Raw genomic sequence first — 60,768 nt, forward strand, 5'->3', positions numbered from 1 at the left:
AAAGATGAATTCTCAAAAGAATTAATTATCAGCAAAAACTGTAATGGTTGATATTTTATTCAAGAATATATTTTAAATAAAAAAACAGTTGAATTGAAACAAAAAAGCTAAATTTTCAACCAAAAAGATGAAATTGCAAAATTTAACTTGATCAATTTTTAGTTTATATTATTATAATTTTTTAATATTTGTTAGAAAAATGCATACATAGTTCTATTTTATACAAGGTTGCTAGGTAGCGTTGAGTTGTTATAAAATAGTTGAAGGTGAGTGTAGAATTGCGAGGCTGTTGAGTCGGATCGCAGACCGAGATTGTGGGCTAAAGAGTCGAAAGTTTAGGCCAAGTGGTCGTGACGTTTTACTGTATTACTTATATTTGTTACATTTATTAAAATTTACATAAACAACCTAACGTGTGGATTTTTCACTGTGTCAATTTACGAGTTAAGAGAACTAATTTTCAATTTAAAAAAAAAACGAACTTTGTACAAAATAGGTGAATTTTTTATTCAAGTTGTTTTTTTTTCAAACCAAAAAGATGAATTTTCTACCAAACAGTTAAAATGTCAACCAAAAAGAAGAATTCTCTACAAAATACATCAATTTTTAACTAAATAGTTGATTTTTCAACGAAAAAAGATTAATTCTCAATAAAAAATGAAGAATTCTCGACAGTATAAATTAATTCTTAAAAAAATGAAAGTGTTGATATTTTAATTAAGAATATATTTTTATTAAACAGTTGAATCAAACCAAAAAAGCTCAATTTTCAACCAGAAAGATGAAATTGCAACACAGAATAATTTTTTACTCAAAAAGATGAATTCTCAACAACAAAAATAAATTCTTAACCAAAGAGTTGCATTTTCGAACAAGAAGATTAATTTTCGACCAAAAATATCAATTTTCAACTAAATAGTTTGATCAATGGAATTGATGTTAAATTTTTATTAAAAAAAAACTAATTTTCAAATAAAAAAAAATATCTTTGTATCAAATAGTTGAATTTGTTATGAAGTTACTGAATTTTCAAGCAAAAAAAATGAATTTTCTACGAATCAGTTGAATTCCCAACCCGACAATGTAAATTTTCAAAAAATTAATTAAATTTACATTCAAAAAATTTAAATTAAAGACATAAATCACCAACCAAAAAAATTAAATTTTAAAAAGGTAGTCGAAATTTCGACCAAGAGTTCATATTTAAAAAAAAAATTTTAATTGGAAATTAGAAGCATTTGGATTTAATCGACAAAAAAAGAATTTTCAACAAAAGGCTTGAATGAACTAAAACAGATTAGTTTTCAACCAAACAGTTTCATTTTTAACCAGAAAATTAACTTATACCACAAGAATGTGAATTTTCAACCACAAAAATAAATTTTTAACCAAATAGTTGAATTTTCAATCAATAAGATTAATTTTTTACCAGAAAAAAAAAACATTTTTAACCAAACAGTTGCATTTTCGAACAGGAAGATTAATTTTCTACCAAAAATATAACTTGTGAACAAATTGCATACATTTTTAACTAAATATTTTGATTAGTCAATGTGATGTTAATCCAAATTTAACTTGATTAACTTCTAGTTTATATTATTTTCGTTTTTAAATATTTTCAATCTGATAGTTGAATTTTTAAACTAAAAGAGATCCTTTTTTAACTAAAAATGTAGTTAAATTTTTATTCAAGAGAACTAATTTTCAATTAAAAAAAAACGAGCTTTGTACAAAACAGTTGAATTTTCTACAAAACAATTCAAGTTTCAAAATATATCAATTTTTAACTAAATAGTTGTTTTTTCAACGAAGAAAGATTAATTCTCAATAAAAAAATGATAAATTCTCAACAACAGCAAAAACTAATTCTCAGAAAATATATAATGGTCCATATTTTTAATCCAGAATATATTTTAAATAGAAAACAATTAAATTGAACCAAAAAAGCTAATTTTTCAACCACAAAGATGAAATTGCAACACAGAAGAATAAATTTTCTACTCAAAAAGATGAATTCTGAACAAACAAAAATAAATTTTTAACCAAATAGTTGAATTTTCAATCAAGTTTAAATTTTTATCAGAAAAAAAACAACTAATTTTTAACAAAATACATAAATTTTTTACCAAATAGTTGCATTTTCTAACAAGAAGATTAATTTTCTACCAAAAACATAACTATTCAACAAATTACATAAATTTTTTTACTAAATAGTTTGATCAATGGCTGTGATGTTGGTCCAAATTTTATTTGATTAATTTCTAGTTTAAAAAAAACAAACAATTTTTCATCAAACTTTTGAATTTTTAAGCCAAAAATATGAATTTTTTACAAAACAGCTGAATTTCCAATGCAATACAATTTTTCAACAAATTAATTAAATTTACAGTTGAAACTATATTTTTTAAACAAAAAAAAAACGAATTTTCCATTGCAATTGGAATCTTCGACTAAAAAATTAAGTTTTAAAAAAGCAGTCGAAATTTCAAAAAAGAAATTTTAATTAAAAATAAAAAAGATTCAACTAAAACAGATTAATTTTCATCCAAACAGTTGCATTTGTAACCAGAAAATTAATTTTCTATCAACAAATTAAGAATTTTCAAAGAAAAATACATAAATTTGCAGCCAAATAGTTAATTTTACTAACAAATTGTTAAAATTACGAACCTAAAATACGAATTTTCTATAAAATAGTTGAATTTTCAATCGAAACATTAATTTTAAACAAGGTAGTTCTATTTTTAACCAAAACATTCGAAATTTCTACAGAAAGAGAAGAGTTTCTAAACAAAAAGTTGAATTTTCAATAAAACAGTTGAATTTTCAACAACAATTTCAGTGAAGATAGACAAAAAATGTCAATTATATTGTCTAATTTTTAAGCCAGAAAGACGAACTCTCAACAAAATAGTTGAATTTTCATTCAAACGTTTATAATAGTGAGTAATAGTTAATAATAATAAAAAATCTCATTTTTATCCCAACAATACGAATTTTCAAGCGAAAAAGATGAAGTTTTTTATAAAACAGTTTAATTTTCAAGCAAGAAACATGAATTTTCAACAAAATTACTTTAATTTTCAACATAATATTTAAATTTTTAACTACAGAGATGAATTTTCAACTAATAAAATGAATTTTTAACCAAATAATTCAACTTACAACTAAGTAGTTACATTTTCAACTAAAAATGATAAATTTTTAACAAAAAGTGGAACAGTTAAATTTTCAGTTTTCAACAAAAATGTTCAATTTTCAAACACTCAAATGTATTTTTAACCAAATAGTTTTGCTTCTTAGTCAAGTTCTTGAATTAAAAAAAAAACACAATTAATTTTCTGCCAAAAAAGGAATAGTTACATTTTCAGTTAAAAAATTAAATCAAAATAAAAGGTATTTTCAACGAAATAGTTCAATTTTCCACCAAAGAGATAAGGTTTCAACTATAATGATGAATCTACAATAAAAAATACGAATTTTCAACAAAATAAAATGAATTTTTAACAAAGCAGTTCAATTTCAACTAACTAAATGAATTTTCAACTGAGTACTTACATTTTCAATGAAGTATTTAAATTTTCAATTAAAAAACTAATTTTTGGCAAAAAAAAAAAAAAAAATAATATACTACAAAATAGTTGAATTTTTAAACCATAAAAAGAATTTTCTACAAAACAGTCAATCTTCAACCACAAAAGATCAATTTTCAAAAAAAAGAATAATATTTGAGTTTTCAAATAGAAACATTCAATCAATATTAAAAAAAAATTCATTCGTAACGAAAAATGCAATAGATGCATTTTCAACTAAAAATCATTCATTTTCAGCCAAAAATGGAATCGTTAAATCTTCAGTTAAAAAAATTAATTGTCAACAAAATAAAAATGGATTTTCAACAAAACAGTAAATCATCAACTAAATAAAATAAAGTTTTTACAAATTAGTTTCTTTTTCAACCAAGTAATTGAATTTTAAACCAAAAAATATCAATTTTCAGTTAAAAACATTATTTTTCAACCAAAACAGCGTATATTCAACAAAACCTTGAATTTTTAAACCAAAAAGATTAATTTTCTACAAAACAATTTTCAAACGAACAAAAAAACCATTTTAACCAAAATGTTCAATTTTCAACCAATAAAATAGATTTTTAATAAAATAGCTTTACTTTTAATCAAGTTGTTAAATTTTTAATAAAATAATTCAATACTCAACCAACTAGTAGAATTGTTAGCCCAAAAGAAATTAATTCCGAACCAAAAATATAATGGTAGACTTTTTAATGAAAAAAAATTAACTTTAAAAAAAATGTTTAATTTTTTCTATTAGGATCTATTACTTCAGTTTGCGTTTAAGCGAAAAAACGAGAAAAAGAGGAAGTTTCTTTAAAACTGAAGAAAAGAATAAGAATTCTTTAAAAAAATTAAATTAAAAGACATCTTCCTAATTGATGTAAATTCTTTCAAATGATTTAAAAAATGTTTTGAATTTTTGATACTATTTTTGTACTCTGAAGTAAGTCCGAGGCCTACAAACACAATTTAGGGCGATAAAGAAGTAACGGAAAGTAGATAAAGAGAAAGCGATGGAGAATTTTTTCTGCTTAGCTGAGCAGAACTTTTTTTTTTAGTATAACTTTTTTGTGTATTCTCTCTTCTCTAAATGCGAGAAACGCGTACTGAGTCGATTAGTAAATAAGGGACTCTAGAGTTTAAAAGTCGATGAGAAACCAATTTATTATCGTAAAATGAAGATCTGGCAGCTTGTGAGTAATCAAGAATTTTCTAAATTGTAAATATTGTGCGATATTTTTTATAAGTTGAAAATCATTTTTTAGATTTGTAAAGGAACAGGACTTTTTTTATTCTTGGGAGTTTTTGCGTTTGGAATTAGTCAAAGTGAGTTACTGAATTTCTAAAAATTGGTGTATTTTATCAAAGTAATTTCAATGATTAATTTGTTTTTTAGCGTTAGCTAAGAAGAAGCCGAGAGATCCAGGAACGATATTTAATGGGCCTGTATTCACATTTGTTAAAACTGACGATCATGCGAATGTCAAATGGGGAGTAAGACATTATATTCCACGACCTAGAACTTGACAGTGAGTTAATTTTTGTTTAAATCCAATTTATATTATATATATATATATTTTTTTTTCAATGCATTTAAAACGAATAATATAAAATTATTAAATTTAAAAGTGCCCAAATTATAATTCCATATTGTATAAGATGATTAATTAAAAATTAAATAAAAAATTATTTTAATTAAAAATCATTATGTGTCAAATTGTTAATGCTATTTCAATTCTTATTAAACAATTTTTTAGGTCATTATTTTATTCGTATTATTTAGTTTATGTGTAAGATTGTTTAAAATAATTGGTCACGTGCTAATATGATATATGACGTTAATTTAAATTTAAAAAATTGATTGATAAATTTTTTGTATTCATAGCTGTTTATTTTTAAATAAAAAGGGGATTCATTTATTGCTAAAAACTTTTGATTTAATTTTTATTTGTTAAAAATTCCATTATTTTGGTAGAAAATACAAATGAATTTTGTTTGTTTAAGGCTGATCATTTTAGTTGAATATTCAAGTCTCTTCATGGAAAATGTAGTTATTTTGTTAAAAATTCGTCTTCTTCGAATAAAAATGAACTTTTTTGTTAAAAATTTTTATTTTGGGATTAAAAATTCAACTACTTTGTATCAAATTCGTCTTTTTAGCATGAAAATTCAACTTGTTTGAAAAATCTACCATTTTGTTAGAAAAATCGTCGGTTTGGGTGGAAAATGAACTTGTTTGTGGAAAATTCATAATCTCGGGTTAAAAATTCAACTGTTTTGTTAAAAATTGGTCTTTTTGGTTAAAATTCTAACAATTACGTTGCAATTTTCTTTGATGAAAATTCACGTCTTTTGTTAAATATTAAAATTATTCTTTTTTATAAATATAATTGTTGAATTGATTATTATTAATCTGTAGTTGTTGAGGATTCAACTGTTTTATAAAAAATTCGCATTTTTTATAAATTAAGCTGTTCTAATCTTAAGCTATAAATTTTTTTAGGCAGAAATATCAATTATTATATTTTTCGTTAAGTATTCAACTTTTTTCATTGGAAATGAACTTTTCTGTTGAAAATTCGTCTTTTTGGATATGAAATGAAATTTTTTGTCGATAATATTTACTTTCGGGTTAAAAATCTTAATATTTTGTATCAAATTCGTCTTTTTGGCTTAAAAATGCAACAATTTGGTTGAACACTCGACTATTTTTTGGAAATATCGTCTTTTTGTGTTAAAAATTAATACTTTAGTTGAAAATTCATAATTTTGACTTCAAAATTCTACTATTTTTGTAGAAAATACAAATATATTTTGTTTGTTTAAGGCTGATCATTTTAGTTGAATATTCAACTCTCTTCATAGAAAATGTAGTTATTTTGTTAAAAATTCGTCTTTTTCGATTAAAAATTAATTTTTTTGTTAAAAATTTTAATTTTGGGGTTCAAAATTCAACTATTTTGTATCAAATTCATCTTTTTAGCATGAAAATTTAATAACTTGGTTGAAAAATCTGCTATTTTGTTAGAAAAATCGTCTTTTTGGTTGGAAAATTAACTTGTTTATGGAAAATGCATAATTTCGGGTTAAAAATTCAAATGTTTTGTCAAAAATTGGTCTTTTTGGCTTAAAATTTTAACAATTTTGTTGCTATTTTCTTTATTGAAAATTCATCTCTTTTGGTAAAAATTGAATTTTTTATTATTAATATAATTATTTAATTGATTATTATTCATTTTTAATTGTTGAGGATTCAACTATTTTACTAAAAATTCGCATTTTTTATAAATTCAACTGTTTTTTTTTAAGTTATAAATTGTTTATGGTTGTAATATCAATTATTACGTTTTTCGTTAAGTATTCAACTTTTTTTATTGAAAATTCACTTTTTTTTGTTGAAAATTCGTCTTTTTGGATTGAAAATTAACTTTTTTGTTGATCATATTTATTTTCGGGTTAAAAATATAAAAATTTTGTATGAAATTCGTCTTTTTGGCTTAAAAATGCAACAATTTGGTTGAAAACTCGACTTTTTTCGAAAAATTGTCTTTTTGGGTTAAAAATTAACACTTTTGTTGAAAATTTATAATTTTGAGTTCAAAATTCAACTGTTTTGTAGAAAATTGAACTTTTTGAATCGAAAATTTCATAATTTGGTTTCAATTTTCTCTCTTGACTGGCTAGAAAGTCCCTTCTGGATGCAAATTCATCTCTTTTGGTAGGTTTTTTTTTTTTTTTTAATTGAACTTTCTTTCCGTTTAATTATAATCGTTTTTGGTTGAAATAGTAACTATTGCATTTTTTGTTAAGAATTCATCTTTTTTGGTAAAAAATGAACTTTTTTGTTGAAAATTTAAATTTTTTAATATTAAATTTTGATTGAAAATTCAGGAATTTGTTTAAAAACTCGAATATTTTGTTGGAAATTTGTCTTTATAGGTTGACAATTAACTTTTTTGATGAACATTGATAATTTTGTGTTCAAAAGTCGACTATTTTGTTCAAAAATGGTCTTTGTGTTTTGAAAATTGATCTCTTTTAGTCAAAGTTTTATTTTATTGATTAAAAATGCAACTGTTTAGTTGATTAATAATTTGTTGTTGAGAATTCAACTCCTTTGTGGAAAATTTGATCTTTTTTGGTAAAAAATTTAACTATTTGGTTGAAAATTCGTATTTTTTATGAATTCGACTGTTTTTAATTTAAAATTTATCTTTTTTAAAAGAAAATGAACTTTTTTGTTGAAAATTCCTCTGCTTTATATCACATTCGTCTTTTTGGCTTGAAAATTCAACTGTTTTATTGAAAAAATTTGTTTGAAATGCAATTTTCTTTGTTGAAAGTTCTTTTTTTTTTGGGCAGACATCTAATTTTTGTGTGAAAAATATCAGCTACTATATTTATCACTAATAATATTTTCTTTTGAAGATTTAACTACTTTGCAAATTCAACCTTTTTGTGCAAAATTCGAATATTTGGTTAAGAATGCACTTTTTTATTGCAAATTCACATTTACGGTTTAAAAATTAAACAATTTGGTTGAATTTGCGTCTTTCTTGACTGCAATATCCTGTTTTGTTTGAAATATTAGCTAGTTTGTTAAAAATTCATAATTTTTTAGATGTATTCAACTGTTTTTAATTAAAAATTACAATTTTTTATTGGATTTATGAAAATATACCTTTTTTGGTTAAAAAATCGTCTTTTTGAGTTAAAAATTAACTTTTTTTGTTAAATTTACATACCTTCAGTTTAAAAGTTCAATTGTTTTCTATAAAATTCATCTTTTTGTCTTGAAAATTCAATAATTTGGTTGAAAAATCCAATATATTGTTAGAAAGCCGTCGTTTTTATGAATTCAATTGTTTTTTATTAAAAATTAAAATCGCCTTTTGTTAAAATACGAACTATGTGCTTAAAAGATTAACCACTTTGTTAAAAAATTTTCTTTTTTGGTAGAAAATTATAGTTCTTGGTTGAAAATTCAACTATTTTGTTAAAAAATTATCTTCATTGTTAAAAATGCAATATTTTTACTTTAAACGTTAATATTTTAAAGCATTTCAATTTCATTTTAATATTAGTACCTATATTATTGTTATTTCAAAGAATTTTTCTTTTATATTGAAAGAATAATATATAAAAAATATCAAATATTTGAAATTCGAATTTCTTCCATTTTTGTTTATGATTCTTAAAAAAGTTAATTTAAACCTTGCAAGAAAAGAATAAATTAGGTCAAAATTCTCACTTTTAGGTGTTCTACTTAGTTTAAATTTAAAAGCTTAAGTTTCGTAAAAAAAGTAAACAATTCTCTTAATATAAAATAAAATATATCCAGTTTTTTCAGGTCTCATTTTAGAATTTTTCGATAAAAATGTTAAAAACTGATTCAGAAAGCAAATTATAAACATTAAAATTTTAATCATTTATCAATCTATAATACAATATAAAATCTTACACATAAAATCACTCTCACTATAGGACGCATAAATCACAGATAAAATCTTTTGCATCCATTTGTCTTCCTTACAAATCGAAATCTAAAATTTCCGGCCGCTTTTCCTGCAAATTTCTCACTAAGCTATTGAACCTAAAATTACAAAATTGTTAAAAATATTATATAATAACAATTGTAAACGTTTTTTATTTATTAATATCAAAAAAAAATACTTTATACTTACAAATGGCGAGTCACTAAACTGTCGCGGATCAAATTATCGCTTTCATTTCCTGACGGATTATTTAAATTTGGGTTCAGTGAATTATTACTCGAATTTGTTATACTAAAAAGGCCAGATTCAGGTTCGACTTTAGACTTACAGGAATTTAGCAATTCCTGAAATTCTGTGCTGTAAACCGTTTTCAGGACATTCGCTGAGTTCAGGAATTTTTCGAGCTTCGATAATTCTTCTTCCAAGTACGAGATGTTCCTATAAAAAAATACAGTTAAGAAATAAATTACGCACTGCAAAAAATGAATTAATTTTAAATCCAGAAGGATGGATTTTTAACATTATGGTTGAATTTTCGACCGTAAATGATGACATTAAAAAAATAGTTGAATTTTCCAAAAATAATTAGATTTTTAACAAAATATTTGACTTTCTACCTTGATAGTTGATTTTTCACCATACAAAGATATATTTTCAATCAAATTGTCGAAATTTCAAACAAAAAAGATTAAAACTTAATCAAATATTTGAATTTTCAAGCCAAAAAGACTAATTTTTTTAGAAGACAGGTGAAATTTCATAAAAAAAGTTAATTTCCAACCAATAAATATGACTTTTCTACCATGAAAGATGAATTTTCAACAAAAGAATAGAGTTTTGAAGCTAAAAAATCGAATGTTTTAAATAGCAGTAAACTTTTAAATCAGAAAAGATGAATTTTTAACAAAAAAGAGAATTTTCAATCAAGAAAAATGAATTTTTAATAGGATAGTTGAATTCTCAACAAAAAAGTCGAACATTCGACAAACAAGAGTAATTTTCTACCCAAAAAGACGACTTTTCAAAAAAATACATGAATTTTCCCAACTTATGGGACATGCGGGATAAGGTTTTAATTAAACATGGAATAGTTCAATTTTTATTTAAAAAAAAAATTAACAAAGAAAGACATTAGTTTTCAACAAGATTGTTCAATTTTCAACCAAAAAGGTAAATTTTCGACAAAAAGATGAATGTTTTTTTCCAACAAAGACGAATTTTGAACAAAATACATGAATTTTCAAGAAAATGAATTCAATTTTAAAGCAAAAAAGGCGGTTTACCTACAAAAAAAAGTTGAAATTTCAACCCAAAAATATTATTTTTCAAACAAAAGGATGAATCTTCGACTAAAAGATTACTTTTCTACCCAAAAGACTGTTTTTTAACAAAATACATAAATTTACAACGAATATGTTTAATTTTTTAACCAAAAAATATGATTTTTTTAACGAAAAAGTTTAATTTTCAACTAAATAGTTAATTTTCCAACTATAATTATAAATCCTTAATGAAAAAATGATTTTTTCTACAAAGTAGCTCAACCTTAAGTTAAATAATCGACTTTTAACAATAACAAAAATCTCATCGAAACATGTAAAAAACACATAAATTTTCAATCAAAAAGTGGAATTTTCGATTAAGAAGGTTAATGCTTTACCTATAAAAATATGATTTTTCAACCAAAAAGATGAATTTTCGAATAAGAAGATTAATATTCTACCAAATCGACGAATTTTGAACAAAAGACATGAGTTTTGAACAAAATTATTAAATTTTGAAGCAAAAAAAACGGATTATCTAAAAAAAAGTTGAGTTTTCAACCCAAAAACTTAAGTTTTTTATAACAAAAGTTCATTCAAAAGTAAATAGTTGAATTTTAAACTATAATTATGAATCCTTAGTGACAAAATTGTTTGTTTCACGAAGTAGTTCAACTTTAAGTCAAATAATCGACTTTTCAACAACAAAAAAGTAAAGTTTTAACAAAGAACATAATAAAAGACATGAATTTTCAATAAAAAAAGTTGAACTTTTAACTAAAAGGATAAATTTTGTACGAAATAGTTAAATATTTAACTGAAAAAGATAAACGTTCAACCAAAAATGGAATTGTTTTTATTATTACGTAATAGAAAAGATGATTTTTTAACGAAAAATATAATATAAAATAACTTTGAATAAAAAATTAATGCTTAACAACATTGTAAAATTTTCAACCAAAAAGATTAATTTTCTATCAGAAAATATGAGCTCTCAACTTATCGAAACTGTAGGATCTAATTTTAAAGCCAAAACGATGGATTATCTACAAAAAATTTGAATTTTCAACCAAAAAATATGATTTTTCAACTAAAAAGATGAATTTTAAATCAAAAAATATGATTTTTCAACCAAAAATATGAAATGTCGAATAAAAAGATTAATTTTCTGCTCCAAAGACTATTTTTGAACAAAATACATGAATTTTAAACAAAATTGTTTAATTTTAAAGCAAAAAAGACGAATTATCTAAAAAAAAAGTTGAGTTTTTAACCAAAAAGTTTAATTTTTATACCAAATTTTGAATTTTCAAACCAAAATGATGAATTTTCTACAAAATTTTTAACATAAAAGTTCATTTAAAAGCAAATAGTTGAATTTTCAAATATAATTATAAATCCTTAATCAGAAAATTAATTTTTCCACAAATAAGCTCAACCTTAATTTAAATAATCGATTTTTAACAAAACAAAAAAAATCTCAACGAAACATGTAACAAAAGCATTAATCTTCAATGAAAAAGTTGAATTTTCGACAATGAAGATTCATGCTCTACCAAAAAACATGATTTTTGCACAAAATAGGTGAATTTTTCACCAAATTATTTAATTTTAAAGCCAAAAAGACGGATTATCTACAAAAAGTTGAATTTTCAACCCAAAAAGTTTAATTTTGTACCACATTTCGAATTTTGAAGCCAAGTTTATAATTTTTCTATAAAACCGTAGAATTCCTATAATAAAAATTTATTCATAAGCAAACAGTTGAATTTTAAACTATAATTATGAATCCTCAGTGACAAAATTGTTTGTTTCACGAAGTAGTTCAACTTTAAGTCAAATAATTGGCTTTTTAACAACAAAAAAGAAAAGTTTTAACAAAGAATGTAATAAAAGACATGAATTTTCAATCAAAAAAGTTGAACTTTCAACTAAAAAGAGAGATTTTTTACTAAATAGTTAAATCTTTAACTGAAAAAGATAAATGTTTTAACCAAAAATGGAATTGTTTTTATTATAACATAATAGAAAAGATGATTTTTTAACAAAAAATATAATTTTCAATTAAGAAAAATGAATTTTTAATAAGATAGTTGAATTCTCAATCAAAAATTGAACACTTGACAAACATCTTAATTTTCTACAAAATAGTTGAATTTTTAACTTTTACAATATATATAACAATATTTCAATCAAAAATAGAATAGTTATATTTTCAGATAAAAACTCTGATAAAAAATAACTGAATAAAAAATTAATGTTTAGCAACATTGTTAAATTTTCAACCAAAAAGATGAATATTCTATCAAAAAATACGAACTCCCAACTTATCGAACTCGTGAGATTTAATTTTAAAGCAAAAAAGGCGAATTTCTACAAAAAAAATTGAGTTTTTAACCAAAAAATATGATTTTTTAAGCAAAAAGTTAAATTTTTATACCAAATTTTGAATTCTCAAGCCAAAATGATTAATTTTCTACAAAATAGTAAAATTTTTAACACAAAAGTTCATTTAAAAGCAAATAGATGGATTTGCAACAAAATTATTTAATTTCAAAGCAAGAAAGAGGGATTATCTACAAAAAAAATTGAATTTTCAACACAAAAATATTATTTCTCAATTAAAAAGATGAATTTTCGACTAAAAGATTAATGTTCTGCCAAAAAGACAAATTTTGAACAAAGTATATAAATTTTAAACAAAATTATTTAATTTTAAAGCGAAAAAAACAACGAATTATCTACAAAAAAGCTGAATTTTCAACCCAAAAAGCTTAATTTTGTACCACATTTCGAATTTTCAAGCCAAAATGATAAATTTTCTATAAAATTGCAGAATTTTTATAATTAAAATTCATTCATAAGCAAATAGTTAAATTTTAATCTATAATTATGAATCCTTAGTGACAACATTGATTTTTTTTACGAAGTAGTTCAACTTTAAGTCAAATAATCGACTTTAAAAAAAAAGAAAAATTTTAACGAAGCATGTAATAAAAGACATGTATTTTTAATAAAAAGTAAAACTTTCAACTAAAAAGGTCAATTTTTTACTAAATAGTTGAATCTTTAACTGAAAAAGATCAATGTTTAACAAAAAAATGTAATAGTTTAACTTTCAGTTAAAAAAAATGTATTTTGAACCAAATATGAAACGAATTTTCATCAAAATAATCGAAGTTTCATAAAAATAGTCAAATTTTCAAACAAAGGAGTGAACCTTTAATTTAAAAAATTAATTTTTAACAAAGTAGTTGAATTTTTGACAGAAAAGATGATAGTACCGTTTTTAATAAGAAAAAAGAAGTTTTACCCAAAAATATGGTTAGATTTTGGTATTAGACTTTTATTTATTAAACTTACTCTGTGGTTTTACGAATATCGACATTATGTTCGAGCTTTGAAGACCTAAATCCTAAAAATTGAAACACTATTTTTGTTGTTGAATCTACACGAGCTTTTAACAGAGCGCCATTCTCTTTTCTATAAATGTCAACAGCTTTGTCAAATCTGAAAAAAAAATATTTCCGGAAAATTGTACTAAATGAAATATTAAAAAATATTTCCTAAAAAAATTATTTAACTTACAAATCGGAAAAATCGCGTATCCAATTAATTTCAGCGAATTTTCTCAGATCCTCGTTAACTTTTTTCAAGTTCTCAAACTTTTTGGTCATTTGAGTGGTTGCTATCAAAGGCTTCTCTTCAATTTTTTTAATCACCTCCTGGAATGCTTTTCTTTGTCCTTGGGTTATTTGATTTTCCATTTCCTTCAAAATTTCTTCCACTTCGGATTTCAGCCGCGAAGTGCTTTCAATTGCATTCTTCAAATTTTCCTCCAGGCTTGCAGATCTCTGTTCAAGCAAGTCTCTAAAATATATTTGATTAATATAGAAACATTAATCAAAATTAACTTGGGTTTGAAATAAATTAAAGAATACAAAATTTAATATTTGTTTTCAAGTTTCAAGATATAGAAATTATGAATTTCTGGTGCAAAACTTACATTTTTATAGACAAAGCGATTTGATACCACTTGGAAAATCTTATGTCTTGATTAATAAAAAATAATACAGCCTTGATATACTGAATCCTCTCGTGATAATCATAAACTTCATTTGGGTTTTTAAGAATCCTTTCAATCGGCTTTGGCAAATTTTGGTCGGGAAGTTTGTCAAAATGTAAGTTTCCATTTTTTAATATTATCACATGAGGAGCCTATAAAAAATGGTGAGTTGTAAAATTATATTAAACTTTAAGAATTTGTTAAATCAGGGTGTCTACTCAAACCCTGGAATAGAGTCCTTGAATTTATCCCTATAGTTAATGAATTAAACTAAGAAAAAAAATTATTTTATTCTCTTGAAATTAAAATTTCTGTAAATATTTAGGTCAAATTTGTGGTTGAAGTTTCAACCAAAAAGATTAATTTCCTACAAAAAAAAATTTTCAACAAAGTACATAAATTCTCAACAATATAGTTGAATTTTCAACTAAAAAATATTAATTTTCAACCAAATGTTTAAAGCTTTAACTATAAAGATTAAATTTCAATAAAAAATTGAATTGTTGAAAACTTAATTTTCAACAAGATTGATATATTTTCAACTAAAATGATAAATATTTAAATGAAATACTTGAATTTTTAAACGAAAACATGAATTTTCAATCAAAAAGATGAATCTTCAGACACGAAAATTAAATTTAATACAAAGATTCATGTTCAGTCTAAAAATAAACTTTTTAAACAAATTACAAGAATTGTCAATGATATAGTTGCATTTTCAACTAAAGAAGAAAATATTTCAACCAAATAGTTGAATTTTGAACTAAGAAAGATAAATCTTCAACTAAAAAATGGAACAGTTAAATTTTTATTCTATAAAAAATTAATTTTTAACGAGACTGATTAATTTTCAACTGAAATGATGAACCTTGAACTGGAAAAGATGAATTTCAAAAAAAAAGATGAATTTTTCCGCTAAAATAATAAATATTTAACTAGAATACTTAAATTTGTAAACAAAATGATGAATTTTTAAACAAGAAGATTAATTTTCAAAGAAGAAGATTAATTTTCAATCAAAAATGGAATAGTTCAATTTTCAGTTGAAAAAGCAAATTTTCAACTAAAAAAGATCAATCTTTAACTGGAATATTTGAATTTTTAAGCAGAAAGATGAATTTTTAATCAAGAAGAGTAATTTTGAAACAAAAAGATTAATTTTCTACAAAAAAAAACGTTTAAAACAAATTAACTTTACACCAAATAGATCAATCTTCAATTGAAATATATGAATTTATAATCAAAAAAATAATTTTTTCACTCAAATGATGAATATTTAACTGGAATACTTAAATTCCCGACCAAAAAAAGAATTCTTAAACAATTTGTGTTGAAAAATTAATTTTAATAAAATTTTTGGATGGAAAATTTAGCTTTCTAGTTGAAAATTCAACTATTTTGCTAAAAAAGCATTCTATCTTGTTGAAAATGAAATATTTTTACTTAAAAATTTAGGAAATTGAAGCGGTTTCAATTGAATTTAATGAATTTTTCTACCAAAAAGAAGATTTTTCAACAAAATACATGAATCCTCAACAATATAGTTGAATTTTCAACTAAAAAGATTAATTTTCAACCAAAAATTTAACTATTCCATTCTAAGAATTTTAATTTAAAATTAAACTATCTGAGTACAAGTTGAACAACTTTGTGAAAAAAAATTTTTCTTTAAAACTTCATCCCTTTCGTTGAATTTAGCTTTTCCATTATTAATTAAAAATTGATCTTTGTTGATAACAAATTCTTTTTTTTTAGGAAAATAATCTTATTGGTTTGAAATTCCTTTTTTGTTGTTGTTAAAAATGCAAGTTTTCAGGTTGAAGATTAATCTGTTTTTAACCAAAATTCGCCTGTTGCTTTGAAAGTTCAATAATTTAGATGGCAATTTTTTTTCTTGACTAAAATATCTTAATTTGATCAAAATTCGTCTTTTTTATTGGAAAATTCTTCTCGCTGGCCGAAAATTAAACTATTTTGTTGAATCTTCTTTGTTTAAATTAAAATTTTTACTGAAATTGGACTCGAATTTTAAAATAGTTCAGTTTTCATGCTAAAAATATGAATTTTTTAGATAAAAATAGAATTTTTAATCCGAAAAGTTGAATTTTCAAATTAAAAAGATAAATTTGCAATCAAAAACGGAAAATTAAAATTAGTAACAAAAATAAAAATACAGACAAAAAAAACGAATTTTCAATAAAATAGTACATTTTTTAACCAACAAGGTAAGAAAAGAAAATAAAGATTTTTTTACCAAAAAAGAGGCAATTTCAAACCAAGAAGATTAATTCTGACCAAAAAAGACGAATTTTTAAAAATTCCTGCATTTTCAATTACAAAATATAGATTGACAACCAAAACACGAATAGTTAAATTTTCATTGAAAAAAATGCATGTTCAGTCAAAAAGATACATTTTTAACTAAAATTATAGAATATTGAATTGCAATAGTACATGATCAGTTAAAAAACTAATTTTCAATAAAATATTTACATTTTCAAACAAAGCGATGAATTTTTAACAAAAATGAAACTTCAACTAGAATAATTGAATTTTAAACCAAAGAGATGAAAAAACAATGAACCTTTAACTATTGATTCAAAGAGATGAATTTTGATCTAAAATTATAGAATATTAATTGGTAATAGTTATAATGAAATTTTAAAGAAAGAACTAAAGAAACTAAAATGATTTTCAACCAAAGAGATAAATTATCAATAAAAATTATGAACCTTAACTCAAAAAAATTAATTTTTAGCCGACGACTAGAGTTCTGAAATTCCCGAGAATTTAAGTTCAAGTTTTATAACCAAGAATATAACAGAATTTAGTAGAATTTGTAGAATTTAGTAGAATTTGAAAGTCGAGTTTGCACGATCAAATTATGAATTTTTTAACAAAAAAATTGAATTTTCAATCCAAAAAGACGAATTTTCAACCAAAAAGGATGAATGTTAAAACAAAATAGTTCAATTCTCTACCAAATAGTTGCATTTTTATCCAAAAAAGATCAATTTTCTACTAAACAGATGAATTTGTAATAAAAGACCAATTTTTTTTTACAAGTGGAACTTTCATCCCGAAAATATTTCAATTCATTTTTCAACACCGAAATATAAATTTTAAATAAAAAGTAAATTTTCTACGAAATAGTTAGGTTTTCAAGAGAATACTATAATAGCTTAAAAAAAGATTTAATTTCTGGTTAAGTAGATAAACTTTAAAATGAAAAAGAGAAAAAAATTAAAAAAAAAAGAGTTAAATTTTCAACCGAAAAGTTAACGAAAAAATGCAATTTTCTATTAATTAAAATAAATTATGAGATTCTCATAAATTCCCAGAGGATTTATATCTCGGTTATATTCTCGGTAATATTATTATTCTCGTTACCGTTCTCAAAGTAATATAACCGGTTTCAGAACTCTACCGACGACTTTAACTTTTGACCAAGAAATTTATTTTTTTTTTCGAAAAATGAAGGATTATAAAAAAAAAGACAACGCTTCAACTTGAGTTTAATTTAAAGCACAATCAATGAATTTCCAACTAAAAACGATCAATTTTCAACCAAAAATAGAATAGCTATTTTTTCAGTTTAAAACATTAATTTCAAACCAAAAAAAGGGACTTTGCAACAAATTAGTTCAAAAAACGTAATCTAAAGCTACTTTTGTAAATGAATTTTTGTTATTCAGTTTGATGTTGCAATTAAAAAAAAATAGACACGCTCTCAAAAAATTCAGTGCCGTGAGGCCCGAATTTATTCTATAATTTATAAGTTTACCTCTGACTGGATGTTGACTTGTGAAATTAACGATTCCCCTTTATTAAGGAGCCGGCCTTCAAAATCAGTAATTATTTGTTGATCACTAGGAACTTTCGTTTGTTCCTCAATCCACTGTTGTAAATTTTCCAAAGTACTTTTCTCGTCCAGGGGGAAAATGATGATTCGATATTCAGATGTTAAAAACACGTGGAGCTCCTGTGCACCAAAAATCATTATTATTAAATTTATGGAACTATTCTGTAATTATTTTCAGATTTTTTTTATGTTAACAGGGTGTCGACTCAAATCCTGAAAAAAATCTCCTGACAATTCCGGGGTTTTTCCAGATATAATTTTTCATATATATTTTTTTAAACAATCGACCCGGAGTATGTATACAGTTTCGCGAGTTTATCATAAATAATTTTTTTTTAGATTCTAGGAATTTAATTAATGTGTTTAATTCAGAAGGCTTTAACAAAATATATTAAAAGATATCCTTAAATATATTAGTACAATAGATTAATTAAATAATTAAATAATACTAAAAACATAATTAATAATTTTTTATTGAAGATTGAAAAGATATTTTTTTGATCATAAATAATATAATGCAAAATAAGCATGAAAAAGATTCACATTTTAAAAACAGAATTTCAAACTACTTCACTTTTCGTCTCATTGGAGACAAAAAACAACCAATGAATTTCTTGTATTTGTATCACACTTAAAATCCAGTGCATATTTACATAAATTAATGTGGGTACCATATTAAATTCAATTCAAAGCACTTCAAATTCATAACTTTTCAACTTAAAAATATTGCATTTTCATCAAGCTATATTCATTTTTAACCAAATAGTTGAATTTTCAACCAAAAAGATTAATTTTCTACAAAAAAGGCGATTTTCAAACAAAAAACATGAATTCTCAATGAAATAGATGAATTTTTAACTAAAAAAGATAAATTTTTAAACAAAAATGTATCTTATATTTTCAGTTAAAAAATGAATTTTTCTTTACAAAAAAAAAAAATTCAACCAAAGTGAAGAATCATCAACTGCAATAGATTACTTCTAAGCCAAAAGATTAATTTTTAAGAAAAAAGTGTTTAACTTACAACCAAGTACTTTCAAATAAGTAAATTGAATTTTAAAAATAGCAGAATAATTTTCGACCAAAATTACAGGAATTTTCAACCCAAGAGTTGAATTTTGAACCAAAAAACATCAACTTTCAACTAAAATAATGAATCTTTAACTCTTTAACAAAACAGTTTAACTTTCAACCAGGTATTTTAAACCTAAAAGATTAATTTTCAACTAAAATGATGAATATTTGACTGGAAAACTTGAATTTTCAAACAAGAAGATAAATTTTCCTAGCAAAAAATACGATTTTTCAACAAACTAAACAACTTTTCAATTAAATACTTTAATTTTGGACTAAAAAATAAAATTTGTTTAACCGAATAGTTGAATTTTGAACTAAAAAAGATCAATTTAAAAAAATGGAATAGTTAAATTTTCAGCTACAAAAAAAGTTAATTTTTAACGAAAACAAGTTTTCAACAAAACAGTTATATTTTAACAAAATGAGGAATTTTCAACTAAAATGATAAATCTTTTACTGAAATATTTGAATTTTCAACCCAAAAGAAGATTTTTGAACTGGAATAGTTTACTTTTCACTCAAGAATTTTCAACAATATCCGTGAATTTGAAGTAAAAAAGAAAAATTGTCTACCGAAAATTAAATAGTTAAATTTTCAGTTAAAAAAATTAATGTTCAACCAAAGAGATGAATTTTTAACAGAGATGAAGGAATACTCAATTGGAATAGTTACATTTTCAGTTTAAAAAAAATCATTCTTAATAAAAAAAAAATTAATTTTCAAACATGTAGTTACATTTTCAAAGAAAATGATTTTTCAAAAAAATTATGAATATTCAATTGGAATACTTGAACTTGGAACCAGAAAGATGATTTTTCAAACAAGAAGATTAGATATAGATTAGATTTTCAAACTAAAAGATTAATTTTTTATCAAAAAGACGATTTTTTAAGAAATCCCATAAATTTTCAACAAAATAGTTGAATTTTTGACTAAAAAAGTAAATTTTTCAACCAAATAGTTGAATCTTTAACTTAAACATTTCAAATTATAATAAAACTGATAAATTTTCAAATAAAATTATGAATCTTCAAGTGAAATCGTTTAATTTTAAACCAAAAAATGAATTTTCAATTAAAATTATGAATCATTAACTATAATAGTTGATTTTTCAACCAAAAAGATTAATTTTTCAACCAAAAAGATTAATTTTCCACTAAGAAGATTAATTTCTACCAAAAAAGACAAATTTTAAAAATACACAAATTAATTAATTCTCACCTAAAAAATATAAATTTTTAACCGAAAATGAAGTTAATTTTTATTTAAAAAAATTAATGTTTGATTAAAGAGATACATTTCTAACTAAAATCATGAATTTTCAACTGGAATACGTAAATTTTAAACAAAAAAGATGAATTTGAACTATGATGGTGAATCTTTAAATGAAATAGTAGAATTTTCAACCAAAAACATGATTTTCTAAACAGGAAAATTAATTTCTACCCAAAAAATATTAATTTTCAACACAATACATGAACTTTAAATCAAAAAACAATAAATTGGCAACCAAAAATTGTCCAGTTAAATTTTCAGTTAAAAAAATTAAGGTTCAATCAAAGAGATGAATTTTTAGCTGACATGATGGAATATTCTTCTACTCAAACAGTTAGATTTTAAACCAAAAAGATTAATTATCCATTGAAATGATGAATATTTAATGAGAATAATTGAATTTTGGAATGAAAAGATGAATTTTCATCCAAGAAAAATAATTTCTACAAAAAAAGACTTCGACTAAAAAACATGATTGTTTAACCAAACATTGAATAGTTAAATTTTTAGGTAAAAACATTAATTTTCAATCAAAGAGATTACTTTTTTATTAAAGTGATGTAATATTCAACCAAAATCGTTAAATTTTAATTTAAAACCAAAATTCATTTTTTTTAATCCGCCCTCTTCGCGGGCACATTCTCATAGCGCGCTGCGCGCGCCGCTCGCAAGTTTTAGCGCACCTATGGCGCGCGACTGTTGCTTCTCGTGATTCGCGCTCGATGATATATTTATCTCGCGCTCCGCGCTCGGTCTTTGTATATCCCTTACACTTGTGAACAGATTTTTTAAAAACTAAAAGTCAAAACATCGACAACAGTAATTTGGTGATAGTGACATTTTTTTGTTAAAGCTCCTTCGGCTTTAACGAATACATTCTCATCACGTATCTCGTGCTTCGCACTCGAATTTCTATCTCAACTTGTATATCATTTCCATAAATGTATATTATTACAATTCATAACATGCATTGATATTAAAACAGACGTAGTTTTATTGTCTCTTTTTAAAAAAATGCGCATTCTTTAAAAAAAAGTTTGTTATTAAACATTTTACTGCAACTTCTGCTGGTATTTCAAAAGTTGAATTTACCCATTTCCAATTTTATTTTTACGATTTAAACGTAGCACATACGGTCGAAACATCAGCCTTACCCTTTTTCAACTTCTAAATTAAATCCCTACCTCAGTGACCCACAAAACTTCGATTAACAAGGGTTTGGGGGCGGGGGTGGGGGTGGTTAGTTTCAACCAAGAGTCATAGCTGGTTAGTGTTTTATGCTAAGAAGTTCAACCAACCTTCAGCAGCGCTGTGTTAGATGGGAGTTCATATTATCTCATTTTCACATTCCCGGCCCATGGTGGGAAAAAAATGACATTTTTTATTCAAAATAACGGACAGCCCGCAAATATTGAGCGATTTGAACAAAAAAAAAATTGAAAAAAAGCTGTTAAGATTTCTAAGAGAGTTGTCGAGCCTGATTTTTCAATTAGGTTTTCAACTTTTTATAAATAAACAAACAAATATTAAGACAAAATGGCTATTTTATCAATTCGACGTGCACAGTGCTCGTTAATAACAGGAAAAGTGTTGAAATCGCCTGAGTTTCATGAACTAATATTAGCTAAAGATGTTCCAATATTATATATATTATTAAACAAAATTTTTTATAAACAAATTATTTGTTGAAAAAATATTTTTTAAGATTTTCCATAATCATACGTTTTTTCTAGTTATATTGCAAGACATTTTATGAACAAATGCAGTAATCAAGAATTTTTCGATAGAAAAATTCGTTTTTTTCGATGTACATTTTTTTAAATTCAGAACTTCATGATATTTGCAGCAAAACTCATAATTTTTTTATTAATATTATGATATCTTGAACAAATTTAATAAATAAAGGCATTATTCGGGCATTTGTTGGCAGGAAAATTCGGTTTTTTCAATGCCAGTCGTTTCAGATGGGAACTTGATGGGAATTTCAGCCACATTTATAATAAGTTGATAAATTTTATTATTTCTTTAAACAGACTTGATGAACAAATGCATTAATCAGGCATTTGTCTACAGAAAAATTCGTTTTTTTTTATATGTCAACAGTTTTAATTAGGATATCGAAAAAAATTTCCATCGACAGATGCTCGAATAATGAATTTTTTAATTAAATTTGATTTTTAAAAAATATAAAATTTATCAACCAATTAACAATTTCGCTGAAATCATCATGAACTTTCAAATAAAAACTACTGAAATCGAAAAAAACTCATTTTTCCATCCACAGATACCCGAATAATGCATTTTTTTTGTTAAATTTGTTTTTAAAAATCATAAAATGTGTGAACTCATCATGAAAGTTGGCGAATTTATTATGAAGATCCCAATTAAAAGTCTGATATCGAAAAAAAAAAAATTTTTTCGTCGATACATGCCACAATGATGCATTTGTTTATTAAAATTTTTTTAAAAAATCATAAAATTGATTAAAAAATGATGAATTTTGCTGAAATTGTTCTCAACTGAAAAGACTGTCATTGAAAAATCCGAATTTTTTTGTCTACAAACATCCAAATGATGAATTTTTTATTAAATTTGTTTAATAAATCATAAGATTAATCAACAAATTATGAATTTTGCTAAAATTATCATAAATTTCCGAATAGAAAAAAATTGACATAGAAAAAAACGAATATTTCTGTCGAAAAATGCCTGATTACTGCATTTGTACATTAAATTTGTTTATAATATAAACAATTATAATCAGAAGAGAAATTTTTTTACATAACATTGTTTCAATTCCAATTTCTTACAACATAACTTGAAAAAAATGTGTATTTATGGAAACTCGTAGAAAAAAATTTTTCAACAAATAATTTATTGATAACAAATTTTTTTTGTATATTGCCTGATATTGGAATATCCTTAACTAATGCTATTTTATGCAACTCAAGCGATTTCAACCATAATTCTGTTATTGAAGAGCACCGGGAATGTCAAATAGAATAAGGTAATTTTTTATCTCAAAAACAACACAAAAAAAACGAGAATTTAAATAGAAAAGATTTTTTAGTCAAGAGATAGAAAAAATAGCAAACAAACTGTGGAATTTTTAATAAACAAAATTTTATACCAGGTACTTGAATTTTCAGCTAAAAATGATCAATTTTCAAACAATCAGTGTTATAAAATTTTATATTGCGATAAAAAAAAAAAAATTAGGAAGGCTCTCGAAAAAATTCTCTTAATTAAAAAAAAATTCCCTGACATTTTCAGGTCTTTCCATGAACATAAAAATCTCCTGACAATTTTAGATTTTCCAGATTTTTCAGGTAGAGTAGTCACCCTGGGGAATTACCTTTTGTAATAAAATAGTTTTCCACATATTAAAAAGGACAACTTCATTCGTGCCTGGCAATTTTCCTCGCTTTCTTGGATCCCACTGTAAAGCGACTCTAAACCACTCAACTATATTCCTTCTCATAGACCTAATAAATAAATTTCAATTATTCATATATGTCAAATATGAATCTGTTCTTCAGGAATGTAATAGCGAAGAATGCAGAAGCGATGGAGCCTTTTTTTCTCTTGGCGAAGACAGGATAATAGACTTATAATATTTAATTGCACACTTTGTAAATGAATAATAATAAATAAATGTAGAAAATTCATATTGCCAAAGATTTCACGAAGATTTCAATAATTTCATAATTATCGAATATTCCAAAAATATTGCAAATATTTCGCGAAGATTTCGGATAGCTTAAAAAGATTTCATTGACTCCAATCATTTCACAAATATTTTAATAATTTCGAAAATATATAAAATATTTCAAAAATATTTTCAAAGGATTTCAATGATTTCTCAAATTTTTTAAAGAATTCGTAAAGATTTTTAAAATTTCAGATAAATTTACAGGATTTCACCAAAATTTTAATGATTTCACAGATTTCAAAATTTTCACAAATCTTTCAAAAATCTTCCAAAGATTTCAATGATTTCCCAAAGATTACTAGAATTTCTAAAATATTATCAAAGATTTCAAATATGTCGTAAAAACTTCATTGATCTCGCAGATTTCAAAAATTTCAAAAATATATCAAATATTTCAAAAATATTTGCAAAGTATTTCAATGATTTCTCAAAGATTGTAAAGAATTCGTAAGGATTTTGAAAATTATGAAAAAATTTCAGATAAATTTACAAGATTTCAATGATTTCACGAAGATTTCAATCATTTTACAAATACTACCAAATATTTCAAAAATATAAAAAATATTTCGTAAGGACTTAACAAAGGTTATAATAATTTTGTAAAGATTAAAAAACTATTGCAAAGATTTCGGATAGATTTGAATGTTACAAAGACTTTAATAATTTCACAAAGATTTAACAATTTTCATAAATCTTTAAAAAATCTTCCAAAGATTTCAATGATTTTCCAAAGATTGAAAGAATTTCGAAAATGTTATCAAAGATTTCAAATATGTCGTAAAAACTTCATCGATCTCACGAAGATTTCAAAAATTTCAGAAATTTATCAAATACCTCAAAAATATTTGCTAAGGATTTCAGTGATTTCTCAAAGATTTTAAAGGATTTTGAAAATTGCGAAAAAATTTCAGATAAATTTACAAGACTTCAATGATTTCCCGAAGATTTCAGAAAGATTTCAATCATTTTTACAAATATTACAAAATATTTCACAAAGGCATACATGATTTCTCAATAATTTCACAAAGAATTCAACAGTTTCACAAATGAATCAAAAATATTTCAAAGATTTCAAAAAGATTTAAATAATTTCCCAAAGATTTCAAATATTCTGCAGATTTAATTAATTTCAAAAATTTTATCCAACACATTTGAAATTTTAGAAAGATTTCAATAATTTTCTAAATATTTCACAAAGATTTCAAACATTTCGCAAAAATTTCGAGTAGTTTAAAAATATTTTAATTATATACCGAAGATTTCAACCTTTCAAAAAATATAAGAAATATATCAAAAATATTCTACATATTTAATAAATATTTCAATGATTTTCCGAAGATTTCAAAGATTTCGTGAAAAATTCGAATAGATTTAAAAGATTTCAATGATTTAAAAAAAAATTTATTATTTCAGAAAACATCAAATATTTATAAAATAGATATTTGAAATATTTCGCAAAAATTTCATAAAGATTTAAATTGAGATTACCCGAAGATATCAGAAAGAATTGACAGGTTTTGCAAAGATTTAGAATAGATTAAAAAGATTTCACAGACTTCAATGATTTCCCAAAGATTTAAAGATTTCCGATAAATTTAAAATGTTTCACAAAAATTCCAATCATTTTAAAAATATTAGGAAATATTTGAAATATTTCACAAAAATTTCCTAAAGATTTTTAAGATTTAATAAAGATTTCGCATAGATTTAAAAGATTTCACAAAGATTCTAATGATTTTTTAAACATTTCAATAATTTCAAAAACATTGTCAAATATTTCGCAAAGATTTCGAACAGATTTAAGAGATTTCACAAAGATTCTAATGATTATCAAAACATTTCAATCATTTCAAAAATATTATCAATTATTTGTCAAACATTTGAAATATTTCGCAAAAATTTCATAAATATTTCAATAATTTTCGAAAGATATCACAAAGTTTTGAAAAGATTTCGGATAGATTTAAAAGATTTCAGACTTCAATAATTTCCTAAAGATTTAAAAGATTTCATAATGATTTCGGATAGATTAAAAAAATTTCGATGGTTTTTTAAAGATTTCAATAGTTTAAAAAATATTAAAAAATGCTTATAAAATATTTTTAATATTTCACACAAATTTCATCAAGATTTCAATGATTTTCCACAGATATCACAAAGGTTAGAAAGGTTCTGCAAAGATTTCGGACAAATTAAAAATATTTCACAAAGATTTCAATGATTTTCAAAACATTTCAATCATTTCAAAAACATTGTAAAATATGTATAAAATATTAAAAATATTTCACAGATTTCGAATAGATTTAAAAGGTTTCAATAAGATTTTCTGATAGATTTGAAATATTTCACAAATATTTCAATGATTTTCCAAAGATTTCAATAATTTCAAAAACATTGTCAAATATTTATAAAATATTTTTAAATTTCGGATAGATTTAAAAGATTTCAATGATTTTTCAAAGATTACAACAATTACACAAAGATTAAAAATATTTCGTAAAGATTTAAAATAGATTTAAAGGATTTGACAAAGATCTCAACAATTTCAAAAATATTATCAAATATTTGAAATATTTCGCAAAAATTTTATAAAGATTTCAATGGTTTCCCAAAAATATCACAAAGATTTGAAAGTTTTTGCAAAGATTTCGTACATATTTCAAAGATTTCACAAACTTCAATGATATCCCAAAAATTATAAAGATTTTATAAAGATTTCAGATAGATTTAAAAGACTTAAATAATTTCTCAAACTTCACAGAGATTTCAATAATTTCACAAATTTTACCTAATATTTAAAAAATAATTCAAATATTTCTCAAATATTATTAAAGGATTCACAAATATTTCACAAAAATGTTACAAAGATTTCAAAGATTATAAATAATTGACAAACACTTCGCATAGATTAAGAAGATTTCACAAAGACATCAATTATTTCAGAAATATTTCAGGTAGATTTTTGGAAAAGTTCAAACGATCTGATAAATGGAATCATTCGATTTAAGAGGGGGGGGGGCGGGGGGTAAATTAATACTTTGCTTCTGGAACAATGTCTTACTCTGATAAATCGTTAGGATCTGCTATGTCCGTATACAAATTAATTTTTCCGTTTATTTCGTGAGCACAAATCTGCTCGTATTTTTTTTTCTGAACTGCATTCATCCTGCGAATTTAAAAATAAAGTTGAGACATAGCTTATTTTTCAATTTATTCTTTTATAGCCTTTTTAAATAAATAAACAATGGTTAATTTTACCAAGTCGCCGTTGGTTCCATATGAGACAAAAATGGCCTCGTTCCAGTGAGAACTTCATAAAAAAGAATTCCCAAGCTCCAGTAATCGACCGAACAACTGTATTTTTTGTCCAAAAATAATTCTGGGGCCACGTATTTTTTGGATCCCACCAGAGATGCGTACAAACTATCTTGGCCAAGCTCTTTTGCAAGGCCAAGATCTATTAATTTGTAGGTAATCTAACAAAGATGTACATTAGAAATATTAAGAGACTTTACAGCCCCAGATATTCTCAAAACAGGGGGAATTAAGTGATTTTTCACGAGTTTTCAAGCTAAAAAGTAAAAAAAATGTTTGTCTTGAAACAAAAAAGAGAATTTTTTACCAAGAAAGTGGATGAAACAAATGAAACAAAAATTTGAAATTTAAACCAAATAGTTCAATTTTCAACGTACAAAGATGTATTATCATCCAAATTGTCAAATTTTCTAACAAAAAAGATTAACCCTCAAACAAATAGTTCCTTAAAAAAAAGGAATTTTTAATCAAAGTTAAATTTTCAAACAAACAGATGAATTTTAAACTAAAGTGATGAATCTTCAATAACAAAAAATGAATGTTTAACAAATGCGTTATACTTTTAACAAAAAATATTAAATTTCAACCAAAAAAATTTGCTATTTCAACCAAATTGAATTTTCAAAACAAGGGGATGAATTTTCCATAACAAAATAGAATATTTTAAGTATATAAACAAGATGACAGAAAAATATAACATTTCTATAAAGAAAGTTAAATTTTCAACCAAGAAGTCTAATTTTCTGCCAACAAAGACATATTTTCAATAAAATACATGAATTTTCGACTAAAATTATCATATTTCAACAAAAAAAAAATCAACAAAAAAATCTTTAACTGATAAAATAAATTTTCAACAAATTATTTCAACATTCAACTAAGCAGGTGAGTTTTTAATCAAGAAGATTAATTTCATAGCAAAAAAATTAATATTCAACCAAATGGTTAAATTTTCAAGCTAAAGAAGAATTTTTTACAAAACAGTTGAAATTTCAACCTAAAAGTACGAATTTTTAACAAAATAGTTAGATTTTTAACAAAATAGATCAATCTTTAAATAAAAAGATCAATTTCCAACAAATTAAATGAACTTTAAACTAAGTGGTTGAATTTTCAATCAGAAAGATTAATTTTTTATAAAAAAGACGACTTTCAACAAAATACATGAATTTTCTACTAAAAATTATCCACTTTAATCAAAAATGGAAGTTAAATTTTCAGTTAAAAAAAATAATTTCCAACCAAAAAAGCTATTTAGAAAAATAGATGAATTTTAAAACCAAAATGGTTAAATTCAACCAATAAAATGAATTATTAAGAAAGTAGTTTAACTTTCAACCAAGTATTTTTTTGTAAACCAAAAAAGATTACTTCTCTACGCAAAATTTAATATATGAATTTTTAACCAAAAATGGACTAGTTAATGCTTTAGTTAAACAAATTAATTTTTAAATAAAAAAAAATTTTTTCAACAAAAATTTTCAATTTTCAAGCAATTTAATTAATTTGTAATAAAGTGGTTCGACTTTAAATCAAGTAATTTAATTAGAAACAAATTTATAACGAGAAAAAGAAACAGTTGAATTTTAAACTCAAAGATGAACTTTCAACTAAAATGATAATTATTTATCTGGAATGCTTGAATTTTTCACTAAAATATGGATATTTAAACAATATGATTAATTTTCAAATGAAAAAATCAATTTTCTACCAAAAAATACCGTTTTTCAACAAAGTAAATGATTTTTTAACGAAATAGTTAAATTTTCAATTAAGGAATACAAATATTCAACTAAAATAGATGAATTTTTAACTTAAAAAAAGGAATTTTTAACAGAGAATGGAAGTTACATATTTAGTTGAAAAAATTCATGTTCAACTTAACTGATAAATTTTAAACTAAAATTATGAATCTTCAACTGGCATAGTTAAATCTTCAAACAAACAAAAAAGTTTTACTAAAAAGGGATAAGCTGTCAAACTAAACTAAAATAATAAAGTCTGAAGTTAAAAAACAAATTTCAACCCAAAAAAGTGAATTTTTAACTAAGTAGCATCATTTTTCAACCAAAAATTAAATAATTAAATTTTTAGTCAAAAAGTGAATATTCAACAAAATAGATGATATTTTAACTAAAATTATGGAATATTCAACTGAAATAATAGTTACATTTTCAGTTGGAAACAAAATTTTCAAACAAAGAAGATGCAAATTTTCAATAAAGTAGTTAAATTTTTCGCTAAAAAATTTCTTTTCATTCAAATAAAAAACAAATGTTCAATCAAATAGCTCAATTTTTCAACCGAACAAATGAATTTTTAACTCAAATTATGGAATATTCAACCAAAAAAATTAATTTGTAACAAACGAGTTTAACTTTCAACTAAGTAACTTTATTTCCAACTTACAAGATGAACTTTCAGCTAAAATGAGAATTATTTAACTGCAACACTTAAATTTTTAACCGAAAATAAGATTTTTTAAAGAAGGAGATTAAATTTCGGAAAAAAGAACATTTTTCACTAAAAAAATCGATTTTTTAATAAAATATGTGAACTTTAAAAAAATAGTAGAATTTTCAATTAAAAAAGACAAATCAAAGAAAATTTTTGAATTTCGAATCAGAAAAGGTCAGTTTTCAACCAAAAACGTAACAATTAATTTCTCAATTCGAGAAATTAATTTCACATCAAATCGATGAATTTTCAACTAAAATTATGAATCCTCAGCTGGAACAGGTGAATTTTGTACCTACCAAAAACATGAATTTTTAATCTTAAAGATTAATTTTCTACAAAAGAAAGACGAATTTTCCACAAAGCAGATAATTTTCCAAACAAATAGTTTAATTTTAAAATAAAAAATATCAATTTTTAAAAAAAAAAATAGAATAGTTGAATTTTCCATAAAAAATCTAATGCTTGATGATAAGAAAAAACATTTTCAGTAAAATAGTTGAATTTTCTACTGCAATAGTTAAATTTTTAGTAAAAACAATTATTTTCTACAAAGTGGTTACATTTTCAAAAAGAAATGAAACTTCAAACAAAATTAATTTTTAACAAAAGATTGTAACTTTTAACCGCAAGTACTTCTGACTTGGAAAAGGGATTTTTTAGACTTCTTTCTTCTAAATCCGAATTATAATTCTTTTCAAAAATTTTCGGCCCATGTAACAAATTTCCTGTTCCAAATGAAATAATGTTTCTTCGCCAAAACTCTCTGTCCTAAAATAAAAACAAAATCTCCTTTCTAAATTGAGCAAAATTATTAAATTATTGAAAACTTGAACTGAATCGGAAGTAAATTCCAGGTTTTTTCCGGTAAATAAAATTCCCGGTTAAGTCACCACCCCGCTTTTTATAAAGAAAAGTAGAATTTTTTTGCAAACTGGTGAAAAAAGAAGAATTAGTCAAATACTTTCAACTGATTTTAATTATAAATTGGAAAATTTTGATCTTTCGATTTCCAAGATTAAAATTTTAATCCATATTTTACCTTTCCATTTTTTTCGTCCAAGACTATGTTCTCTGGTTTTAAATCCCGATGCGTAATTTTGTTTTGATGTAAAAATTCTACACCAGATGCAATATCGGACATTATCTTTATCGCCTTGAGTTGCTCGATTCCGCAAATATTTTTTGATTCTTTTAAAAATTTTCGCAGGTCTCCTCTACTACAGTATTCCATACACAATACTGGCAGTTGTCCGCGAATTTTTTCTATTTCTCCTGGGACTTTCACACTTTTAATAAGATTCGGATGATCAAACTGCTGCATTATCAAAACTTCTTTATTCCATCTATCTTTTTGCTTTTCCGATAAACTTGCAACGTCTTTACATTTCTTTATCGCTGGAATCATGGACAATTATTCATAAATATTTGTTTTTGAATAATTGCGAAAAATGGGAATCTGATAGGCGGGCGTCTAGCGAAATTTCGTTTTCAAATTATCAAACAAAAGTGTGTAATATTGAAAAAAAATCTTTAAGTAATTTCTATTATTAAATTTTTATTGCTACTTTTTAAATTATTTGCCTCATTTTTTAATGTTCTTAAACTTCCAAGAACTTCATTTTCAAAATTCCCTGATTTTTCCTTGACTATTTTTCATTTTCCTTGATCATTAATATTCAAACACCACAATTTTAATCTTGTAATACTTTTTACATAAAATATTTTATAAGTGGAATAAAACAGTATTTCAGACACAAATTAAAAAAATTTTAATTTAATTATTTATTTTAAACAAAAGATAGCTTGTTAACAAAATAATTAAATTTTTAACATAATAGATGAATTGTCAGTTTAAAAAGATAAATTCCCGCCCAAAAGTGTCATAATATATATTTTTATCAAAAAAGATGGAATTTACACAACATAAAATAAAAATTTTAAAACCATAAAACAAGTTTTCAGCCAATAAAGATTTTTCACTCAAGAAAAGGAATATCAAACCAAGAAAATTATTTTTTTTTTACCAAAAAAGGAGAATTTTTAAATAAAAAACATAAACCTTTTATAAAAAAATATTTCTTTAACAGTGTAGTTTAACTTTTACCCAAATAGTTAAATTTTCTATTAATAAAGATTAATTTTCAACAAAACAGTTCAACTTTCATTCAGCCAAATCTTTAGAAGAAAATAGTAGAATACTCATGGAAAGAAGAATTTTCAACCAAAAAGTTGTATTTTCATTTAAAAAAAAAAATTAAATTTCTACTAAGACAGCTGAATTTTTAAAGGAAAAAGATAAATTTTCAAAATAAGTTTCTACGAAGTAATTGAATTTTTAATCCAAAAAGACGAATCTTTAATCAAAAATGATGACTTTTTAAAAAAATGTAAAATTATCTACCAAATAGTTGCATTTTTATACAAAAGAAATAGATGAATTTTCTCTTGAAACAGATGAATTTTTATTGAAAACAAATTTTTGAAATAAAAGTTTAATTTTCATCCACAATAGATTCGAGTTTACTTTTCAAGGTTAAAATATAAAGTGTTAAACAAAAAATAATTTTCCACGAAAAAAATCGAATTTTCAATTCAAAAAGATGAATTTTTTCAACTAAAAAACGACACATTTTTTTAAATTGAACTTTCATCCAGAAAAGATTTCAGTTCATTTTTCTTGACACCAAAAATAAATTATAAAAAAAAAATGCATTTTCTACGAAATAGTTCAACTTTAAACAAAATAGTCGAATTTTCCACGAAAAACTATGACTTAACAAAATAGTTTAATTTTTAACAAAAAGATGCATTTTTATTCAACATGAAATTTCACGTAAAAAATATGAATTTTTAATTTAGAACGAAAAATTCCAAAAAAAAAGTTGAATTCTCATTTAGAAAAGATTTTAGTTCTCCTTCAACAGCAAAATATTAAATATAAACAAGAAGTACATTTTCTACGAAATAGTTCAATTTTGAATTTTCAAGAAAACAGTTGCATTTTGATCCAAGAAAGATTCAATATTTTCACTAAAAAAGATGAAATTTTTAATCAAAAAGACAAATTTTCAGAAAAAAATAGTTTTCATCCAAAAAAGATTTCAGTTGATTTATTAGCCACAAAATACGAATTTTAAACAAAAGGATAATGTTCTACGAAAGGGTTGAATTTCTAATCCAAAAAGACGAATTTTCAGCAAAACAGTTGCATTTTCAACCAAAAAGAACGTTTTTTAAAGAAAATTTTTAAATTTTCAACCAAATAATAAAGTTTATAACTGAAAAGATTATCTTCTGTTTTTAAATATTAATAATTTGTATTCCATTTCAAATCGTATGTTCACATATTTTTACAGTCTAAAATATCCCATTTTTAAATCTTGCAATTTGAATTTTTTCAATTAAAAACATGACATTTATTAACATTCAGCAATATTTGACTTTGTAAGTTAAATGAGCAATTATAGATAAAAGAGAAAAACCCAAACAATTTGAAACTTAACTATATCAAATAGAAAGCCTTGAGTTGTTGAAATTTCATAGTGCTGAATAAAAACGTTGAACCTCAGAATTTTAATTGTCTCATTTTGTTGAATTTTTAATTCGTAATTGAAATTTATTAAGTATGATGTATAAATAACAACTGAAAATTCTTTATTTTAGACGCCTTGAAATTAAAATAATTTAAATTTTAACTTACGATTTATTCATTTTTAAAATTTTTAATTTTAAAAGAAATTTAAAATCGCTCAATTTTTAATGTTTCTAACTCAAAATTGCTTCAAAATAATAAAATTTGTAACATTTAAAAAGTTACTAATTTATTCTTCAATTAAAATCATTGAAGATTATAGCGTGACAGTTTAACGGCATTTCATTTTAAATTGTTCATAATGTTGAGATCTTCCATTTTTTGTCTGTAATTATCGAGCGTTTGAATAAAAAATTTAGAATAAAAAATTGTTTAGTCTTCAATATTAAAAGTTTAAAGTTTAACATAGTTCTACTTTGAGAGCTTCAGTTTGAAGTTCAGTTTTGAATACTTTAAATGAAAACATTTTCCGTTTTAAGAGATCTAAATTTTTTATTTCAATGAAAAAAAATTGTTTTTCCCAAATCCCGTGTTTATAAATATTAAACTTTTCGACAAGAAAGTAGCAAAAATAAATGCAGAAAAAAATCATAATGTATGCTTGAAAGAAGTGACCCATTTAAACAGAAAAAGTGACTTATTTCTGACCCAAAAAATTAACTAAACGTGATGATGTTTATCGATGATGTGACTAAAGTTCTTTTGAATTTAAAACTATTCAAAAAAATCCGATGAAGTTTACAAGAATCCCAGCTGAATTTTAACGAATTCAGAATACATTATTAAAACTTCAAAACAATAAAAAAATATTTAAACAAAAATTGAAATCCGCAATTTCGAAATGAGTAGAGGTGAATGAATTTGGAAGAATTTAAGCGAATTAAAAAAATCTAAAAGAATTTAAAAGAATACAAAACAAATTAATAAAAATTTAGGGTGAATCCAAATAAATTCAAATTGTAAAAAAGATTTGAAAAAATATTTAAAACTTCTTAAAATCAACAGAACTCCTCGAAAAAAACTTGACATTTTTTAATCTCTTGAAAATGTTATGGAATCTTTTAAAATACCATAAAATATTTCAAATCCCTTGAAATCTCTTTAAATTATTTGAATCAATCAAAAATTCCTTCGAATCTGTTAAAATTTCCTAAATTATTTCAGATACTTTGAATTTTTTGAAATTCTTCAATATTTGTTTAATCTCTTGAAAATGACTTATATTTCATTTTAAATGGCCAAAAATATTCCAACCCGTTTAAAATCTCTTTAAATTATTGAAATTCATTAAAAATTTCGTGGAATCGTTTAAAATATTCTTAAATCTTTAAAATATTTTGAAATTCCTTGCACATTTTTTAAAGCTCAAGAATATGATTTACAATTAAAATAATATAAAACAGCCTAACATATTTCAAACTTATCCAAATTCCTTTGAAATACTGATCCCTTGAAATTTCTGAAAGTTCTTAAAAATACCTTCGAATTAAAAAAAATTCTTTGAAATCTCTTCAAATTATTTAAATTCCTTTAAAATTTCTTGGAATCGTTTGAAATATTCTATATTTTTCTAGATTCTTTAAAATCCTTGGAAATCCCTTGAAATTGTTTACATCTCTTGAAAATTCCTTAAAATATTTTTAAACACCCTACTATATTTTTAATCTTTGAAAGATCCTTCAATTCAACTAAATAAAGAATATATTCCTGGGAACTTTTTTAAATTCCCTAAAAATATTTCAAATCCTGTAAAATCTCATTGAGTTACTGAAATCAATTGAAAAATAAACCAAATTCTTACAAATCCCTTAAAATTATTGAAATGAATTAAAAACTCCTTGAAATATTTTTTAATTACTTAAAATATTTAAAATCCTTCAAGATCTTTTGAAATTCCTTGAAACTGCTTAAAACTCATAAAAATGCCTTAAAATTATTGAAATCAATTATAAATTCCTAGGAATCGTTTAAAATATCCTAAAATCTTTTGAATTCTTTGAAATCCTTGGAAATTTTTTTAATCTCTTGAAAATCCCTTTGAATATTTTATAATACCAATTTTTAATTAAATATTTTTTAGATTTTTTCTAATTCCCTAAAGTGTTTCAAATCATTTAAAATCCCATTAAATTACTGAAATCACTGAAATCAATGGAAAATTACTTGACATTTTTTTTAATAAGCTACATTATTTCAAATCCTTTAAAATCTCCTGAAATTCCTTGAAACTTTTAAAGCATTTCTGGGCATTTCCAAAAATACTTTAAAATCTTTAAAATCATTAAAATCCCTGGAAATCCTTTGAAAGTTTTAAATTTCTTGAAAATGTCTTGGAATATTTTTAAATATCCTAAAACATGTCGAATTCTTTAAAAACTGCTGAAATTCTTTGAAATTCTTGAAAGATTTTGGTAATTACTTGGAATTTTTTAAATACACTAAAATTTTATAAATACCTTAAAATTGTTGAAATTTAAACAATTTCTTAAATTAAATTGAAATTGTTTAAATTGATTTATTATTATTATTTCTTTAATAAATAAATAAAAAAATGTTAAGATATTTGAAAAATTTTAGTGTGTTTAAAATAAAAAAGAATTTAACAATTTTTAGGGTATTTTAAAATATTCCAAGGCATTTTCAAGAAATTTAACACTTTCAAAGGTTTTCCCAGGATTTCAATAATTTTAAAGATTTAAGAGTATTTTTGAAAATGCCAAAAAATGCTTTAAAAATGTACTTCACTTTAAATTCAATTTATTAAAAAATTTTAAACAAATTGACTGGAATTATTTAAAATATCCTAAGTTCTCCAAACTTTTTAAAAATCCTTGGAAATTCCTTTAAATTTTTTTAAACTCTTGACAATGCCTTGAAAATATTTGTAATCTCTTGAAAATTCTTAGGAATATTTTAAAATACTCTATAATATTTCAAATCCTCTCAAGTCTAATTGAAAATATCTGGAAAATTTTTTTAATCCTCTAAATTATATGAAATCCTTTAAAATCTTCTGAAATTCCATGAAATTTTCGTAAAACTTTGTAAATTACTTGGAATATTTCAAAATATTCTTAATCCTCCAAAATCGTTTCAAGTCCCTTCAATTTATTTAAACCAGTCAAATATACCCTTGAATTTTTTGAAAATTTCGTGAAATATTTTTAAATTCCCTTATATATTTCAAATTCTTTAAAATCTTCTGGAAGTCCTCGACATTTTTTAGACCTTTTAATTTTTTATTAATTTTAAAAAACGCCCTTAAATCTTGCAAATCCTTTGAAACCATTTCAAATTATAAATTATTAAGCTTATTAAATAGCAATTTATTAAAAATATATTAAGATATTTCAAATCCTTTGAAATCTTCTGAAATTCTTAAAAATTTTCAAAGTTTTTATGAGTTATTCGGAATTTTTAAAGAACCTTTAAATCTTTAATTCTTGCAAATCCTTTGAAATGATTAAATTTCTTGAAAATGCCTTAGAATATTTTAAATGTCCTAAAATATATAATAAATCCTTTGAAATCTCTTAAATTTATTAAATATTCTATGGAATATTTTCAAATTTCTTGGAATTGTTAACAGTTAAATTCATTGTTAAAAACATTGTTAAATTCTTTGGAAGCTTCTAAAATATCTTAGAATCTTTGGAAACGCTTTAAACTATTTGAAAATCTTCAAAATCCCTAAATTCTTGTGAATTTTTGTTTAAATATATTAAAATACTATAAAAGACCGTGAAATCATTGGAAATATGATAAAATTCTGTAGAATCTTTTAAAATATTTTAAACCTTCAAGGTAGCCGTTTTAATCAAAGAAAAAATCTTGGTTTTTGCCCAGTTCGCAAGCATTTTTCACGGTTAAATAAATTTAAAAATTTGAACTGTAAAGCTAAAAATTATTTGCATTTGAAGTGATAAAAACTGAGCTGCAAATAATGTGAAACAACTTTAACCTAGAAAAATTAAAAATTGAGCGAAAATTTTTTTCTATAAACTGAACATTTCTCAAATTACAACTTACATGATTTTGATTTTAAATAATTCAAAAACCCTTAAAAAGTTTTAAAATTTTATTTTAAAATCTTGAAAAATCTACATGTTTTTTTTAGATTTGTTCAAATTTTAAACTTTTTTTACATTTTTTTAGAACTTCTAAACATTTTTTGAAATTATTAAAATTTTTTTCCAAATTTTTTCAAATTCTACAAAATTAAAAATATTCCAGATTCATTTATGCAAATTTTGGAAATCTTTCCAAATATTCTCTTCAAATTAAATTTGAAAAATAAGAATTTCAATTTTCCTTGGAATCTTAAGAAAATGTTTTTATTCTTTTGAAGCCTTTCATAATTCTTAAAAAGCTTCTAATTTTTTTGTTCAAAATCTGAAAAAATCCATATTTTATTTTAAATTAGGCCAACCTTAGCTGTTTCCACCGGATTTTGTCGGTGTACCTAGACACTTCGTCTAAATTATTTTAAATAATTTCCAAACTTACATTAATTTTGAATCGTTTTAGAACTTCGAACTATTTCTTCAACTTACTCAAATTTTTTTAGGAATTATGTTCTGAATATTTATTTATACATAAAAACTCAACAATTCGACTTATAAATTAAAAGTTTTCAAATAGAACAACTAAAATAGTAACGTTCAAAGTTCATTATTTTTGTTTAGTTTTCGATATTCGTTTTCTAATTACTATTTTTTTTTTTGCTAAATATTAAGCAATTGATCTTTTTCTTAATTAAAATATTTTCAAATTTTAGAGTGAAAAAAGATCTGAAATTTAATAAATTTGAATACAATCATTAATTTAAAATTGAAAATAGTTTATAAAGTTTCGATCCTGCGTTCACATTTTTGTTCACTATACTGAAACTTTTCAATTGAAAGAGTTTAATTTTTTTTCCCTCACCTGCAGTCACTCTAAATTATTGAATGAAAGTAAAGATAATGAAGTGAAATAAATGAAGAGAACCGCCATTTTGAAGTAACTGAACGATAAAAAATTAATACGCTCACGTAAGTATTTAAAAAAAAGAAGACTGTAAACAATAAAGCAAGCTAACCTATTTTTTCACCACTTCGAGAATTCTTCCAAAATTCGACAATACCAAATCCTCCAGAACCCAAATTTCGTTCTAGGATCCACCCTCCGCATGTTTTGGTAGCGTCACCAGCCATTGTCAAAAAATAAATTAAAATAATCACAAAACTATTGGAAAAGATTATCAGAATTCATGTGACGTAAATAACGAAGAGTTCTTGGATTCTCCACACTCTAATATTCACTTTCTTTATGACGTAATTTCTCCTACTTCAAGGCAACAAATTTATCTTTCTGTGATTTTTTTCAACTTAACTAGTCATCACGTGTACTCGGAAGAATAATGATCTGTGTTTATTTACATACAAGAGATTCTTTATTATTCTTCTTTTTTATAATAGGTTTGGTTAGGTATAACTAAAGTAACCTATAAATTTAATCTTTATAAATGTGAAAATTGCGTATAATTATTTATTCAGGTTTATTTAAAAAAAAGATTTTGAATATTTTATAATTACTGGCACTTATTATTCTAGTTTTATAAAAATCGTTCTTTGTAATATCCTGAATATCAAAATATGTCAAAATCGTCTAAGCATCTGTAGTTTGTTTGTAGGGATAGCCTACCCAACCTTACCACTCAGCGGAGTGGGGGGGTGCTCGTTGAGCATGAGATGAGCTTAGTGGCTACGAGAGTTGCCCCTCTACCATTCGCTCGCTTCCTAAATGTAAGTCAAGTGGTATGTTCCACGCCGGGCCGCTCGTTCGACTTTAATGTCTTTTACTAAAGTTTATAAAATAAATGTTGTTAATCATGCTCGAAGTGCTTGGATTCATTTAACCTTGATCAGGTAACTCGCGGGTTGTAGGCCGCATATTGATGATTGAATTGGATTTAACCCTACATGTTTACGACTGCAGAGCCATCTGCGTACTCGAAATTGCGAAGCAGTGTCCTCCCAATCTTCGGAACTTTTCAAACTGCGCTTGCGTCGCGCCAACAACCCTATTTACCACTGTTAGCGTGCTGATTTTGAATTGTGTAAATATTCAGATTTAATATTTATGAGAAATAATTATTGGAAAATGCATCCAAAGTAATTTCTTAATCCTAAATTAGAATTTTTGAATAACAGATCAAAAAATAATGCGTATTTGATGTAAAAAACGTTATTAATTCTGACTTCAGAAAAAAATATTTTTTCTTAAATTTAGCATTTTTAATGTTTCAAAATGTTAATAAAAAGGTAATAAGAAGTTTTAGTTTTTCGCAAAAAATATTAGATTTAATAGTATAAATATAATTTGATTATTTTCTATACAATATTATATATTTTATAATATTTCTACAATAATTAATTAGTCATTGTAATTCAGGCCTTCTTCAAGTTATTAAAAAAAATGTATGATATAACATTTATTAGTGCAGTAATTAATTATTCTTAATTCATTTTTGGTAATTTCAGTGATTTTATTTTAAGTAACCTTGTCCGAAATAAACCAAAATTTAATTTTAAAACTCGACAGAGAGCAGACTAATCATTGGGACAAGCAACAATGATTTATTTATCTGAACTTAGAATTTATAACCTATTTCTTATTAAAATCAGATTTTTTTGTATCTGTCACTCCAAAATCTTATTTTAGGAGCACGAAAATTATATTTGGGCATTTCTCAATCATTATTTATTATGATTATTAAATCTGAATATTGATATAATTTAAAATCAGCGCGTTTCCAGCGACCAATCGAGTTGTCGGAGAGACGCAAGCGCAGTTTAAAAAGTTCCCAGCTGCGAAGGCGCGAATTACAAAAACCAAAAGCATAGCCATGATGATAACACATAAAAAAATGAAGATTTTGAACCAAATGTCTGATGAGATAAAAACAAAATTTTTTTAATTTAACCTAATTTTAAAAATAATATCAATAAACACCAAAAATCTATTAAATTATTAAAAACTATTGAAGACATGATCAGAGAAACAATAACCATTTTATTTGGTCCTTATTATTATTTTGGTGTAATTAAACACAGAACTCGGCGGTTTCGAGAATTGATTGGTATCAAGCAAATTATTTTTTAAATTAATTTGATTGATTGCAACCACTTTAATAAGAAAATGGCCAAAAAACTTCTTTTTCAAAATTCCCTCACTTTTCCCTGATTTAACCTTGACTAATTTTTTATTTTCCCTAACCATTAACTGAAATTCTAATCTTCTAACAGTTTAATATAGAGTCTTTTATAAATGGAATATAATAATCTTAAACTTTGAATTTTTTTATTATTATCTAACAATCAGTCCAAAAAATGTATGTATAATTAAATTTATAAATTTATTGCTCTTGCGGCTGCTACAGGCTAATTTATTTGAACAAAGTAAATAAATAAAACTTCAAAATAATTCTAGTTCAATTAAAAAAAAAGTCAAATGAATTTTTTAAAAACTTTTAAATCCGAAAAATTCCATTAATTTCAGTGAACTTTCAGTGAAATGAAAACGATTTAATATAAAAATCGACAATTTAAAAAAAATTCAATTGAATTGAAAACAATTTTAAAATATGAAAAATTGCATTGATTTTAGCAACTTTGAATTGAGTTTAGACAACTTTAGGGAAATCGAGACTGAATAATTGAAAGAATTAAAGAAAAATTTTAATAAGAAATTTTTAATCCAGAGAGTTAAAAAGAATTGGTAATAAATCAGAATTCCGGGTGAATTTCAAATACATTCAAATTAATTCCAAAAAATATTTGAAAATCTCTTCAAATCTTTAGGAACTTTATGAAATCCTTCTCTTATTGTAAAAAATTCTTTAAAGATAATCATTTTAAAATCTTGGAAATCTTATAAAATAACATGGAATTATTTTGAATATTCTAAAATATTTCAAATCCTTTGAACTCCTTTCAAATGATTAAAATTAAATAAGAATTCTTAGGAATCTTTAAAAAATCCTTGGAATTTTTAAAATATCATACATTTTCTTTTGGAGTCGTTTCAAATTATTGTTATGTATTAAAGATTCCTTAGAATCTTTTAAAATGCCCTAATAAAATTTTCAATTATTTGAAATCTTTTGAAATCCATTGAAACTTTTTAGAGATATTGAAAATTCTTTGGAATTTTCAAAAATACCCAAAATTTAAGAAAAAAATTTGAATTGTTTTAAATTATTGAAATTTATTTTAAAATTCCTGGGAATCCTTAAAATAGCTTAAAATATTAAAAATCGTTTGAAATCTTTTGGAATCCCTTGGAATTTTTTATAAATACCCAAAAATATATTTCCAATGCTTTGAAATCTTTTGGAATCCCTTAAAACCTTTTAAAGATCTTGAAAATTCTTAGAAATTAAAAAAATACCCTCATTTTTTATTTGTTTGGAATCCTTTCAAATTTTTGAAATCAATGGAAAATTCTTTAGAAATATTTTAAAATACCCTCAAATATGCACAAAAAAATTAAAGACAATTTAGAAAATAAAATTGATTGTTTGGCAGACCTGCTTATTATTGACAGTTAGTGATTCTTACACGGATTCCCTCGCTTTTGCAATTTATTTTCATAATTCCTGCATCCCTCCGGTATATTTTCTACTTAATTTGTGTATTGTAAAGCAATCTAGAAACGTAAAAATTCCTACTTATCTTGTATTTTTCTTTTTTTCTTCTTGCAGAAAATTTGGAAGCAATGGGTCATAATGTACATTTGGTGCGAATCACTTTTCTGAATTGACTGGATATCTTAATTTGAGGACGAGTAATTTTCCGTTGCAAAATCACAACATTCGAGTTAAATTCAATCTCGACGAAGGAAAATCCTGCAAGTGAAAAAGCGATTTATTTAATTTTAAATATTCTCGCCAAGCTTAATAATTATAAAAGCAGTGGAAGTGTAAAGTAGTCAGAGACCAATTTTGTAAATAATTACCTCAGAATAGAACCGAACCAATTAGTTTATTTTTACAAGAAATACCATTCGGCTTAGATTTTACTCTTTTTATAATTCGAAGCTTATATCAGAGATGCAGCAAAAATAGTAATAATAACATTATTTTTTTATTGTAACGTAATTAATATTTACAAAGTGTAAGTTAAAAAAATAACTATTTAAATAAAAAATTTTAAAAATAACTAAAAGAACTTTATTCATTTTTACTAGCTAGTAACAAACATTAGATTTTGGAAAGCACCCAAAATTCAACGACATCAGAACAAATGTTATAATAAAGAATAAAAATATTTGAAAATTTGAATTCAATTTTGATTTTGGAATTTTGTAAGCATGTACCATTGGAATCAATAATAATTTGAATATTATAAAATGTAAAAAGTTGAAAATTATTTAACTTCAAGAGATAATTTGAACAATTTGTTTTCTATTTTGGAACTTGATAGCGTTTAAATTACAAGCCTAAAATTGATTTTGTTTTAAAGCTAAAAGCATATCGACATTTTTTAAACTTCAATTTAAAAGGCAACGTAATTTGAAGGCTCGCATTAGATAGAATAGAATTTAATTTTTGTTTAAATCCAAATGTAAAATAATACCGAATCTTAAACAAAGTCTTCATAATAATAATTTTAAAATAATTCAAACTCAAATTTTATGGTCTTTTTAGATTAAATTGATATTAAAAATAAAAAGATAGCATTAGAAGTAAATTAAAACGTCTCAAATTTAAGGGCTTGGAAAAGTAATTTCTTAATGATACACGTTTTTAGGAATTTCATTAATTTAGAAAGCTTTGTCGAACGGATACAGGATATTCCGTAAAATGTGACTAAGCGGCACATTTGGGGAAAAGCGGCGTACCCTTCATTCTGTATTTCTGAATTCGATAGTTGACCCAATTTATGATTCATAAATATTAGGGTTGTCTAAAAAAGACTAGATTTTTCCCCCTAAAACGGATCTCCTACAATTTGTCCCTTGTAGTTTCAAAGCGTCCCCTGAATTTGGACAGAATTAAAAATATATGTTGAAGGGCTTCTCAATGCCAACTTTTGCAACAAAAAATCTTATTTTAATTGCCGCTGTTAATTAATTATTTTACTTTGGAACACAAAAGAATAAAATGCACCTGTGCCAATGCCAATAAATAATTCATCAACAATGGATATTAAATAAAAATAAACATTATGTTCGCAAAGATTTTTTTTATGAAGCACAAAATATATATTTTTTTAATTCTGTCAAATATATTGGGCAATGTTTATTTAACTACAAATAAAAAAAATAGATGCATATTCAAAAGTAAAATAATCCATTAAAAATAAAATAATTAAAATAAAAAAGCAATTTTTTGGCAAAAATGAGCTTGCCTAAATATTTTTTTTTAAATAGTGCAAAAATTGAGGAAATATTTTAGCACCAAAAGGAACAAATGGTGCCTGAGCCTTTTTAGAAAAACTATTCTTTTTGGGACCACTCTAATTAATACAATTATCATGAATTTGAGTACTGATTGAAACAAATTATATTTGATTAATTACTTATTTTATTATATAAATTAATTATATCTTTAGTAAATGGGTGACTTTGTTGAAATGGCGGTTATAAAAAAAAAACCATAGGTGCAACTTGCATGAATATAATTTTTTTTCAATTATTTTCTTATAACAAGATTATAAAAATTGTACCTAAATAACATACCTAAAAAACATAAAATTAAGATATCGTCAAAAAAGTCAGAAAATTTGTGACAGAAACATTTCCTCGACTCCGTTGATACCATACTCTCTTGCCCCTACGTGCTGCTACATGTCGCTCTTCGATGAAGTGCATTGGAATTGCTAGTGTGTAGCGTGTGCTAGCACCGCCACCTCATGCAGTTGCAGTATGCAATGCACTTTCCAAGATGGAGACTAAGCACCCTAAGCACGTTGTTCTGTCTTCACAAAATTTTATTATTTTGATTGAATATTTTCCAACTATTTAAGGTATACTATACTTATATTTTTATATTCCGGTTTTATCATATTTTTAGTTCTTAAATTTAATGTGTTTTTATTTAGTATTTTAGTACAGTGAGTACATGTGAAAATGCATACGACTTTTTTGAAAGAATATTATAAACGTAAAAGTCAGTTATCATTTTCGGAATAATAATATTTTTCAAGTACAGAATGGATTTGCGCAACTATTTCTCATTTTTTGTCGATTGAAGACTTCAGTTTTTACAAACAAAATTTCAGGAATTTTAGGTTAGAGTGAACTAAAAGGTTGTTAACCGATAACCATGCCGATAACATGATGAAAGATAGGTGAAAGATAAAAATATCAAAAATATTACTTTTCAAAAAGACCCTCGCTTGTTTTTGCTTCAAATTTTCTTATGTATGTTCCTACCATTATAGGACTAATTTACCGCAAGTGAAAACTTAAGAAAAAATAAGAAAAATTATAAATAAGCTTTTTTAAATAAAAAATTAGAATTTCTCAAAATTGGCTAAACCCATTTTGATGGCTCAAATGTATGGATCATTCCATGTCACGCTCTCGCGCTCGTTTTCGTACGTTTAATGTGTACACTTTAACTACATTTTTTCAAATATCGTGAATATTTTAACTTAAATCGAAAATTGTGATTTAAACTTCTCAGGAATTACAGTTCTAAACCTATGGATCTCTTAAAAATCAAAATTACATAGTTTTGAAAATGATCCAACTTTTGTCTAATTAAGAAATTACATGATAAAAGTTTCGAAAAACATATATTTTATATCTAGTAGAAATTTGGATTGATATATCTGAAACTATTAAAAAAAAATTTTTTTTTGATTTTTCAAAATGTTGAAAAGCATATAACTTTTTGAATTTTTATCGAATTAAAAAATGCAATTAAGATAATTTGCAAGTTTTTTTGACGTGTACAAGAAAATTTGACAAAAATTTCTAAAACTTATAAAAAATTTATATTGATATTTTGAAAAAGCTCTAACGTTTTGAATTTTTGTTTAATCGAAAAATTTAACTGACATAGTTTCTAAATATATTTGATATCTATTTGCGAATATAAATGAAATTTCCTAATCTTTTAGAAAAATATTTTTTTCTTTTTTTGTTAAACATTTTCAAAATTTTGAAAAGTATTTAGCTTTTCTAATTTTCATCGAAATTGAAAATTTTATTGTGGATAATTTGCAAGTCTTCTACCCATCTGTAAGAAACTTTGATAACAAATTTAAAAAAAAAATGTTTCGAATTTTGAAAATGCTCTAAATTTTTTAATTTTGGTTGGAAATACCTACTTAACGAAATTAACCTCTATTTTGGGAACCTTAAAAAGTGTATCAAAGGCTGACTATATTGGACAAATCCTTCAAAAGGTAGCGTGGCTACAATATTCAGGTAACCATATATACAGACAGACATACAGGCAGACACCGATAAAATTTTATGATTTTCGGATTCTGTGAGTGCCGAAACGTAAAGATCCGTTAAAAATCAGAGATCGAAAATTTGGTCGAACACATTACACTCTCATGAAAGGGAATGTAAAAATGACACGTATTTTTTTATTTCAGTCCGATATGAAGGATTTCTGAAATATTGATTTTTTTATCTGTCGACAGAAAAAATCGATTCTTTTTCGAATGATACGTAAATTGTCCAATTTTTTAACTAAAGAAATTGTACCATAAGAAAAATTGTGCAATATGGTTTGCTTTAAAGTCAATTTTTGATGATTAAATATGTAGTTTTTTAATCATGTTGTTGCAACTATTTTTTAAACAATCAGTATGATTTCAAAATGGGCATATCCAAATCAAAAGATTGTTTTTTGTAATTTTTCATTGTAGTATCTAGAATATTGGCTCAAAAATTAAAATTGGACGGTCGAATATTTTGTGAAATAAACAAAATTATATGTGACTGCGCGTGGGCGAAGTTCTAATTCGTGTGTTTGTCACTGTGTTAAACAAGTCAGTGCCTGCCGATAGTTTGGTGTTTCTTGGCTTGCATTTGCGAGTCGTTATTCATGAGTGTATCAAACTTTTGACAGCTATATAACAAATGTTCGTCCAAAACTTATTGAAACGTTTGATTTTCTAAAATCAGATGATCTTGTCGTGTTCCACGTAGGAAAAACTTAGGTAACTGAGGAACGATGAATTCAAATTTTGTAATTCTTATCTTAATTCTCGTTGGACTACTCTGCGTTATCTAATATTTGTTTTGCCTACAAACCCGAAAAATGTTACGATGAAGCAACTAATTTTCTAAAAAAAAAAAAAATTTCTAAAAAATTTCTAAAAAAAAAATGGTTCGATGAGGGTAAAACGATACGAGGTACCCAAAAGACTGAATCTAAACTGTCCAATCACGCCCGAACTCTGCTACTCTGCTACCCTTGCACACCTCCTATTATTCAAATGTGCAAAAGACAGGTTTAATATTTGAAAATGACCAATTAAACATCGTGAAATATCTTCTTTTTTTATTCTCCGAATTCCGGGCTGAGTGTACCCCTTCAGGAAAATCCCCAAACGCCACCCTTACTATACAGGGTGCCCAAAAAGTATTCAAACACCTAAATAACTGTCCAGATAAAATATTATTCAATTGGATCAAGGTCATTCTTGCAGTAACTTTCAACGAGAGATCGAACGATGACCTTTAAGGTTATTTTAAAGTCAACTTTGTGTTTTTAAATGGGAACCCCTATTTTTGACATCGGCCATCGAAAGATCGGGAAATTTTACGTTTAAATATATACTCAGATCATAGTTCAGGTGTGACTTTGCAAGTCTGCTGAATGTTGGATTAATAGGACGCCTCTGTATTTCCTCAGGTTCGATCGCCGATGTTAAAAATAGGGGTTCCCATTAAAAAAACATTAAGTTGACCTTGAAATTACTTTGAATGTCAAATTGAAAGTCACCATTCGATTTCTCCTTGAAAGTTACTGCAGAATTACCTTGACCCATTTGAATAACATTTTATCTGGAAAGTTATTTTCGCGTTTCCAGACTGTTTGCACGCCCTGCACATCTAAAGTGATTGAAAGTGATTAAAATATCAAGTTTGATTTTCGATCATTAAAAATTGAAAAACGCCAAAAATCTTTCTTTTTATCCCTCAAATTATATTTTGGGTGGCACCGTTCGAGAAAGCCTTTAAAACTCACGCTTTCTGCATGTACAGTAGAACCTCGGTTATCCAAACCCGCTTTCTCCGAGGTTAAAACAAAAATAGTTTACCCGCCTTGTCCGAGCTATAGCGCAAGAGTGGTCCGTCTTATCTGACCCTATGCATTATTCATACATACGAATTTGTCTTAAACAACCAGAGCAGATCTTCCTAATCCTCTGCTCTGATTAATAATCTAAATACGCTCTCCGTTCAGAACAGTGTGGATCGTTCTCAAATAAAAATAAAAGGTTATATAAACTATAAGATTCTTTAAACATCTAATTGTACAAATTGAATATTAATTTGAGTAAACTTTTAGTTTATTATACCGAGACTTTCTTTTTATTAAAAATTCCATTTTATCCGAGTTTCCTGATTATCCAAGTTGGGGCCGGTTCACAATAACTCGCATAAGCGAGGTTCTACTGTACAACTAAAATGATAAAAAGCGCAAGTTTGATTTTGGATCTTTAAAAATCGAAAAACATAAAAAAAACACATTTTTACCCTTTGAAATATAGGTTAGTCAACAACAAACCGACGGGATCCCGTGTCTTAATATGTATTAAGATCCCGGCGGGATATCTTCCCTGGCGTACCGAAGGAACCGAATGAAGCCTCTACAAAGTACCCGTAAAGACCCCATTGGGCCCCCATTCAGTTCTTTTTAAAAAAACTCGAAAAAACAGCGAAATCAACCTTTAAATTGTTGAAATTCGGATTTCAACAATTTGAAAGTTGATTTAGCTGTTTTTTCGAGTTTTTTAAAAAGGAACCGAATGGGGACCCAGTAGCGTCTTTTTCAGGGTACTTTGTAGAGGCTCCATTTGGTTCCTTAGGTCTGCCAGGGTTATTGCGGACACTTCCGCCCTTTCCCCGCAAGTTTCTTGCAAGCGTGGTTTTTTGCTAATCTTAAACTATATTTTGAATTAAAAAAGTTAAAAAATAATTACCGATAAGGGTTTGCACAATTGTATTACAAAACTGAAAATTAAATAGTAAATATATCGAATTTTAACACAAATATAACAAATAAAATTTCGTACGGATCGCAGGGTTTCGAACCAGAAAACTGTCTACTTAATCTAACGCTCGGAAAAAAAGTAACTTTTACGCTCGGCTACTTGCTCACTTTAGAATCTTGAACATTTTTTCCGATATCTACTAAGCATGCTACTAATAGCCAAATAATGATTATGGCAATTTTTTTCATTAACTTATTTTTCGAAATTATTTATGCCACAGGTTATAATTCCACAAACAATGTTTTAAGATAATTAATTTGTCATATTTATTTTATGAGAAAAACTTTTTCGTACAAGAAATTAAATTTGGTTTATAATTATTTTTATGAATTTTCATAATGAACAATGTTAAAACATCTTTACACATTTTATTATACTGATTTTTATTTACTGTTTAGTGTTGTAAATTAAAAGAATTCATTATGTTTTAAAAAACGTTGCTATATAAAAAATTATATAATTACGAAATTCATATTATCATGTTTTATATTTTAACATAATTTTCTTAATTGACATCTGTAATTCACTCATAGATATCTAATTTATGTGTTAGATTTAATACTAAATACACAAATGTTATTTTCACTATTTGTGTTGAATTAAATGGTGTTTAACTAAATGTCTATGTACACTTCAAATTTTTCTAATAAGAAAAATTAAATGAATACATACACCCATGTAAGAATCCAATCAGGGATCCGTCCGAGTCTCGGCGGGATAGCCCCGGTCTTAGTCGCCCGCTGATCGGGGAATCCGACCGGGATTCGGCGAAAAACGTTACGGTAAACTGGTCGGATCCCGGCTTCAATACCGGCCAGGATCCGGTCGAGTAACCCGGCACAAAAGCGGTTAAAAATATTGCTTCAGACGAGAAATTGGTAACTTGTTTTGTCTTTTAAGGCTCATCGTAAAGATTACGGTGAACTTTAAAAGTCAAATCAAGTAAACCAATTCTGGCAATAATTATTCGCGCACTAAGTGGGGTTTACAAACTAGTTGTTGAAATAAGGTTGATTTTAATTGCGAGTCTCGATTTTATTTGCGAACTTAGAAGAGACGACGCGATGTGAGTGCAAGGAGCATCCTCGTTCCAGGTGCGAAACTAAAAATTATTGAGTGTTTATGCAGATGCCAGACGCAGTAGGCGCTATATATGGCGGTAAACTTGAAAGTGTACAGGCTAAACATTGTCTGAAAATAGAGAAGTTTATAAAAATTGTAACATTTCTGTTGTTGCACATAGCAGAATCGATAACAGTTTAATTTAAAAAGTTAAATCATTCGAAAAACTTTAATGTTTTTTTTAAGAGTTTAAAAAAGCTCTTTTTTGTTTCACTGATTCAATAAATCTTTAAATTATAATTTTCAAATAATAATTCATCTAGGATCCATAATTACGTCTTTGATAATATTACGTCTCTTAAAAAATGTGTAATTGCTACAAAAACATTAACTTGACCAGTGCCCGGTCGGCTTCCGATCATAAGATATAATCAGGGTTGGCCCGGGCCAATAACCGGCCGACTTTGGACTACGTGATTCGAGAAAAATGTAGCCCGACCGGTTCCCGCCTGGTTCCTGCCCATGAAACCCAGCCAGGGATTGCCCGGCAGGGATCCGACCAGAAAACTTGTTGTATTAGAGCCAAACGAGGAAATTTCTACACTTGCATGTGCATGAATTATAGTTTATGTAAAGCATTGGTGTCTTCAAAAGTTATATTAGCCTATTGGAAAAAAGTTTTAATTACGAAGTAATTCATTCCATATGAAAACTTTTTCCAAGGATGTTTCTTTTATTTGTTAAGATATAAAACTTTTAAGTTTTCGATTAAGAAATTGAAATTTTGCCCTCACAATAAAATGATATCTCTGGCATATCCCTAGGATATCGCATCAGGATATGAGATATCCTGAAACATGTCCTATAAATGTCCCAAGATATCCGTGGCATATCCCGGGGATATCAAGATTTCCGCTCCAAAGGATATCGTGACAAAATGGCCTGACGATATTCTAACAGAATATCCACAGGATATCCCATTACTATAGTAATATGTCCCACGAATGTTCCAATATTATAATAAGATATTCTAGTACATTATTAGTGGATTTTCATTTAAGAAATAAAAACAGAGAAATAAAAACACCAATTTTATTGCTTTTAGGAAGTTTTCAATGTATACTTTACATGTAATACTTATATTATTACGTATATAACAATAATGTTACATATATACATTAGTACTTCGTATATAAGGAATCTTTTTTAAACTTTTGAGGTTAAGTTTACTGTAATGTAGAAAAAGCAGCAAGAGCTGATACTCCTAATCTTTTTAAACTTTCAGCTTGCATGAAAGAATTAATTTAAATTGATATGCGTTAATTTTTTTACCTCTTTCAATGAATTTGCAAAATTTTTCATTAATTTTAATGAGAAAACAAGATCTGTGATTGGAGGTTATGTTTACAAACATCATCTTATACTTAAATCTACACACATATATAGTAAAGAATAATAAATGCATATCTATAAAATGTTTTGTACGTTTAAACACGGAATAAACAATCATCTGATAATTTTGACACTTGAAACGATGTTGCAAATACCATAAAACGACCGTATACGGTCAACAAGTCACAAGTCTTGGACAAGATAAGACTGCAAACTTATGAAGGCGGCGCAAACACCTTCGATTCTTTGTAGCTCCGGGGAAATTTTTTTTTGAGAAATAATGAGTTTGTTTATTTAAAGGAAACTGAGTATAAATTATTTGCAAAAGGCACAAATATGAATTTCAAGGAGTATACAAACTTAAATAATTAGGATATCCTGGGGACATTCTTGGCATATCCTGAATTTTAAATATGGGACATCACAAGAACATCCTAGGATGTCCCGATTTATAGACATTAAGATATCCCGTAGTAAAAAAATTGGGACATTAATGGGATATCCTCAGCATATTCTGAGATATCTCTGGGACATTCCAGGGATATCGAGATTTCCGCCCTGTAGGATATTATTCGCGATGTCCCTGCGATATGCCTAGGATATCGTGGTAGATAAATGGGATATTCCGCCGATATCCATTGCTGTGAGGGTGACATTTCGATTATTTAAATGTTGTTTTAACATAAATTTAAATTACTATTACAATCATAATACGTATTTCCATAAGAAAAGGTACCCTTTTGTTAGTATGAAGTTGCGTAACGTGGCAAATAGCCTGATAACTTCTCGACGTTTTAAGCCCAGAACGAATCCTCTATTTTTTTTTATTACACCATTAAGCCATTTCCCTTCCGGGATAGGCGTGACTCACTCGGTGGGGGAAAGGAGTAGTGTGTGGAAGAGATAGATAATTTTCAGATTGATCCAGAATTCTCGTGTTATTTATGTAAATAACACGTTCGTTTCGCAACACTGCTCCGACCCAGGTTGCTGATCAATCTCTCTAGCAATCACCCCATGTGAAGATCCTCACAAAGTCGTTATGTAAGGTTCCCCACTTGGGTCCATTAGTAGCCATGGTCTTTTGTTTCAGGCGTCATTCACTCTACTGACACTCCTTTTATTAACTATTTGCCGCCATACTTTCCTGTCCTGGCATACTTCTCTAGCTTCTTTTATGCCCATGCATTTTTTCATGCAGGCTCTCGTGTTTCTGTGACTTCTTACGTCTCTTCTAACTAGGGTCTCATTCACACATTCTAAATTTCTAACCATTCTTTCCGCGGTCTACCTCTGAGCACGCTGCCATTTACTTTACCTTGATACACTTGTTTCGTTAGTCGATTATTTGACATTCTCTCAACATGCCCGGAACATCTTAACCGATTTCTTTCCCATGTGTCTACTAGCGTCTCTTCTGCGCCACATTCTTTTAGAATTATCTCGTTACTTACTTTGTCCATTAGGGATTTCCCGCTTATTATGCGCATGAATCTCATGTCAATTGCGTTAATTTTACTCTTATCTTTTTCTTGATAAGTCCATGTCTCGCTACCGTATAGTACAGTCGGTACAAATATAGAATTATGTATTGCCATTTTAGCTTTATTTGATATATTTTTACTTCTGATAAGGGGACCTGCTATACCAATAACCTTCTTACCTTCGTTTATGCGCCTATCTAATTCCTCATCTATCTTCCCGTCCCTAGTAAATAAGCTACCAAGGTATACGAACTCATCAACTTGTTCAATTCTCTCATCATTTAATAAAATATTGCATAGTGTTTTCTCACTCTTTGCTTCGAACACCATAGTTTTTTGTTTTATTTGCGTTAATTTTGAGGCCCATGCTCTTCATGATTGCATCTAGTTTATTTAGCATTCTTTGTAAGTCTTCGATTGACTGCCATAACAACCTTGTCATCTGCGAACGCTAACCCACGTACCCTTACTTTTTCGAGATCCACACCCTCTTCGTCGGAGAGAGCCATTTTTAAATACTTTTCTATAAATAATATAAATAGCCATGAAGACATAACGCATCCTTGTCTAAGTCCTTGAATAATATCGAAACAGTTCAGGACTTCCCAAAGTTTACTTCTATCTACCTGGTTAAAAGCTTTTTCTAGGTCAACAAATGCACAGAAATCTTTTTTTCCTACTCTCAAACTTTTTTCTGTTATTTGCCTTAAGCTAAATATTTGATCCGTACATGACCTTCCTGGCATAAGCCCACTTAAACTTCCCATGTCTTTGCTTCTGTTATTTTTATTACCCTAAGAATAAGTATTTTTGAGTATATTTTACTTACGGTACTTAATAAGCTAAACTCTCTGTAATTATTGCAGTCGCTTTTATCTCCCTTTCTCTTGTATATTGGTACGATAATCACTTTTTTCCAATCGTCTGGGACGTTTCCCATCTCAAAACATAAATTTATCAATTCACACAGTCTATGTGGTATGCACTCGCCACCGTGTTTAAGCACTAAATTAAAAATAAACTAGTCCACGGGGCACTTTTAAAGCTGGAATTTTGAAAACCAACTTTTCGAGAAAAATACATTGAAATTTGACGTCTAACATAAGGGCACGTGTTAAATTTTTAGTTCAAATATAAAAATTGCCCACTTTTAGTCAATCCCAGGACATAAGTATAATGCAAACAGACAGAGCCTAGATTAAAGTATGATTTCCTATAAAACCCCCCATAACGTTAATTTAGACCCGTGTTCACAAAACCGCAGATATCTCCTAAATTGCGATCGACCTACCTGATACCTTTTCTTGTGGAATGACACATGTTATAATTAATAAATATTTCAATTAATATTTCCATAATATTTATCATAGTAGAAAATGTGCGGGAGGGAAATGGAAAACATGGAACGTTATTAGGGTACCATTTGTGCACGTCTAAATTTCGAAGCGCACAGATGGTACCCTACAAACGGTTCACGTGCACAGACTGGATGCTCCCAACAGTGCACGTCTCAATATACATGGAGCACTACTGCGCACGTCACAATTGATAGCATCACTAAGGGTGTGCAAAAAGTTCGAAAGCTCGGGCCGAGTCGGCCTCAATGTTTTCGGGCCGGGACAGGCGGGGCTCGAGAATACACTGTTGAGAACCCGACAAATTCGAGTACTTTGTCGTAGGGTATTTTCAGTGCACGTCTAAATCTCGACGTACACAAATGGTATCCCACAAACGGTTCTTGTGCATAGATTGGATACTCCTAACTGGGCACGTTTCAATTGATACTATCAGTAGGGGTGTGCAAAAAGTTCGAAAGCTCGGGCTGAGTCGGCCTCAAATTTTTCGGGCCGGGCTAGGTAGGGCTCGAGAATACTCGAACTGTTGAGAGATTGAGAAGTTCGAATACCTGATTGGTTTCGGGAACCCGAGACATGTCGGATTCTCGAGTTGTGTCGGGTACTCCAATTGTTGCGGGTTCTCGAAATTTACGAGCATCCAAATTGCATTTAAATTCCATGATTTCCTTACGCTTTTGTTGAGGTCTTTCGAATCAGACGCGGATCCAGAGGGGGGTCGCGGCAGCTTGCCCCCCCCCCCTCCCCAAAGTCCAGAGTCGAATTTTGCAAATAAAATAATTAAAGTTTATTGTATAAAATACTAGAAAGTGAATTTCCTCCTTGAATACGGTTATAGAGAAAACATCAATTCTCAGCGTGTATTTTTCAAATGTAGCGCCCATTTTATATCATGTAGTTACGTACAGATACTCTGGTAACGCATATCAATGTTACAATGTATTCCCAACACTGGCGCTGTCACTCTTGCGTCGTATTCACATGCGGCAAGAGAGCCTGACAGCCAATGCAGATTTCTAACTATGTAATTCTCGTAGCCAATCAGGGTCTCGAATTCTCTCATGGATGTATGAGACATCATTTTATTGTGAATAACCATTAAAGTTGAACGAGGAGCGAACTCAGCTGAATGCGAGATTTGCGAGCTTACGTTTAACAACAACCAATAATGGTAAATATTTTATGTCTGCATTCTGGCTATTTTAAGGTGACTTTAGTTTTTGAAGGTGATTTTTTTCAAGATTCTTCATTCTTGGCTTCGTTATAAAAAGAAAATGTTTGTCGTTATGATACCAAAAGTTCAAGCTGATACCAAGAACTGAAGAAATGCGAAAATCAACTAGTGATTGCATACATGAAAAAAAAGACTTAAAAATCAGAAGATTGTGCTTTTAAAAAATGGAAAAATGTCAGAATTATTTAACTATATATTATTTTAATTGATTCTTTAATGAAAAATTGTTAAGACATCAAGCATGAAATATGTATTATTATTCGAGGAGAAAGAAATTAGGTTCTGAAATCTCATGAAATGACCGGGAATTATTTTAGACCGGGAAGTGGTAGTGAATTTTTTCTTTGACCGGGAATTTTACAAGTTTTTAGAAGAAAAATCTGTCCAATCATTTGAAATATCAATAATTTTATATCACAGTATATATAATACAATTTAAAATAAGTTTGATTTCAACTTTTTTTTAAATGCTAAGTGTAATTGTTAACTTTTTCAAAAATGAAATCATTAAGTTCACAATGTGTAATTCTAAAATATTTTACCATAATTATTTTCCATTTTAGATTTTCATTTTTTATGGTACATTTTCCATTTAAAGAATTTTATATTGTAGTTTTTTTTCATAAAAAACGTTTTAAGTTGATCAACTGTAAACATAAATTCATTCATGATTTTTAAAAATGAACTGTAGTCTGTGTATTTGAAATTGAACAAAAATTGAATGATTTTATGGGGCGATTCTATATCAGTTAAAATTAAACAATTTACAGATTTTGACGTTAAAAATTGAACTACTTCAATTCAAAAGCCTTAGTAGTTAATCAAATGTAAACTTCAGACTGCAACTTTGTAAACATTCCGTTGTTTCAGTAGAAAATGTACCATTTTTAACCTTTTCAATTTAATCATTTTTAATTAGGCAAAACAGCGATTTTTAATAGTCAACAATGTTTGAGGGTTTATTTAAAATGGAATATTAAAAACTAAACAATTCGAAACTAAATTGTTTGAAACAGAAAGTCTTGAATCGCTAAGATTTCAGAGAGTTAAACTCAAACTTAGAACGTCACAATGTTAATTTTATTGTTCTGCTCAAAAATCTTTTTATTTATGAGTGAAAATGTTGAATTTTGATGTGTGAATAACAGATAAAAATGTATTCATTTAGAAAAAATGCGAGTAAGTTGAGGAAATATTTATAATTTTTTAAATTAAAATTGTGAACCTCTTAAGGATTATGAAAGGTTTTAATATAGTGAAAAAATGGTCTTAGGGTTCTTGGTTAAATTCAAAATGATTTTTTTATTTCGAAAAATTAATTTCAGCAGAATATTTAGGAATATTTCAAAACAATAGCAAATTTTGATAAATAAAAATTGACTAGTTATGAATTTGAAAAAATAGGAATAAGTTTAAGAGATATTTAGAAGTTTCGAACAAGCTCAAAAATAAGTTGAAACTTCAAATTGTCAATAATTTTTTATTTTTAAAAAATAATTTCAAGAGAATATTTAAAAAGATTTTTTAAAATGTCCAAAACTTTAAAAATAATCATGTAAAGTTTCCAAAACATTTAAAAGAAAATGTAGATTTTTAAAGATTTTAATATAAAATTTGGTAGGTTTTTAGGCATTTTAAGAGATTTCGAGATAATGAATTTTCTTTGGAGGTACCTGGAAATATTTAAAGTGATTTTTTAGTAAGAAAATATACTTTTATAAAATGTTTTAAAAGATCTAAAATTTGAAAAATTTCTATGTATAAATAACGATTAAACAATTATTCATTTGCAACGACTCGAAATTAAAATAATTTAACTTATAATTTAAAAAGTATTCGGTAAAAAATTTTTATCTTTCAGTTTTTAATGTTTTTAACTTAAAATTGCTTGAAACAATATAATTTTTGAAAATTCATAAACTTGTAGATTTATTCTTCAATTTAGGACCTTGAAAATGATACCGCTCATTTATAAATAATACCAGTTTGATTCGTTAAAATGATTTTCCCATACAAATAATTTTTTAAGAACAACCGGATTTGAACCAGGCAAAGAATAACTAAAATTATTATTAACCTCCCGCTTGAGAGTATAGGGGAGAGGGCAATTATTGTGTGCCTCCCCCTCAAGCCCTTCTCTGGATCCGCGCCTGCTTCGAATTCCCTGAATTGTCTGGATTCAGGGAATTCTAGCAGTTCAAGGAATTCACGAAATTGAAGGAATTCAGGGAACTCAAGCAATTAAAGAAATTCACGGGATTCAAGGAGTTCATGTAATTCTTTGAATTTTGTGAATTCCTTGAGTTTATAGTCTGGAGGGTCCCACCTGTGCATGTTCACAGTTGAACTAGTGGCTATCAACGTGTACACTTGTAAAAACGACCCTCGACGTCCACAGTATAACTTCGTGAATAGTTGTAACTCTCGCAAATTAAAGCATGCATAGATCTAAGTATCCCATCTGTGCACGTGAACCGTTTGAAAGGTACCATTCGTCCACGTCGACATTTAGACAGTGCACGTGAACCGTTAGTAGGGTGCAGCACTGTGCATCTCTTCAAATTTCAGATTGACCTCGAAACTGTCCTAAGTTGATTAGTTCCTAATATCTCCAGTACGGCGCTAGTTTTCCAACCACTGCCTGTTTTTGCATATATAGCAATAGGACTAGATCACTTTTTCTAAAAATTTTGAGTGAACAAAATGTTATTTTCGTGCAACAAATTATTGACATAAAAACAATGTTACTAATTTAACATTTCAAAACAGTTTTCCAATCATTTTCTATGAATACTAAAGAGAAAATATTAATTAATAATTATTTATTATTTAATAATCAGTGAAGAGTATAAAAAATGATCGCTCTAATTGCTCTCTTTAAATTTGTATCATTATATCCTTAAAACAGTATCTTCAAAACAAAGATGTTAACATTGATTCTATTTACATCTTGAACGATTTATAAAATTATAATTTATATTTTTTACCCTGAAAAATAAATTTTTTTCTAATATTTTACTTATTCAATAAATTATTTTTATAATTTATTAATATAAATATTATTTATTGTGTTTTCAGAAATAAAAAGGATTATTTAAAATTTTTTATTCAAATTCAAATCCTTTATTCCACTTTATCAACTTGATTGGGTGACGTTGAAGTGCATGTTTTCCCTTCAGCATTTATATAAATCGCTTGTAAAACTTCCGAATGGAGAAATTGAGAGGAACCCCGTTAGGGCCCGCATAGATTGCCCTCAAGCCTTGCGGAGTCTATGAGGGCAATCCAGGCGAGGCCCCTCATGGCAGCGACATGCTAATCCATAGGGACCCAATAATTTGTTAACCGGCTCTTGTAGAAGGAATTAATTGGTTATTTTGTTTTAGCTGTCTTAATATTCTATATAACATATATATTTGTAAACAAATTTTTTGAAGTTGGTAGTTTGGGTAATTTATTCCTACAATTGTAAAAACTTACCCCAAGATATAAAACAAAAACAAGCGGGTGCAGCCCACCCATGCTTACCCGACTACGGCCTTTATAACTTAATGTTACCTAATCAACTCAATTTTATTTTTAAACATTGAAAACGTCAACTTTTCAACATAACCCCATGTGCATTCTCTTCCTGTTAAGAAGGACTATAAATCTCTATAATATTAGGTAATTATAGTTTTCCCAGCGCAATATTATTTAGTCTGTATTGTAAAGTACAAGGTACATCACTAAGTCTGGTCTTCACCTTAATGGTCATTCTTAATTCTACAGATAAATATAATTAATATGGTTTTACTGAAAACTAAAGAAACTGGAATCCTTTGATAATTAAAAAATTTGTATCTTAATTTCATGACTACTGGTCATTTTTAATCTTGCGGTCTATACACATTTAGGTTGTTTAATATGCATCCCAATTTGAAATGCATCAATAATATAATCCCTGTAAAAAAAAATCCGAAATGAAATAACGATTTTAAATTGAAAGCAACAAGAACGCTGCCATGTAAGTTGTATTCGATTGACTTGCATTGAAAACAAATTTGATATTAAAAAAATAAATATAGTCTTTACCTGAAATAGTATAAAACTAAAAAAACTTCATAACTGTTCAGGGTAATTACTTTGCCCGTAGTAAAAACCTCGAACATTTGCTTTTTTTGCATACTTTGGTAACAATTTGTTTGTAACTAAGTATTCGGCGTATGTTGGAATAACTTCTCCATATATAGTTTTTCAAACTTGAAGTATTTTTGTAATAATCGAACTTTTAAGGAGACACATTTTTTCTGGCGTCTCCAATCGCTTTGGTTCTATTTTCATTTTTGACTTATTACGATAATCATATACTCTCATTGAAGTAGTATTAAAGAGAAAAGGAAACTTTTGATCTTTCATGCATCAATTTTTTTATATTCAAGCATAGAAAAACAATGCAATAATGTAGAAAACGCTAGGAAAAAAGTGCTTTAATGGCGCATTTCAGATTAATTACGAAATCGAACAGATATTTTGGAATCCGCATTCTTTCCGAAATTTCAAACGAGCAATCTTAAACTTAATCCTTATTGTGTGTTCGGTTTGCCAATAATTCCACTGCATGTGTGAACAAACGCTCTTCACATTCTGTAAGATATTGAAAATACAGTAAACTTCTACTTGTGTCCCCCACCGTAAAACGTACACACTCACGAATATCCCCCTATGGAGGGGCCCCCACCTCTATTGCGCATCGTTGGGATATTTGTGTCCAGCAACGTTCATTCGCTCCCTCGGCCTAGTATCGATACCCCCACTGTAAGCCACTTTTCCTACTAAGTATATGCCGAAAAGCGCGGGCCAATTTGAATCAATAAAGATATACTATCATACTATCAATAATAATGATTTCGGCACATGCGCATTTGAAACAGTCGCGGTCCGTTAACATGCGATTGATTATCATAACGACTTTTTGGAGAAAATTTTCTACGTGCAACGGTAAGTATTAAAGGCCTGAATAGTAATATTTCTCAAGTGTAGAATTATTTTTTCAGACATGTTCCATTCTTTTGTCGATTAGAGATCTTTCAGTGTCACGAAATAAAATATCCACAATTTGAGGTTAGTGTATAAGATCGGGTAGTCTCATCTCAAAGAGGGAGGGTCGGTAAGGCCGGTTTTTGGCCTAATTTATTTTTGGACCAAAAAATCTGAAAAAATCATGGTAGTATGTTATAAGTATCCCGAGTCGATTGCACGCTAAACGGACTACTCTCCACCCCCCAGCCACCCCTACAAATATAGGAAACACCACTACCCACCAACTGTATTTTC

General features: G+C 26.2%; 1 protein-coding gene across 3 annotated transcripts; it reads right to left on the reverse strand.

Moving 5' to 3' along the window:
• Window positions 1-8,979: 8,979 nt before the first annotated feature.
• LOC117179054 (inhibitor of nuclear factor kappa-B kinase subunit alpha) lies at window positions 8,980-42,538 on the reverse strand. 3 transcript variants are annotated; one of them, XM_033370690.1, is made up of 12 exons: window positions 42,406-42,538; window positions 38,773-39,098; window positions 31,140-31,495; window positions 27,584-27,801; window positions 27,387-27,491; window positions 23,969-24,098; window positions 18,183-18,380; window positions 14,339-14,550; window positions 13,921-14,202; window positions 13,696-13,842; window positions 9,260-9,508; window positions 8,980-9,168 (listed from the first exon to the last, which is right to left on the reverse strand). In XM_033370690.1, exons 2-12 carry the CDS (start codon window positions 38,885-38,887, stop codon window positions 9,105-9,107), a joined length of 2,076 nt encoding a protein of 691 aa, XP_033226581.1. In that variant the 5' UTR covers window positions 38,888-39,098; window positions 42,406-42,538; the 3' UTR covers window positions 8,980-9,104. The 3 variants fall into 3 exon arrangements, with proteins under 3 accessions (XP_033226581.1, XP_033226580.1, XP_033226582.1); XM_033370689.1 differs by lacking the exon at window positions 42,406-42,538 and adding an exon at window positions 39,269-39,354; XM_033370691.1 differs by lacking the exon at window positions 42,406-42,538 and having other exon boundaries at window positions 38,773-39,173.
• Window positions 42,539-60,768: the final 18,230 nt, after the last annotated feature.

Source organism: Belonocnema kinseyi, chromosome 8 (assembly GCF_010883055.1).
Source record: "Belonocnema kinseyi isolate 2016_QV_RU_SX_M_011 chromosome 8, B_treatae_v1, whole genome shotgun sequence".
Taxonomy (NCBI): Eukaryota; Metazoa; Arthropoda; class Insecta; order Hymenoptera; family Cynipidae; genus Belonocnema; species Belonocnema kinseyi.

Excerpts from the sequence above, each read along its gene's own strand:
- LOC117179054 (XM_033370690.1), bottom strand. The coding sequence starts at position 38,887 with ATGGCTGGTGACGCTACCAAAACATGCGGAGGGTGGATCCTAGAACGA. Across the intron at positions 27,802-31,139 it reads TGGACGAAAAAAATGGAAAG|ATTACCTACAAATTAATAGA; the intron begins GTAAAATATGGA and ends CATCTTTGTTAG. Across the intron at positions 9,169-9,259 it reads AGTTTAGTGACTCGCCATTT|GTTCAATAGCTTAGTGAGAA; the intron begins GTAAGTATAAAG and ends TTGTAATTTTAG.